General features: G+C 44.4%; 13 non-coding genes across 13 annotated transcripts; all 13 read left to right on the forward strand.

The window, feature by feature from the left end:
- The first annotated feature begins 12570 nt into the window (after positions 1–12570).
- Positions 12571–12642, forward strand: trnad-guc (transfer RNA aspartic acid (anticodon GUC)). The gene has a single exon. It is a non-coding gene; the product is annotated as a tRNA-Asp (tRNA).
- Positions 12643–14160: 1518 nt separating this feature from the next.
- trnad-guc (transfer RNA aspartic acid (anticodon GUC)) lies at positions 14161–14232 on the forward strand. The gene has a single exon. It is a non-coding gene; the product is annotated as a tRNA-Asp (tRNA).
- Positions 14233–21315: 7083 nt separating this feature from the next.
- On the forward strand, positions 21316–21387 carry trnad-guc (transfer RNA aspartic acid (anticodon GUC)). The gene has a single exon. It is a non-coding gene; the product is annotated as a tRNA-Asp (tRNA).
- A 723-nt stretch (positions 21388–22110) lies between these two features.
- trnad-guc (transfer RNA aspartic acid (anticodon GUC)) lies at positions 22111–22182 on the forward strand. Its single transcript has one exon. It is a non-coding gene; the product is annotated as a tRNA-Asp (tRNA).
- A 5496-nt stretch (positions 22183–27678) lies between these two features.
- trnad-guc (transfer RNA aspartic acid (anticodon GUC)) lies at positions 27679–27750 on the forward strand. Its single transcript has one exon. It is a non-coding gene; the product is annotated as a tRNA-Asp (tRNA).
- Positions 27751–29268: 1518 nt separating this feature from the next.
- trnad-guc (transfer RNA aspartic acid (anticodon GUC)) lies at positions 29269–29340 on the forward strand. The gene has a single exon. It is a non-coding gene; the product is annotated as a tRNA-Asp (tRNA).
- Positions 29341–30063: 723 nt separating this feature from the next.
- On the forward strand, positions 30064–30135 carry trnad-guc (transfer RNA aspartic acid (anticodon GUC)). The gene has a single exon. It is a non-coding gene; the product is annotated as a tRNA-Asp (tRNA).
- Positions 30136–36426: 6291 nt separating this feature from the next.
- trnad-guc (transfer RNA aspartic acid (anticodon GUC)) lies at positions 36427–36498 on the forward strand. The gene has a single exon. It is a non-coding gene; the product is annotated as a tRNA-Asp (tRNA).
- Positions 36499–41196: 4698 nt separating this feature from the next.
- trnad-guc (transfer RNA aspartic acid (anticodon GUC)) lies at positions 41197–41268 on the forward strand. The gene has a single exon. It is a non-coding gene; the product is annotated as a tRNA-Asp (tRNA).
- Positions 41269–41991: 723 nt separating this feature from the next.
- Positions 41992–42063, forward strand: trnad-guc (transfer RNA aspartic acid (anticodon GUC)). The gene has a single exon. It is a non-coding gene; the product is annotated as a tRNA-Asp (tRNA).
- A 3903-nt stretch (positions 42064–45966) lies between these two features.
- Positions 45967–46038, forward strand: trnad-guc (transfer RNA aspartic acid (anticodon GUC)). Its single transcript has one exon. It is a non-coding gene; the product is annotated as a tRNA-Asp (tRNA).
- A 723-nt stretch (positions 46039–46761) lies between these two features.
- On the forward strand, positions 46762–46833 carry trnad-guc (transfer RNA aspartic acid (anticodon GUC)). The gene has a single exon. It is a non-coding gene; the product is annotated as a tRNA-Asp (tRNA).
- Positions 46834–55506: 8673 nt separating this feature from the next.
- On the forward strand, positions 55507–55578 carry trnad-guc (transfer RNA aspartic acid (anticodon GUC)). The gene has a single exon. It is a non-coding gene; the product is annotated as a tRNA-Asp (tRNA).
- Positions 55579–70300: the final 14722 nt, after the last annotated feature.

Consider the following 70300-nt stretch of genomic DNA (forward strand, 5'->3'; position numbering starts at 1 on the left):
TGATACAATTTCCTGCCTTTGAGGTTAACTCAGCCTTCCAAGGCATTGGTTGTTCAGTGGTAGAATTCTCGCCTGCCACAGGGGAGGCCCGGGTTCGATTCCCGGCCAATGCAGGAAGTTTTGAACATGTCATTTCGACAAGTATGCAAACCCCTGAGGAGGAAATCTGTGTTAGATTGCCAGGCAAACAGAAATCTCTGGTCTTGGTCGAATTCTCAACTGACTCTTGAAAAATAAGACTTTGAACATTTACTCATTCTCAGTAGACTTTGGTGAATCCATTGCAGATTTCCAGTGTGTGAGGTGATTAACTTTTTGCAAGGCTTTAGTTGTTAAATGGGAAAGAGTAACCAACTTGTCAGTGACAACTGTCTTGAGTTTGGCATTTGTGACAATGTCCTGGGATTACCCACAAACGCCTCACCTGCAAACTAGTATTGTGTGGCTTGTGAGCGGTATAGAGCAAAATCGATTACATGTACGTGTTTGTGAGAGTCTCAGCTTTCCATAGCGGGGTCATAGTAGTTCCTAGCTCCAACCATTCAGTCTCTACAGATATTTTTGTTAGAAGGGTTTAAGCCCAACAGTCCAAATTTAGGGTTAGTACCAATGCTCCACGTTTTTTCAAAGGCCCAACCCACCTGCTCCTCGTTAGTATAGTGGTGAGTATCCCAGCCTGTCACGCGGGAGACCGGGGTTCAATTCCCCGACGGGGAGAAAGTACTGCTCTTTTTTTAGGGTGAACAATGTTGCTGAGCCCACAAAGTGGAACATGTTCTTGGAAAAAAAGCTTTATGATACAATTTCCTGCCTTTGAGGTTAACTCAGCCTTCCAAGGCATTGGTTGTTCAGTGGTAGAATTCTCGCCTGCCACGCGGGAGGCCCGGGTTCGATTCCCGGCCAATGCAGGAAGTTTTGAACATGTCATTTCGACAAGTATGCAAACCCCTGAGGAGGAAATCTGTGTTAGATTGCCAGGCAAACAGAAATCTCTGGTCTTGGTCGAATTCTCAACTGACTCTTGAAAAATAAGACTTTGAACATTTACTCATTCTCAGTAGACTTTGGTGAATCCATTGCAGATTTCCAGTGTGTGAGGTGATTAACTTTTTGCAAGGCTTTAGTTGTTAAATGGGAAAGAGTAACCAACTTGTCAGTGACAACTGTCTTGAGTTTGGCATTTGTGACAATGTCCTGGGATTACCCACAAACGCCTCACCTGCAAACTAGTATTGTGTGGCTTGTGAGCGGTATAGAGCAAAATCGATTACATGTACGTGTTTGTGAGAGTCTCAGCTTTCCATAGCGGGGTCATAGTAGTTCCTAGCTCCAACCATTCAGTCTCTACAGATATTTTTGTTAGAAGGGTTTAAGCCCAACATTCCAAATTTAGGGTTAGTACCAATGCTCCACGTTTTTTCAAAGGCCCAACCCACCTGCTCCTCGTTAGTATAGTGGTGAGTATCCCCGCCTGTCACGCGGGAGACCGGGGTTCAATTCCCCGACGGGGAGAAAGTACAGCTCTTTTTTTAGGGTGAATAATGTTGCTGAGCCCACAAAGTGGAACATATTCTTGGAAAAAAAGCTTTATGATACAATTTCCTGCCTTTGAGGTTAACTCAGCCTTCCAAGGCATTGGTTGTTCAGTGGTAGAATTCTCGCCTGCCACAGGGGAGGCCCGGGTTCGATTCCCGGCCAATGCAGGAAGTTTTGAACATGTCATTTCGACAAGTATGCAAACCCCTGAGGAGGAAATCTGTGTTAGATTGCCAGGCAAACAGAAATCTCTGGTCTTGGTCGAATTCTCAACTGACTCTTGAAAAATAAGACTTTGAACATTTACTCATTCTCAGTAGACTTTGGTGAATCCATTGCAGATTTCCAGTGTGTGAGGTGATTAACTTTTTGCAAGGCTTTAGTTGTTAAATGGGAAAGAGTAACCAACTTGTCAGTGACAACTGTCTTGAGTTTGGCATTTGTGACAATGTCCTGGGATTACCCACAAACGCCTCACCTGCAAACTAGTATTGTGTGGCTTGTGAGCGGTATAGAGCAAAATCGATTACATGTACGTGTTTGTGAGAGTCTCAGCTTTCCATAGCGGGGTCATAGTAGTTCCTAGCTCCAACCATTCAGTCTCTACAGATATTTTTGTTAGAAGGGTTTAAGCCCAACAGTCCAAATTTAGGGTTAGTACCAATGCTCCACGTTTTTTCAAAGGCCCAACCCACCTGCTCCTCGTTAGTATAGTGGTGAGTATCCCAGCCTGTCACGCGGGAGACCGGGGTTCAATTCCCCGACGGGGAGAAAGTACTGCTCTTTTTTTAGGGTGAACAATGTTGCTGAGCCCACAAAGTGGAACATGTTCTTGGAAAAAAAGCTTTATGATACAATTTCCTGCCTTTGAGGTTAACTCAGCCTTCCAAGGCATTGGTTGTTCAGTGGTAGAATTCTCGCCTGCCACGCGGGAGGCCCGGGTTCGATTCCCGGCCAATGCAGGAAGTTTTGAACATGTCATTTCGACAAGTATGCAAACCCCTGAGGAGGAAATCTGTGTTAGATTGCCAGGCAAACAGAAATCTCTGGTCTTGGTCGAATTCTCAACTGACTCTTGAAAAATAAGACTTTGAACATTTACTCATTCTCAGTAGACTTTGGTGAATCCATTGCAGATTTCCAGTGTGTGAGGTGATTAACTTTTTGCAAGGCTTTAGTTGTTAAATGGGAAAGAGTAACCAACTTGTCAGTGACAACTGTCTTGAGTTTGGCATTTGTGACAATGTCCTGGGATTACCCACAAACGCCTCACCTGCAAACTAGTATTGTGTGGCTTGTGAGCGGTATAGAGCAAAATCGATTACATGTACGTGTTTGTGAGAGTCTCAGCTTTCCATAGCGGGGTCATAGTAGTTCCTAGCTCCAACCATTCAGTCTCTACAGATATTTTTGTTAGAAGGGTTTAAGCCCAACAGTCCAAATTTAGGGTTAGTACCAATGCTCCACGTTTTTTCAAAGGCCCAACCCACCTGCTCCTCGTTAGTATAGTGGTGAGTATCCCAGCCTGTCACGCGGGAGACCGGGGTTCAATTCCCCGACGGGGAGAAAGTACTGCTCTTTTTTTAGGGTGAACAATGTTGCTGAGCCCACAAAGTGGAACATGTTCTTGGAAAAAAAGCTTTATGATACAATTTCCTGCCTTTGAGGTTAACTCAGCCTTCCAAGGCATTGGTTGTTCAGTGGTAGAATTCTCGCCTGCCACGCGGGAGGCCCGGGTTCGATTCCCGGCCAATGCAGGAAGTTTTGAACATGTCATTTCGACAAGTATGCAAACCCCTGAGGAGGAAATCTGTGTTAGATTGCCAGGCAAACAGAAATCTCTGGTCTTGGTCGAATTCTCAACTGACTCTTGAAAAATAAGACTTTGAACATTTACTCATTCTCAGTAGACTTTGGTGAATCCATTGCAGATTTCCAGTGTGTGAGGTGATTAACTTTTTGCAAGGCTTTAGTTGTTAAATGGGAAAGAGTAACCAACTTGTCAGTGACAACTGTCTTGAGTTTGGCATTTGTGACAATGTCCTGGGATTACCCACAAACGCCTCACCTGCAAACTAGTATTGTGTGGCTTGTGAGCGGTATAGAGCAAAATCGATTACATGTACGTGTTTGTGAGAGTCTCAGCTTTCCATAGCGGGGTCATAGTAGTTCCTAGCTCCAACCATTCAGTCTCTACAGATATTTTTGTTAGAAGGGTTTAAGCCCAACATTCCAAATTTAGGGTTAGTACCAATGCTCCACGTTTTTTCAAAGGCCCAACCCACCTGCTCCTCGTTAGTATAGTGGTGAGTATCCCCGCCTGTCACGCGGGAGACCGGGGTTCAATTCCCCGACGGGGAGAAAGTACAGCTCTTTTTTTAGGGTGAATAATGTTGCTGAGCCCACAAAGTGGAACATATTCTTGGAAAAAAAGCTTTATGATACAATTTCCTGCCTTTGAGGTTAACTCAGCCTTCCAAGGCATTGGTTGTTCAGTGGTAGAATTCTCGCCTGCCACAGGGGAGGCCCGGGTTCGATTCCCGGCCAATGCAGGAAGTTTTGAACATGTCATTTCGACAAGTATGCAAACCCCTGAGGAGGAAATCTGTGTTAGATTGCCAGGCAAACAGAAATCTCTGGTCTTGGTCGAATTCTCAACTGACTCTTGAAAAATAAGACTTTGAACATTTACTCATTCTCAGTAGACTTTGGTGAATCCATTGCAGATTTCCAGTGTGTGAGGTGATTAACTTTTTGCAAGGCTTTAGTTGTTAAATGGGAAAGAGTAACCAACTTGTCAGTGACAACTGTCTTGAGTTTGGCATTTGTGACAATGTCCTGGGATTACCCACAAACGCCTCACCTGCAAACTAGTATTGTGTGGCTTGTGAGCGGTATAGAGCAAAATCGATTACATGTACGTGTTTGTGAGAGTCTCAGCTTTCCATAGCGGGGTCATAGTAGTTCCTAGCTCCAACCATTCAGTCTCTACAGATATTTTTGTTAGAAGGGTTTAAGCCCAACAGTCCAAATTTAGGGTTAGTACCAATGCTCCACGTTTTTTCAAAGGCCCAACCCACCTGCTCCTCGTTAGTATAGTGGTGAGTATCCCAGCCTGTCACGCGGGAGACCGGGGTTCAATTCCCCGACGGGGAGAAAGTACTGCTCTTTTTTTAGGGTGAACAATGTTGCTGAGCCCACAAAGTGGAACATGTTCTTGGAAAAAAAGCTTTATGATACAATTTCCTGCCTTTGAGGTTAACTCAGCCTTCCAAGGCATTGGTTGTTCAGTGGTAGAATTCTCGCCTGCCACGCGGGAGGCCCGGGTTCGATTCCCGGCCAATGCAGGAAGTTTTGAACATGTCATTTCGACAAGTATGCAAACCCCTGAGGAGGAAATCTGTGTTAGATTGCCAGGCAAACAGAAATCTCTGGTCTTGGTCGAATTCTCAACTGACTCTTGAAAAATAAGACTTTGAACATTTACTCATTCTCAGTAGACTTTGGTGAATCCATTGCAGATTTCCAGTGTGTGAGGTGATTAACTTTTTGCAAGGCTTTAGTTGTTAAATGGGAAAGAGTAACCAACTTGTCAGTGACAACTGTCTTGAGTTTGGCATTTGTGACAATGTCCTGGGATTACCCACAAACGCCTCACCTGCAAACTAGTATTGTGTGGCTTGTGAGCGGTATAGAGCAAAATCGATTACATGTACGTGTTTGTGAGAGTCTCAGCTTTCCATAGCGGGGTCATAGTAGTTCCTAGCTCCAACCATTCAGTCTCTACAGATATTTTTGTTAGAAGGGTTTAAGCCCAACAGTCCAAATTTAGGGTTAGTACCAATGCTCCACGTTTTTTCAAAGGCCCAACCCACCTGCTCCTCGTTAGTATAGTGGTGAGTATCCCAGCCTGTCACGCGGGAGACCGGGGTTCAATTCCCCGACGGGGAGAAAGTACTGCTCTTTTTTTAGGGTGAACAATGTTGCTGAGCCCACAAAGTGGAACATGTTCTTGGAAAAAAAGCTTTATGATACAATTTCCTGCCTTTGAGGTTAACTCAGCCTTCCAAGGCATTGGTTGTTCAGTGGTAGAATTCTCGCCTGCCACGCGGGAGGCCCGGGTTCGATTCCCGGCCAATGCAGGAAGTTTTGAACATGTCATTTCGACAAGTATGCAAACCCCTGAGGAGGAAATCTGTGTTAGATTGCCAGGCAAACAGAAATCTCTGGTCTTGGTCGAATTCTCAACTGACTCTTGAAAAATAAGACTTTGAACATTTACTCATTCTCAGTAGACTTTGGTGAATCCATTGCAGATTTCCAGTGTGTGAGGTGATTAACTTTTTGCAAGGCTTTAGTTGTTAAATGGGAAAGAGTAACCAACTTGTCAGTGACAACTGTCTTGAGTTTGGCATTTGTGACAATGTCCTGGGATTACCCACAAACGCCTCACCTGCAAACTAGTATTGTGTGGCTTGTGAGCGGTATAGAGCAAAATCGATTACATGTACGTGTTTGTGAGAGTCTCAGCTTTCCATAGCGGGGTCATAGTAGTTCCTAGCTCCAACCATTCAGTCTCTACAGATATTTTTGTTAGAAGGGTTTAAGCCCAACATTCCAAATTTAGGGTTAGTACCAATGCTCCACGTTTTTTCAAAGGCCCAACCCACCTGCTCCTCGTTAGTATAGTGGTGAGTGTCCCCGCCTGTCACGCGGGAGACCGGGGTTCAATTCCCCGACGGGGAGAAAGTACAGCTCTTTTTTTAGGGTGAATAATGTTGCTGAGCCCACAAAGTGGAACATATTCTTGGAAAAAAAGCTTTATGATACAATTTCCTGCCTTTGAGGTTAACTCAGCCTTCCAAGGCATTGGTTGTTCAGTGGTAGAATTCTCGCCTGCCACAGGGGAGGCCCGGGTTCGATTCCCGGCCAATGCAGGAAGTTTTGAACATGTCATTTCGACAAGTATGCAAACCCCTGAGGAGGAAATCTGTGTTAGATTGCCAGGCAAACAGAAATCTCTGGTCTTGGTCGAATTCTCAACTGACTCTTGAAAAATAAGACTTTGAACATTTACTCATTCTCAGTAGACTTTGGTGAATCCATTGCAGATTTCCAGTGTGTGAGGTGATTAACTTTTTGCAAGGCTTTAGTTGTTAAATGGGAAAGAGTAACCAACTTGTCAGTGACAACTGTCTTGAGTTTGGCATTTGTGACAATGTCCTGGGATTACCCACAAACGCCTCACCTGCAAACTAGTATTGTGTGGCTTGTGAGCGGTATAGAGCAAAATCGATTACATGTACGTGTTTGTGAGAGTCTCAGCTTTCCATAGCGGGGTCATAGTAGTTCCTATCTCCAACCATTCAGTCTCTACAGATATTTTTGTTAGAAGGGTTTAAGCCCAACATTCCAAATTTAGGGTTAGTACCAATGCTCCACGTTTTTTCAAAGGCCCAACCCACCTGCTCCTTGTTAGTATAGTGGTGAGTATCCCAGCCTGTCACGCGGGAGACCGGGGTTCAATTCCCCGACGGGGAGAAAGTACTGCTCTTTTTTTAGGGTGAACAATGTTGCTGAGCCCACAAAGTGGAACATGTTCTTGGAAAAAAAGCTTTATGATACAATTTCCTGCCTTTGAGGTTAACTCAGCCTTCCAAGGCATTGGTTGTTCAGTGGTAGAATTCTCGCCTGCCACGCGGGAGGCCCGGGTTCGATTCCCGGCCAATGCAGGAAGTTTTGAACATGTCATTTCGACAAGTATGCAAACCCCTGAGGAGGAAATCTGTGTTAGATTGCCAGGCAAACAGAAATCTCTGGTCTTGGTCGAATTCTCAACTGACTCTTGAAAAATAAGACTTTGAACATTTACTCATTCTCAGTAGACTTTGGTGAATCCATTGCAGATTTCCAGTGTGTGAGGTGATTCACTTTTTGCAAGGCTTTAGTTGTTAAATGGGAAAGAGTAACCAACTTGTCAGTGACAACTGTCTTGAGTTTGGCATTTGTGACAATGTCCTGGGATTACCCACAAACGCCTCACCTGCAAACTAGTATTGTGTGGCTTGTGAGCGGTATAGAGCAAAATCGATTACATGTACGTGTTTGTGAGAGTCTCAGCTTTCCATAGCGGGGTCATAGTAGTTCCTAGCTCCAACCATTCAGTCTCTACAGATATTTTTGTTAGAAGGGTTTAAGCCCAACAGTCCAAATTTAGGGTTAGTACCAATGCTCCACGTTTTTTCAAAGGCCCAACCCACCTGCTCCTCGTTAGTATAGTGGTGAGTATCCCAGCCTGTCACGCGGGAGACCGGGGTTCAATTCCCCGACGGGGAGAAAGTACTGCTCTTTTTTTAGGGTGAACAATGTTGCTGAGCCCACAAAGTGGAACATGTTCTTGGAAAAAAAGCTTTATGATACAATTTCCTGCCTTTGAGGTTAACTCAGCCTTCCAAGGCATTGGTTGTTCAGTGGTAGAATTCTCGCCTGCCACGCGGGAGGCCCGGGTTCGATTCCCGGCCAATGCAGGAAGTTTTGAACATGTCATTTCGACAAGTATGCAAACCCCTGAGGAGGAAATCTGTGTTAGATTGCCAGGCAAACAGAAATCTCTGGTCTTGGTCGAATTCTCAACTGACTCTTGAAAAATAAGACTTTGAACATTTACTCATTCTCAGTAGACTTTGGTGAATCCATTGCAGATTTCCAGTGTGTGAGGTGATTCACTTTTTGCAAGGCTTTAGTTGTTAAATGGGAAAGAGTAACCAACTTGTCAGTGACAACTGTCTTGAGTTTGGCATTTGTGACAATGTCCTGGGATTACCCACAAACGCCTCACCTGCAAACTAGTATTGTGTGGCTTGTGAGCGGTATAGAGCAAAATCGATTACATGTACGTGTTTGTGAGAGTCTCAGCTTTCCATAGCGGGGTCATAGTAGTTCCTAGCTCCAACCATTCAGTCTCTACAGATATTTTTGTTAGAAGGGTTTAAGCCCAACAGTCCAAATTTAGGGTTAGTACCAATGCTCCACGTTTTTTCAAAGGCCCAACCCACCTGCTCCTCGTTAGTATAGTGGTGAGTATCCCAGCCTGTCACGCGGGAGACCGGGGTTCAATTCCCCGACGGGGAGAAAGTACTGCTCTTTTTTTAGGGTGAACAATGTTGCTGAGCCCACAAAGTGGAACATGTTCTTGGAAAAAAAGCTTTATGATACAATTTCCTGCCTTTGAGGTTAACTCAGCCTTCCAAGGCATTGGTTGTTCAGTGGTAGAATTCTCGCCTGCCACGCGGGAGGCCCGGGTTCGATTCCCGGCCAATGCAGGAAGTTTTGAACATGTCATTTCGACAAGTATGCAAACCCCTGAGGAGGAAATCTGTGTTAGATTGCCAGGCAAACAGAAATCTCTGGTCTTGGTCGAATTCTCAACTGACTCTTGAAAAATAAGACTTTGAACATTTACTCATTCTCAGTAGACTTTGGTGAATCCATTGCAGATTTCCAGTGTGTGAGGTGATTAACTTTTTGCAAGGCTTTAGTTGTTAAATGGGAAAGAGTAACCAACTTGTCAGTGACAACTGTCTTGAGTTTGGCATTTGTGACAATGTCCTGGGATTACCCACAAACGCCTCACCTGCAAACTAGTATTGTGTGGCTTGTGAGCGGTATAGAGCAAAATCGATTACATGTACGTGTTTGTGAGAGTCTCAGCTTTCCATAGCGGGGTCATAGTAGTTCCTAGCTCCAACCATTCAGTCTCTACAGATATTTTTGTTAGAAGGGTTTAAGCCCAACATTCCAAATTTAGGGTTAGTACCAATGCTCCACGTTTTTTCAAAGGCCCAACCCACCTGCTCCTCGTTAGTATAGTGGTGAGTATCCCCGCCTGTCACGCGGGAGACCGGGGTTCAATTCCCCGACGGGGAGAAAGTACAGCTCTTTTTTTAGGGTGAATAATGTTGCTGAGCCCACAAAGTGGAACATATTCTTGGAAAAAAAGCTTTATGATACAATTTCCTGCCTTTGAGGTTAACTCAGCCTTCCAAGGCATTGGTTGTTCAGTGGTAGAATTCTCGCCTGCCACACGGGAGGCCCGGGTTCGATTCCCGGCCAATGCAGGAAGTTTTGAACATGTCATTTCGACAAGTATGCAAACCCCTGAGGAGGAAATCTGTGTTAGATTGCCAGGCAAACAGAAATCTCTGGTCTTGGTCGAATTCTCAACTGACTCTTGAAAAATAAGACTTTGAACATTTACTCATTCTCAGTAGACTTTGGTGAATCCATTGCAGATTTCCAGTGTGTGAGGTGATTCACTTTTTGCAAGGCTTTAGTTGTTAAATGGGAAAGAGTAACCAACTTGTCAGTGACAACTGTCTTGAGTTTGGCATTTGTGACAATGTCCTGGGATTACCCACAAACGCCTCACCTGCAAACTAGTATTGTGTGGCTTGTGAGCGGTATAGAGCAAAATCGATTACATGTACGTGTTTGTGAGAGTCTCAGCTTTCCATAGCGGGGTCATAGTAGTTCCTAGCTCCAACCATTCAGTCTCTACAGATATTTTTGTTAGAAGGGTTTAAGCCCAACAGTCCAAATTTAGGGTTAGTACCAATGCTCCACGTTTTTTCAAAGACCCAACCCACCTGCTCCTCGTTAGTATAGTGGTGAGTATCCCCGCCTGTCACGCGGGAGACCGGGGTTCAATTCCCCGACGGGGAGAAAGTACAGCTCTTTTTTTAGGGTGAATAATGTTGCTGAGCCCACAAAGTGGAACATATTCTTGGAAAAAAAGCTTTATGATACAATTTCCTGCCTTTGAGGTTAACTCAGCCTTCCAAGGCATTGGTTGTTCAGTGGTAGAATTCTCGCCTGCCACGCGGGAGGCCCGGGTTCGATTCCCGGCCAATGCAGGAAGTTTTGAACATGTCATTTCGACAAGTATGCAAACCCCTGAGGAGGAAATCTGTGTTAGATTGCCAGGCAAACAGAAATCTCTGGTCTTGGTCGAATTCTCAACTGACTCTTGAAAAATAAGACTTTGAACATTTACTCATTCTCAGTAGACTTTGGTGAATCCATTGCAGATTTCCAGTGTGTGAGGTGATTAACTTTTTGCAAGGCTTTAGTTGTTAAATGGGAAAGAGTAACCAACTTGTCAGTGACAACTGTCTTGAGTTTGGCATTTGTGACAATGTCCTGGGATTACCCACAAACGCCTCACCTGCAAACTAGTATTGTGTGGCTTGTGAGCGGTATAGAGCAAAATCGATTACATGTACGTGTTTGTGAGAGTCTCAGCTTTCCATAGCGGGGTCATAGTAGTTCCTAGCTCCAACCATTCAGTCTCTACAGATATTTTTGTTAGAAGGGTTTAAGCCCAACAGTCCAAATTTAGGGTTAGTACCAATGCTCCACGTTTTTTCAAAGGCCCAACCCACCTGCTCCTCGTTAGTATAGTGGTGAGTATCCCCGCCTGTCATGCGGGAGACCGGGGTTCAATTCCCCGACGGGGAGAAAGTACAGCTCTTTTTTTAGGGTGAATAATGTTGCTGAGCCCACAAAGTGGAACATATTCTTGGAAAAAAAGCTTTATGATACAATTTCCTGCCTTTGAGGTTAACTCAGCCTTCCAAGGCATTGGTTGTTCAGTGGTAGAATTCTCGCCTGCCACGCGGGAGGCCCGGGTTCGATTCCCGGCCAATGCAGGAAGTTTTGAACATGTCATTTCGACAAGTATGCAAACCCCTGAGGAGGAAATCTGTGTTAGATTGCCAGGCAAACAGAAATCTCTGGTCTTGGTCGAATTCTCAACTGACTCTTGAAAAATAAGACTTTGAACATTTACTCATTCTCAGTAGACTTTGGTGAATCCATTGCAGATTTCCAGTGTGTGAGGTGATTAACTTTTTGCAAGGCTTTAGTTGTTAAATGGGAAAGAGTAACCAACTTGTCAGTGACAACTGTCTTGAGTTTGGCATTTGTGACAATGTCCTGGGATTACCCACAAACGCCTCACCTGCAAACTAGTATTGTGTGGCTTGTGAGCGGTATAGAGCAAAATCGATTACATGTACGTGTTTGTGAGAGTCTCAGCTTTCCATAGCGGGGTCATAGTAGTTCCTAGCTCCAACCATTCAGTCTCTACAGATATTTTTGTTAGAAGGGTTTAAGCCCAACAGTCCAAATTTAGGGTTAGTACCAATGCTCCACGTTTTTTCAAAGGCCCAACCCACCTGCTCCTCGTTAGTATAGTGGTGAGTATCCCCGCCTGTCATGCGGGAGACCGGGGTTCAATTCCCCGACGGGGAGAAAGTACAGCTCTTTTTTTAGGGTGAATAATGTTGCTGAGCCCACAAAGTGGAACATATTCTTGGAAAAAAAGCTTTATGATACAATTTCCTGCCTTTGAGGTTAACTCAGCCTTCCAAGGCATTGGTTGTTCAGTGGTAGAATTCTCGCCTGCCACACGGGAGGCCCGGGTTCGATTCCCGGCCAATGCAGGAAGTTTTGAACATGTCATTTCGACAAGTATGCAAACCCCTGAGGAGGAAATCTGTGTTAGATTGCCAGGCAAACAGAAATCTCTGGTCTTGGTCGAATTCTCAACTGACTCTTGAAAAATAAGACTTTGAACATTTACTCATTCTCAGTAGACTTTGGTGAATCCATTGCAGATTTCCAGTGTGTGAGGTGATTAACTTTTTGCAAGGCTTTAGTTGTTAAATGGGAAAGAGTAACCAACTTGTCAGTGACAACTGTCTTGAGTTTGGCATTTGTGACAATGTCCTGGGATTACCCACAAACGCCTCACCTGCAAACTAGTATTGTGTGGCTTGTGAGCGGTATAGAGCAAAATCGATTACATGTACGTGTTTGTGAGAGTCTCAGCTTTCCATAGCGGGGTCATAGTAGTTCCTAGCTCCAACCATTCAGTCTCTACAGATATTTTTGTTAGAAGGGTTTAAGCCCAACAGTCCAAATTTAGGGTTAGTACCAATGCTCCACGTTTTTTCAAAGACCCAACCCACCTGCTCCTCGTTGGTATAGTGGTGAGTATCCCCGCCTGTCACGCGGGAGACCGGGGTTCAATTCCCCGACGGGGAGAAAGTACAGCTCTTTTTTTAGGGTGAATAATGTTGCTGAGCCCACAAAGTGGAACATATTCTTGGAAAAAAAGCTTTATGATACAATTTCCTGCCTTTGAGGTTAACTCAGCCTTCCAAGGCATTGGTTGTTCAGTGGTAGAATTCTCGCCTGCCACACGGGAGGCCCGGGTTCGATTCCCGGCCAATGCAGGAAGTTTTGAACATGTCATTTCGACAAGTATGCAAACCCCTGAGGAGGAAATCTGTGTTAGATTGCCAGGCAAACAGAAATCTCTGGTCTTGGTCGAATTCTCAACTGACTCTTGAAAAATAAGACTTTGAACATTTACTCATTCTCAGTAGACTTTGGTGAATCCATTGCAGATTTCCAGTGTGTGAGGTGATTAACTTTTTGCAAGGCTTTAGTTGTTAAATGGGAAAGAGTAACCAACTTGTCAGTGACAACTGTCTTGAGTTTGGCATTTGTGACAATGTCCTGGGATTACCCACAAACGCCTCACCTGCAAACTAGTATTGTGTGGCTTGTGAGCGGTATAGAGCAAAATCGATTACATGTACGTGTTTGTGAGAGTCTCAGCTTTCCATAGCGGGGTCATAGTAGTTCCTAGCTCCAACCATTCAGTCTCTACAGATATTTTTGTTAGAAGGGTTTAAGCCCAACAGTCCAAATTTAGGGTTAGTACCAATGCTCCACGTTTTTTCAAAGGCCCAACCCACCTGCTCCTCGTTAGTATAGTGGTGAGTATCCCCGCCTGTCATGCGGGAGACCGGGGTTCAATTCCCCGACGGGGAGAAAGTACAGCTCTTTTTTTAGGGTGAATAATGTTGCTGAGCCCACAAAGTGGAACATATTCTTGGAAAAAAAGCTTTATGATACAATTTCCTGCCTTTGAGGTTAACTCAGCCTTCCAAGGCATTGGTTGTTCAGTGGTAGAATTCTCGCCTGCCACACGGGAGGCCCGGGTTCGATTCCCGGCCAATGCAGGAAGTTTTGAACATGTCATTTCGACAAGTATGCAAACCCCTGAGGAGGAAATCTGTGTTAGATTGCCAGGCAAACAGAAATCTCTGGTCTTGGTCGAATTCTCAACTGACTCTTGAAAAATAAGACTTTGAACATTTACTCATTCTCAGTAGACTTTGGTGAATCCATTGCAGATTTCCAGTGTGTGAGGTGATTAACTTTTTGCAAGGCTTTAGTTGTTAAATGGGAAAGAGTAACCAACTTGTCAGTGACAACTGTCTTGAGTTTGGCATTTGTGACAATGTCCTGGGATTACCCACAAACGCCTCACCTGCAAACTAGTATTGTGTGGCTTGTGAGCGGTATAGAGCAAAATCGATTACATGTACGTGTTTGTGAGAGTCTCAGCTTTCCATAGCGGGGTCATAGTAGTTCCTAGCTCCAACCATTCAGTCTCTACAGATATTTTTGTTAGAAGGGTTTAAGCCCAACAGTCCAAATTTAGGGTTAGTACCAATGCTCCACGTTTTTTCAAAGACCCAACCCACCTGCTCCTCGTTGGTATAGTGGTGAGTATCCCCGCCTGTCACGCGGGAGACCGGGGTTCAATTCCCCGACGGGGAGAAAGTACAGCTCTTTTTTTAGGGTGAATAATGTTGCTGAGCCCACAAAGTGGAACATATTCTTGGAAAAAAAGCTTTATGATACAATTTCCTGCCTTTGAGGTTAACTCAGCCTTCCAAGGCATTGGTTGTTCAGTGGTAGAATTCTCGCCTGCCACACGGGAGGCCCGGGTTCGATTCCCGGCCAATGCAGGAAGTTTTGAACATGTCATTTCGACAAGTATGCAAACCCCTGAGGAGGAAATCTGTGTTAGATTGCCAGGCAAACAGAAATCTCTGGTCTTGGTCGAATTCTCAACTGACTCTTGAAAAATAAGACTTTGAACATTTACTCATTCTCAGTAGACTTTGGTGAATCCATTGCAGATTTCCAGTGTGTGAGGTGATTAACTTTTTGCAAGGCTTTAGTTGTTAAATGGGAAAGAGTAACCAACTTGTCAGTGACAACTGTCTTGAGTTTGGCATTTGTGACAATGTCCTGGGATTACCCACAAACGCCTCACCTGCAAACTAGTATTGTGTGGCTTGTGAGCGGTATAGAGCAAAATCGATTACATGTACGTGTTTGTGAGAGTCTCAGCTTTCCATAGCGGGGTCATAGTAGTTCCTAGCTCCAACCATTCAGTCTCTACAGATATTTTTGTTAGAAGGGTTTAAGCCCAACAGTCCAAATTTAGGGTTAGTACCAATGCTCCACGTTTTTTCAAAGACCCAACCCACCTGCTCCTCGTTAGTATAGTGGTGAGTATCCCCGCCTGTCACGCGGGAGACCGGGGTTCAATTCCCCGACGGGGAGAAAGTACAGCTCTTTTTTTAGGGTGAATAATGTTGCTGAGCCCACAAAGTGGAACATATTCTTGGAAAAAAAGCTTTATGATACAATTTCCTGCCTTTGAGGTTAACTCAGCCTTCCAAGGCATTGGTTGTTCAGTGGTAGAATTCTCGCCTGCCACGCGGGAGGCCCGGGTTCGATTCCCGGCCAATGCAGGAAGTTTTGAACATGTCATTTCGACAAGTATGCAAACCCCTGAGGAGGAAATCTGTGTTAGATTGCCAGGCAAACAGAAATCTCTGGTCTTGGTCGAATTCTCAACTGACTCTTGAAAAATAAGACTTTGAACATTTACTCATTCTCAGTAGACTTTGGTGAATCCATTGCAGATTTCCAGTGTGTGAGGTGATTAACTTTTTGCAAGGCTTTAGTTGTTAAATGGGAAAGAGTAACCAACTTGTCAGTGACAACTGTCTTGAGTTTGGCATTTGTGACAATGTCCTGGGATTACCCACAAACGCCTCACCTGCAAACTAGTATTGTGTGGCTTGTGAGCGGTATAGAGCAAAATCGATTACATGTACGTGTTTGTGAGAGTCTCAGCTTTCCATAGCGGGGTCATAGTAGTTCCTAGCTCCAACCATTCAGTCTCTACAGATATTTTTGTTAGAAGGGTTTAAGCCCAACAGTCCAAATTTAGGGTTAGTACCAATGCTCCACGTTTTTTCAAAGGCCCAACCCACCTGCTCCTCGTTAGTATAGTGGTGAGTATCCCCGCCTGTCATGCGGGAGACCGGGGTTCAATTCCCCGACGGGGAGAAAGTACAGCTCTTTTTTTAGGGTGAATAATGTTGCTGAGCCCACAAAGTGGAACATATTCTTGGAAAAAAAGCTTTATGATACAATTTCCTGCCTTTGAGGTTAACTCAGCCTTCCAAGGCATTGGTTGTTCAGTGGTAGAATTCTCGCCTGCCACACGGGAGGCCCGGGTTCGATTCCCGGCCAATGCAGGAAGTTTTGAACATGTCATTTCGACAAGTATGCAAACCCCTGAGGAGGAAATCTGTGTTAGATTGCCAGGCAAACAGAAATCTCTGGTCTTGGTCGAATTCTCAACTGACTCTTGAAAAATAAGACTTTGAACATTTACTCATTCTCAGTAGACTTTGGTGAATCCATTGCAGATTTCCAGTGTGTGAGGTGATTCACTTTTTGCAAGGCTTTAGTTGTTAAATGGGAAAGAGTAACCAACTTGTCAGTGACAACTGTCTTGAGTTTGGCATTTGTGACAATGTCCTGGGATTACCCACGAACGCCTCACCTGCAAACTAGTATTGTGTGGCTTGTGAGCGGTATAGAGCAAAATCGATTACATGTACGTGTTTGTGAGAGTCTCAGCTTTCCATAGCGGGGTCATAGTAGTTCCTAGCTCCAACCATTCAGTCTCTACAGATATTTTTGTTAGAAGGGTTTAAGCCCAACAGTCCAAATTTAGGGTTAGTACCAATGCTCCACGTTTTTTCAAAGACCCAACCCACCTGCTCCTCGTTAGTATAGTGGTGAGTATCCCCGCCTGTCACGCGGGAGACCGGGGTTCAATTCCCCGACGGGGAGAAAGTACAGCTCTTTTTTTAGGGTGAATAATGTTGCTGAGCCCACAAAGTGGAACATATTCTTGGAAAAAAAGCTTTATGATACAATTTCCTGCCTTTGAGGTTAACTCAGCCTTCCAAGGCATTGGTTGTTCAGTGGTAGAATTCTCGCCTGCCACGCGGGAGGCCCGGGTTCGATTCCCGGCCAATGCAGGAAGTTTTGAACATGTCATTTCGACAAGTATGCAAACCCCTGAGGAGGAAATCTGTGTTAGATTGCCAGGCAAACAGAAATCTCTGGTCTTGGTCGAATTCTCAACTGACTCTTGAAAAATAAGACTTTGAACATTTACTCATTCTCAGTAGACTTTGGTGAATCCATTGCAGATTTCCAGTGTGTGAGGTGAATAACTTTTTGCAAGGCTTTAGTTGTTAAATGGGAAAGAGTAACCAACTTGTCAGTGACAACTGTCTTGAGTTTGGCATTTGTGACAATGTCCTGGGATTACCCACAAACGCCTCACCTGCAAACTAGTATTGTGTGGCTTGTGAGCGGTATAGAGCAAAATCGATTACATGTACGTGTTTGTGAGAGTCTCAGCTTTCCATAGCGGGGTCATAGTAGTTCCTAGCTCCAACCATTCAGTCTCTACAGATATTTTTGTTAGAAGGGTTTAAGCCCAACAGTCCAAATTTAGGGTTAGTACCAATGCTCCACGTTTTTTCAAAGACCCAACCCACCTGCTCCTCGTTAGTATAGTGGTGAGTATCCCCGCCTGTCACGCGGGAGACCGGGGTTCAATTCCCCGACGGGGAGAAAGTACAGCTCTTTTTTTAGGGTGAATAATGTTGCTGAGCCCACAAAGTGGAACATATTCTTGGAAAAAAAGCTTTATGATACAATTTCCTGCCTTTGAGGTTAACTCAGCCTTCCAAGGCATTGGTTGTTCAGTGGTAGAATTCTCGCCTGCCACGCGGGAGGCCAGGGTTCGATTCCCGGCCAATGCAGGAAGTTTTGAACATGTCATTTCGACAAGTATGCAAACCCCTGAGGAGGAAATCTGTGTTAGATTGCCAGGCAAACAGAAATCTCTGGTCTTGGTCGAATTCTCAACTGACTCTTGAAAAATAAGACTTTGAACATTTACTCATTCTCAGTAGACTTTGGTGAATCCATTGCAGATTTCCAGTGTGTGAGGTGATTAACTTTTTGCAAGGCTTTAGTTGTTAAATGGGAAAGAGTAACCAACTTGTCAGTGACAACTGTCTTGAGTTTGGCATTTGTGACAATGTCCTGGGATTACCCACAAACGCCTCACCTGCAAACTAGTATTGTGTGGCTTGTGAGCGGTATAGAGCAAAATCGATTACATGTACGTGTTTGTGAGAGTCTCAGCTTTCCATAGCGGGGTCATAGTAGTTCCTAGCTCCAACCATTCAGTCTCTACAGATATTTTTGTTAGAAGGGTTTAAGCCCAACAGTCCAAATTTAGGGTTAGTACCAATGCTCCACGTTTTTTCAAAGGCCCAACCCACCTGCTCCTCGTTAGTATAGTGGTGAGTATCCCCGCCTGTCATGCGGGAGACCGGGGTTCAATTCCCCGACGGGGAGAAAGTACAGCTCTTTTTTTAGGGTGAATAATGTTGCTGAGCCCACAAAGTGGAACATATTCTTGGAAAAAAAGCTTTATGATACAATTTCCTGCCTTTGAGGTTAACTCAGCCTTCCAAGGCATTGGTTGTTCAGTGGTAGAATTCTCGCCTGCCACACGGGAGGCCCGGGTTCGATTCCCGGCCAATGCAGGAAGTTTTGAACATGTCATTTCGACAAGTATGCAAACCCCTGAGGAGGAAATCTGTGTTAGATTGCCAGGCAAACAGAAATCTCTGGTCTTGGTCGAATTCTCAACTGACTCTTGAAAAATAAGACTTTGAACATTTACTCATTCTCAGTAGACTTTGGTGAATCCATTGCAGATTTCCAGTGTGTGAGGTGATTCACTTTTTGCAAGGCTTTAGTTGTTAAATGGGAAAGAGTAACCAACTTGTCAGTGACAACTGTCTTGAGTTTGGCATTTGTGACAATGTCCTGGGATTACCCACGAACGCCTCACCTGCAAACTAGTATTGTGTGGCTTGTGAGCGGTATAGAGCAAAATCGATTACATGTACGTGTTTGTGAGAGTCTCAGCTTTCCATAGCGGGGTCATAGTAGTTCCTAGCTCCAACCATTCAGTCTCTACAGATATTTTTGTTAGAAGGGTTTAAGCCCAACAGTCCAAATTTAGGGTTAGTACCAATGCTCCACGTTTTTTCAAAGACCCAACCCACCTGCTCCTCGTTAGTATAGTGGTGAGTATCCCCGCCTGTCACGCGGGAGACCGGGGTTCAATTCCCCGACGGGGAGAAAGTACAGCTCTTTTTTTAGGGTGAATAATGTTGCTGAGCCCACAAAGTGGAACATATTCTTGGAAAAAAAGCTTTATGATACAATTTCCTGCCTTTGAGGTTAACTCAGCCTTCCAAGGCATTGGTTGTTCAGTGGTAGAATTCTCGCCTGCCACGCGGGAGGCCCGGGTTCGATTCCCGGCCAATGCAGGAAGTTTTGAACATGTCATTTCGACAAGTATGCAAACCCCTGAGGAGGAAATCTGTGTTAGATTGCCAGGCAAACAGAAATCTCTGGTCTTGGTCGAATTCTCAACTGACTCTTGAAAAATAAGACTTTGAACATTTACTCATTCTCAGTAGACTTTGGTGAATCCATTGCAGATTTCCAGTGTGTGAGGTGAATAACTTTTTGCAAGGCTTTAGTTGTTAAATGGGAAAGAGTAACCAACTTGTCAGTGACAACTGTCTTGAGTTTGGCATTTGTGACAATGTCCTGGGATTACCCACAAACGCCTCACCTGCAAACTAGTATTGTGTGGCTTGTGAGCGGTATAGAGCAAAATCGATTACATGTACGTGTTTGTGAGAGTCTCAGCTTTCCATAGCGGGGTCATAGTAGTTCCTAGCTCCAACCATTCAGTCTCTACAGATATTTTTGTTAGAAGGGTTTAAGCCCAACAGTCCAAATTTAGGGTTAGTACCAATGCTCCACGTTTTTTCAAAGACCCAACCCACCTGCTCCTCGTTAGTATAGTGGTGAGTATCCCCGCCTGTCACGCGGGAGACCGGGGTTCAATTCCCCGACGGGGAGAAAGTACAGCTCTTTTTTTAGGGTGAATAATGTTGCTGAGCCCACAAAGTGGAACATATTCTTGGAAAAAAAGCTTTATGATACAATTTCCTGCCTTTGAGGTTAACTCAGCCTTCCAAGGCATTGGTTGTTCAGTGGTAGAATTCTCGCCTGCCACGCGGGAGGCCCGGGTTCGATTCCCGGCCAATGCAGGAAGTTTTGAACATGTCATTTCGACAAGTATGCAAACCCCTGAGGAGGAAATCTGTGTTAGATTGCCAGGCAAACAGAAATCTCTGGTCTTGGTCGAATTCTCAACTGACTCTTGAAAAATAAGACTTTGAACATTTACTCATTCTCAGTAGACTTTGGTGAATCCATTGCAGATTTCCAGTGTGTGAGGTGATTAACTTTTTGCAAGGCTTTAGTTGTTAAATGGGAAAGAGTAACCAACTTGTCAGTGACAACTGTCTTGAGTTTGGCATTTGTGACAATGTCCTGGGATTACCCACAAACGCCTCACCTGCAAACTAGTATTGTGTGGCTTGTGAGCGGTATAGAGCAAAATCGATTACATGTACGTGTTTGTGAGAGTCTCAGCTTTCCATAGCGGGGTCATAGTAGTTCCTAGCTCCAACCATTCAGTCTCTACAGATATTTTTGTTAGAAGGGTTTAAGCCCAACAGTCCAAATTTAGGGTTAGTACCAATGCTCCACGTTTTTTCAAAGGCCCAACCCACCTGCTCCTCGTTAGTATAGTGGTGAGTATCCCCGCCTGTCATGCGGGAGACCGGGGTTCAATTCCCCGACGGGGAGAAAGTACAGCTCTTTTTTTAGGGTGAATAATGTTGCTGAGCCCACAAAGTGGAACATATTCTTGGAAAAAAAGCTTTATGATACAATTTCCTGCCTTTGAGGTTAACTCAGCCTTCCAAGGCATTGGTTGTTCAGTGGTAGAATTCTCGCCTGCCACACGGGAGGCCCGGGTTCGATTCCCGGCCAATGCAGGAAGTTTTGAACATGTCATTTCGACAAGTATGCAAACCCCTGAGGAGGAAATCTGTGTTAGATTGCCAGGCAAACAGAAATCTCTGGTCTTGGTCGAATTCTCAACTGACTCTTGAAAAATAAGACTTTGAACATTTACTCATTCTCAGTAGACTTTGGTGAATCCATTGCAGATTTCCAGTGTGTGAGGTGATTAACTTTTTGCAAGGCTTTAGTTGTTAAATGGGAAAGAGTAACCAACTTGTCAGTGACAACTGTCTTGAGTTTGGCATTTGTGACAATGTCCTGGGATTACCCACAAACGCCTCACCTGCAAACTAGTATTGTGTGGCTTGTGAGCGGTATAGAGCAAAATCGATTACATGTACGTGTTTGTGAGAGTCTCAGCTTTCCATAGCGGGGTCATAGTAGTTCCTAGCTCCAACCATTCAGTCTCTACAGATATTTTTGTTAGAAGGGTTTAAGCCCAACAGTCCAAATTTAGGGTTAGTACCAATGCTCCACGTTTTTTCAAAGACCCAACCCACCTGCTCCTCGTTGGTATAGTGGTGAGTATCCCCGCCTGTCACGCGGGAGACCGGGGTTCAATTCCCCGACGGGGAGAAAGTACAGCTCTTTTTTTAGGGTGAATAATGTTGCTGAGCCCACAAAGTGGAACATATTCTTGGAAAAAAAGCTTTATGATACAATTTCCTGCCTTTGAGGTTAACTCAGCCTTCCAAGGCATTGGTTGTTCAGTGGTAGAATTCTCGCCTGCCACACGGGAGGCCCGGGTTCGATTCCCGGCCAATGCAGGAAGTTTTGAACATGTCATTTCGACAAGTATGCAAACCCCTGAGGAGGAAATCTGTGTTAGATTGCCAGGCAAACAGAAATCTCTGGTCTTGGTCGAATTCTCAACTGACTCTTGAAAAATAAGACTTTGAACATTTACTCATTCTCAGTAGACTTTGGTGAATCCATTGCAGATTTCCAGTGTGTGAGGTGATTAACTTTTTGCAAGGCTTTAGTTGTTAAATGGGAAAGAGTAACCAACTTGTCAGTGACAACTGTCTTGAGTTTGGCATTTGTGACAATGTCCTGGGATTACCCACAAACGCCTCACCTGCAAACTAGTATTGTGTGGCTTGTGAGCGGTATAGAGCAAAATCGATTACATGTACGTGTTTGTGAGAGTCTCAGCTTTCCATAGCGGGGTCATAGTAGTTCCTAGCTCCAACCATTCAGTCTCTACAGATATTTTTGTTAGAAGGGTTTAAGCCCAACAGTCCAAATTTAGGGTTAGTACCAATGCTCCACGTTTTTTCAAAGACCCAACCCACCTGCTCCTCGTTGGTATAGTGGTGAGTATCCCCGCCTGTCACGCGGGAGACCGGGGTTCAATTCCCCGACGGGGAGAAAGTACAGCTCTTTTTTTAGGGTGAATAATGTTGCTGAGCCCACAAAGTGGAACATATTCTTGGAAAAAAAGCTTTATGATACAATTTCCTGCCTTTGAGGTTAACTCAGCCTTCCAAGGCATTGGTTGTTCAGTGGTAGAATTCTCGCCTGCCACACGGGAGGCCCGGGTTCGATTCCCGGCCAATGCAGGAAGTTTTGAACATGTCATTTCGACAAGTATGCAAACCCCTGAGGAGGAAATCTGTGTTAGATTGCCAGGCAAACAGAAATCTCTGGTCTTGGTCGAATTCTCAACTGACTCTTGAAAAATAAGACTTTGAACATTTACTCATTCTCAGTAGACTTTGGTGAATCCATTGCAGATTTCCAGTGTGTGAGGTGATTAACTTTTTGCAAGGCTTTAGTTGTTAAATGGGAAAGAGTAACCAACTTGTCAGTGACAACTGTCTTGAGTTTGGCATTTGTGACAATGTCCTGGGATTACCCACAAACGCCTCACCTGCAAACTAGTATTGTGTGGCTTGTGAGCGGTATAGAGCAAAATCGATTACATGTACGTGTTTGTGAGAGTCTCAGCTTTCCATAGCGGGGTCATAGTAGTTCCTAGCTCCAACCATTCAGTCTCTACAGATATTTTTGTTAGAAGGGTTTAAGCCCAACAGTCCAAATTTAGGGTTAGTACCAATGCTCCACGTTTTTTCAAAGACCCAACCCACCTGCTCCTCGTTAGTATAGTGGTGAGTATCCCCGCCTGTCACGCGGGAGACCGGTGTTCAATTCCCCGACGGGGAGAAAGTACAGCTCTTTTTTTAGGGTGAATAATGTTGCTGAGTGGAACATATTCTTGGAAAAAAAGCTTTATGATACAATTTCCTGCCTTTGAGGTTAACTCAGCCTTCCAAGGCATTGGTTGTTCAGTGGTAGAATTCTCGCCTGAATTCTCGCCTGCCACACGGGAGGCCCGGGTTCGATTCCCGGCCAATGCAGGAAGTTTTGAACATGTCATTTCGACAAGTATGCAAACCCCTGAGGAGGAAATCTGTGTTAGATTGCCAGGCAAACAGAAATCTCTGGTCTTGGTCGAATTCTCAACTGACTCTTGAAAAATAAGACTTTGAACATTTACTCATTCTCAGTAGACTTTGGTGAATCCATTGCAGATTTCCAGAGTGTGAGGTGATTAACTTTTTGCAAGGCTTTAGTTGTTAAATGGGAAAGAGTAACCAACTTGTCAGTGACAACTGTCTTGAGTTTGGCATTTGTGACAATGTCCTGGGATTACCCACAAACGCCTCACCTGCAAACTAGTATTGTGTGGCTTGTGAGCGGTATAGAGCAAAATCGATTACATGTACGTGTTTGTGAGAGTCTCAGCTTTCCATAGCGGGGTCATAGTAGTTCCTAGCTCCAACCATTCAGTCTCTACAGATATTTTTGTTAGAAGGGTTTAAGCCCAACAGTCCAAATTTAGGGTTAGTACCAATGCTCCACGTTTTTTCAAAGACCCAACCCACCTGCTCCTCGTTAGTATAGTGGTGAGTATCCCCGCCTGTCACGCGGGAGACCGGTGTTCAATTCCCCGACGGGGAGAAAGTACAGCTCTTTTTTTAGGGTGAATAATGTTGCTGAGCCCACAAAGTGGAACATATTCTTGGAAAAAAAGCTTTATGATACAATTTCCTGCCTTTGAGGTTAACTCAGCCTTCCAAGGCATTGGTTGTTCAGTGGTAGAATTCTCGCCTGCCACACGGGAGGCCCGGGTTCGATTCCCGGCCAATGCAGGAAGTTTTGAACATGTCATTTCGACAAGTATGCAAACCCCTGAGGAGGAAATCTGTGTTAGATTGCCAGGCAAACAGAAATCTCTGGTCTTGGTCGAATTCTCAACTGACTCTTGAAAAATAAGACTTTGAACATTTACTCATTCTCAGTAGACTTTGGTGAATCCATTGCAGATTTCCAGTGTGTGAGGTGATTAACTTTTTGCAAGGCTTTAGTTGTTAAATGGGAAAGAGTAACCAACTTGTCAGTGACAACTGTCTTGAGTTTGGCATTTGTGACAATGTCCTGGGATTACCCACAAACGCCTCACCTGCAAACTAGTATTGTGTGGCTTGTGAGCGGTATAGAGCAAAATCGATTACATGTACGTGTTTGTGAGAGTCTCAGCTTTCCATAGCGGGGTCATAGTAGTTCCTAGCTCCAACCATTCAGTCTCTACAGATATTTTTGTTAGAAGGGTTTAAGCCCAACAGTCCAAATTTAGGGTTAGTACCAATGCTCCACGTTTTTTCAAAGACCCAACCCACCTGCTCCTCGTTGGTATAGTGGTGTGTATCCCCGCCTGTCACGCGGGAGACCGGGGTTCAATTCCCCGACGGGGAGAAAGTACAGCTCTTTTTTTAGGGTGAATAATGTTGCTGAGCCCACAAAGTGGAACATATTCTTGGAAAAAAAGCTTTATGATACAATTTCCTGCCTTTGAGGTTAACTCAGCCTTCCAAGGCATTGGTTGTTCAGTGGTAGAATTCTCGCCTGCCACACGGGAGGCCCGGGTTCGATTCCCGGCCAATGCAGGAAGTTTTGAACATGTCATTTCGACAAGTATGCAAACCCCTGAGGAGGAAATCTGTGTTAGATTGCCAGGCAAACAGAAATCTCTGGTCTTGGTCGAATTCTCAACTGACTCTTGAAAAATAAGACTTTGAACATTTACTCATTCTCAGTAGACTTTGGTGAATCCATTGCAGATTTCCAGTGTGTGAGGTGATTAACTTTTTGCAAGGCTTTAGTTGTTAAATGGGAAAGAGTAACCAACTTGTCAGTGACAACTGTCTTGAGTTTGGCATTTGTGACAATGTCCTGGGATTACCCACAAACGCCTCACCTGCAAACTAGTATTGTGTGGCTTGTGAGCGGTATAGAGCAAAATCGATTACATGTACGTGTTTGTGAGAGTCTCAGCTTTCCATAGCGGGGTCATAGTAGTTCCTAGCTCCAACCATTCAGTCTCTACAGATATTTTTGTTAGAAGGGTTTAAGCCCAACAGTCCAAATTTAGGGTTAGTACCAATGCTCCACGTTTTTTCAAAGACCCAACCCACCTGCTCCTCGTTAGTATAGTGGTGAGTATCCCCGCCTGTCACGCGGGAGACCGGGGTTCAATTCCCCGACGGGGAGAAAGTACAGCTCTTTTTTTAGGGTGAATAATGTTGCTGAGCCCACAAAGTGGAACATATTCTTGGAAAAAAAGCTTTATGATACAATTTCCTGCCTTTGAGGTTAACTCAGCCTTCCAAGGCATTGGTTGTTCAGTGGTAGAATTCTCGCCTGCCACACGGGAGGCCCGGGTTCGATTCCCGGCCAATGCAGGAAGTTTTGAACATGTCATTTCGACAAGTATGCAAACCCCTGAGGAGGAAATCTGTGTTAGATTGCCAGGCAAACAGAAATCTCTGGTCTTGGTCGAATTCTCAACTGACTCTTGAAAAATAAGACTTTGAACATTTACTCATTCTCAGTAGACTTTGGTGAATCCATTGCAGATTTCCAGTGTGTGAGGTGATTAACTTTTTGCAAGGCTTTAGTTGTTAAATGGGAAAGAGTAACCAACTTGTCAGTGACAACTGTCTTGAGTTTGGCATTTGTGACAATGTCCTGGGATTACCCACAAACGCCTCACCTGCAAACTAGTATTGTGTGGCTTGTGAGCGGTATAGAGCAAAATCGATTACATGTACGTGTTTGTGAGAGTCTCAGCTTTCCATAGCGGGGTCATAGTAGTTCCTAGCTCCAACCATTCAGTCTCTACAGATATTTTTGTTAGAAGGGTTTAAGCCCAACAGTCCAAATTTAGGGTTAGTACCAATGCTCCACGTTTTTTCAAAGACCCAACCCACCTGCTCCTCGTTAGTATAGTGGTGAGTATCCCCGCCTGTCACGCGGGAGACCGGGGTTCAATTCCCCGACGGGGAGAAAGTACAGCTCTTTTTTTAGGGTGAATAATGTTGCTGAGCCCACAAAGTGGAACATATTCTTGGAAAAAAAGCTTTATGATACAATTTCCTGCCTTTGAGGTTAACTCAGCCTTCCAAGGCATTGGTTGTTCAGTGGTAGAATTCTCGCCTGCCACACGGGAGGCCCGGGTTCGATTCCCGGCCAATGCAGGAAGTTTTGAACATGTCATTTCGACAAGTATGCAAACCCCTGAGGAGGAAATCTGTGTTAGATTGCCAGGCAAACAGAAATCTCTGGTCTTGGTCGAATTCTCAACTGACTCTTGAAAAATAAGACTTTGAACATTTACTCATTCTCAGTAGACTTTGGTGAATCCATTGCAGATTTCCAGTGTGTGAGGTGATTAACTTTTTGCAAGGCTTTAGTTGTTAAATGGGAAAGAGTAACCAACTTGTCAGTGACAACTGTCTTGAGTTTGGCATTTGTGACAATGTCCTGGGATTACCCACAAACGCCTCACCTGCAAACTAGTATTGTGTGGCTTGTGAGCGGTATAGAGCAAAATCGATTACATGTACGTGTTTGTGAGAGTCTCAGCTTTCCATAGCGGGGTCATAGTAGTTCCTAGCTCCAACCATTCAGTCTCTACAGATATTTTTGTTAGAAGGGTTTAAGCCCAACAGTCCAAATTTAGGGTTAGTACCAATGCTCCACGTTTTTTCAAAGGCCCAACCCACCTGCTCCTCGTTAGTATAGTGGTGAGTATCCCCGCCTGTCATGCGGGAGACCGGGGTTCAATTCCCCGACGGGGAGAAAGTACAGCTCTTTTTTTAGGGTGAATAATGTTGCTGAGCCCACAAAGTGGAACATATTCTTGGAAAAAAAGCTTTATGATACAATTTCCTGCCTTTGAGGTTAACTCAGCCTTCCAAGGCATTGGTTGTTCAGTGGTAGAATTCTCGCCTGCCACACGGGAGGCCCGGGTTCGATTCCCGGCCAATGCAGGAAGTTTTGAACATGTCATTTCGACAAGTATGCAAACCCCTGAGGAGGAAATCTGTGTTAGATTGCCAGGCAAACAGAAATCTCTGGTCTTGGTCGAATTCTCAACTGACTCTTGAAAAATAAGACTTTGAACATTTACTCATTCTCAGTAGACTTTGGTGAATCCATTGCAGATTTCCAGTGTGTGAGGTGATTAACTTTTTGCAAGGCTTTAGTTGTTAAATGGGAAAGAGTAACCAACTTGTCAGTGACAACTGTCTTGAGTTTGGCATTTGTGACAATGTCCTGGGATTACCCACAAACGCCTCACCTGCAAACTAGTATTGTGTGGCTTGTGAGCGGTATAGAGCAAAATCGATTACATGTACGTGTTTGTGAGAGTCTCAGCTTTCCATAGCGGGGTCATAGTAGTTCCTAGCTCCAACCATTCAGTCTCTACAGATATTTTTGTTAGAAGGGTTTAAGCCCAACAGTCCAAATTTAGGGTTAGTACCAATGCTCCACGTTTTTTCAAAGACCCAACCCACCTGCTCCTCGTTGGTATAGTGGTGAGTATCCCCGCCTGTCACGCGGGAGACCGGGGTTCAATTCCCCGACGGGGAGAAAGTACAGCTCTTTTTTTAGGGTGAATAATGTTGCTGAGCCCACAAAGTGGAACATATTCTTGGAAAAAAAGCTTTATGATACAATTTCCTGCCTTTGAGGTTAACTCAGCCTTCCAAGGCATTGGTTGTTCAGTGGTAGAATTCTCGCCTGCCACACGGGAGGCCCGGGTTCGATTCCCGGCCAATGCAGGAAGTTTTGAACATGTCATTTCGACAAGTATGCAAACCCCTGAGGAGGAAATCTGTGTTAGATTGCCAGGCAAACAGAAATCTCTGGTCTTGGTCGAATTCTCAACTGACTCTTGAAAAATAAGACTTTGAACATTTACTCATTCTCAGTAGACTTTGGTGAATCCATTGCAGATTTCCAGTGTGTGAGGTGATTAACTTTTTGCAAGGCTTTAGTTGTTAAATGGGAAAGAGTAACCAACTTGTCAGTGACAACTGTCTTGAGTTTGGCATTTGTGACAATGTCCTGGGATTACCCACAAACGCCTCACCTGCAAACTAGTATTGTGTGGCTTGTGAGCGGTATAGAGCAAAATCGATTACATGTACGTGTTTGTGAGAGTCTCAGCTTTCCATAGCGGGGTCATAGTAGTTCCTAGCTCCAACCATTCAGTCTCTACAGATATTTTTGTTAGAAGGGTTTAAGCCCAACAGTCCAAATTTAGGGTTAGTACCAATGCTCCACGTTTTTTCAAAGGCCCAACCCACCTGCTCCTCGTTAGTATAGTGGTGAGTATCCCCGCCTGTCATGCGGGAGACCGGGGTTCAATTCCCCGACGGGGAGAAAGTACAGCTCTTTTTTTAGGGTGAATAATGTTGCTGAGCCCACAAAGTGGAACATATTCTTGGAAAAAAAGCTTTATGATACAATTTCCTGCCTTTGAGGTTAACTCAGCCTTCCAAGGCATTGGTTGTTCAGTGGTAGAATTCTCGCCTGCCACACGGGAGGCCCGGGTTCGATTCCCGGCCAATGCAGGAAGTTTTGAACATGTCATTTCGACAAGTATGCAAACCCCTGAGGAGGAAATCTGTGTTAGATTGCCAGGCAAACAGAAATCTCTGGTCTTGGTCGAATTCTCAACTGACTCTTGAAAAATAAGACTTTGAACATTTACTCATTCTCAGTAGACTTTGGTGAATCCATTGCAGATTTCCAGTGTGTGAGGTGATTAACTTTTTGCAAGGCTTTAGTTGTTAAATGGGAAAGAGTAACCAACTTGTCAGTGACAACTGTCTTGAGTTTGGCATTTGTGACAATGTCCTGGGATTACCCACAAACGCCTCACCTGCAAACTAGTATTGTGTGGCTTGTGAGCGGTATAGAGCAAAATCGATTACATGTACGTGTTTGTGAGAGTCTCAGCTTTCCATAGCGGGGTCATAGTAGTTCCTAGCTCCAACCATTCAGTCTCTACAGATATTTTTGTTAGAAGGGTTTAAGCCCAACAGTCCAAATTTAGGGTTAGTACCAATGCTCCACGTTTTTTCAAAGACCCAACCCACCTGCTCCTCGTTGGTATAGTGGTGAGTATCCCCGCCTGTCACGCGGGAGACCGGGGTTCAATTCCCCGACGGGGAGAAAGTACAGCTCTTTTTTTAGGGTGAATAATGTTGCTGAGCCCACAAAGTGGAACATATTCTTGGAAAAAAAGCTTTATGATACAATTTCCTGCCTTTGAGGTTAACTCAGCCTTCCAAGGCATTGGTTGTTCAGTGGTAGAATTCTCGCCTGCCACACGGGAGGCCCGGGTTCGATTCCCGGCCAATGCAGGAAGTTTTGAACATGTCATTTCGACAAGTATGCAAACCCCTGAGGAGGAAATCTGTGTTAGATTGCCAGGCAAACAGAAATCTCTGGTCTTGGTCGAATTCTCAACTGACTCTTGAAAAATAAGACTTTGAACATTTACTCATTCTCAGTAGACTTTGGTGAATCCATTGCAGATTTCCAGTGTGTGAGGTGATTAACTTTTTGCAAGGCTTTAGTTGTTAAATGGGAAAGAGTAACCAACTTGTCAGTGACAACTGTCTTGAGTTTGGCATTTGTGACAATGTCCTGGGATTACCCACAAACGCCTCACCTGCAAACTAGTATTGTGTGGCTTGTGAGCGGTATAGAGCAAAATCGATTACATGTACGTGTTTGTGAGAGTCTCAGCTTTCCATAGCGGGGTCATAGTAGTTCCTAGCTCCAACCATTCAGTCTCTACAGATATTTTTGTTAGAAGGGTTTAAGCCCAACAGTCCAAATTTAGGGTTAGTACCAATGCTCCACGTTTTTTCAAAGACCCAACCCACCTGCTCCTCGTTGGTATAGTGGTGAGTATCCCCGCCTGTCACGCGGGAGACCGGGGTTCAATTCCCCGACGGGGAGAAAGTACAGCTCTTTTTTTAGGGTGAATAATGTTGCTGAGCCCACAAAGTGGAACATATTCTTGGAAAAAAAGCTTTATGATACAATTTCCTGCCTTTGAGGTTAACTCAGCCTTCCAAGGCATTGGTTGTTCAGTGGTAGAATTCTCGCCTGCCACACGGGAGGCCCGGGTTCGATTCCCGGCCAATGCAGGAAGTTTTGAACATGTCATTTCGACAAGTATGCAAACCCCTGAGGAGGAAATCTGTGTTAGATTGCCAGGCAAACAGAAATCTCTGGTCTTGGTCGAATTCTCAACTGACTCTTGAAAAATAAGACTTTGAACATTTACTCATTCTCAGTAGACTTTGGTGAATCCATTGCAGATTTCCAGTGTGTGAGGTGATTAACTTTTTGCAAGGCTTTAGTTGTTAAATGGGAAAGAGTAACCAACTTGTCAGTGACAACTGTCTTGAGTTTGGCATTTGTGACAATGTCCTGGGATTACCCACAAACGCCTCACCTGCAAACTAGTATTGTGTGGCTTGTGAGCGGTATAGAGCAAAATCGATTACATGTACGTGTTTGTGAGAGTCTCAGCTTTCCATAGCGGGGTCATAGTAGTTCCTAGCTCCAACCATTCAGTCTCTACAGATATTTTTGTTAGAAGGGTTTAAGCCCAACAGTCCAAATTTAGGGTTAGTACCAATGCTCCACGTTTTTTCAAAGACCCAACCCACCTGCTCCTCGTTAGTATAGTGGTGAGTATCCCCGCCTGTCACGCGGGAGACCGGTGTTCAATTCCCCGACGGGGAGAAAGTACAGCTCTTTTTTTAGGGTGAATAATGTTGCTGAGTGGAACATATTCTTGGAAAAAAAGCTTTATGATACAATTTCCTGCCTTTGAGGTTAACTCAGCCTTCCAAGGCATTGGTTGTTCAGTGGTAGAATTCTCGCCTGAATTCTCGCCTGCCACACGGGAGGCCCGGGTTCGATTCCCGGCCAATGCAGGAAGTTTTGAACATGTCATTTCGACAAGTATGCAAACCCCTGAGGAGGAAATCTGTGTTAGATTGCCAGGCAAACAGAAATCTCTGGTCTTGGTCGAATTCTCAACTGACTCTTGAAAAATAAGACTTTGAACATTTACTCATTCTCAGTAGACTTTGGTGAATCCATTGCAGATTTCCAGTGTGTGAGGTGATTAACTTTTTGCAAGGCTTTAGTTGTTAAATGGGAAAGAGTAACCAACTTGTCAGTGACAACTGTCTTGAGTTTGGCATTTGTGACAATGTCCTGGGATTACCCACAAACGCCTCACCTGCAAACTAGTATTGTGTGGCTTGTGAGCGGTATAGAGCAAAATCGATTACATGTACGTGTTTGTGAGAGTCTCAGCTTTCCATAGCGGGGTCATAGTAGTTCCTAGCTCCAACCATTCAGTCTCTACAGATATTTTTGTTAGAAGGGTTTAAGCCCAACAGTCCAAATTTAGGGTTAGTACCAATGCTCCACGTTTTTTCAAAGACCCAACCCACCTGCTCCTCGTTAGTATAGTGGTGAGTATCCCCGCCTGTCACGCGGGAGACCGGTGTTCAATTCCCCGACGGGGAGAAAGTACAGCTCTTTTTTTAGGGTGAATAATGTTGCTGAGCCCACAAAGTGGAACATATTCTTGGAAAAAAAGCTTTATGATACAATTTCCTGCCTTTGAGGTTAACTCAGCCTTCCAAGGCATTGGTTGTTCAGTGGTAGAATTCTCGCCTGCCACACGGGAGGCCCGGGTTCGATTCCCGGCCAATGCAGGAAGTTTTGAACATGTCATTTCGACAAGTATGCAAACCCCTGAGGAGGAAATCTGTGTTAGATTGCCAGGCAAACAGAAATCTCTGGTCTTGGTCGAATTCTCAACTGACTCTTGAAAAATAAGACTTTGAACATTTACTCATTCTCAGTAGACTTTGGTGAATCCATTGCAGATTTCCAGTGTGTGAGGTGATTAACTTTTTGCAAGGCTTTAGTTGTTAAATGGGAAAGAGTAACCAACTTGTCAGTGACAACTGTCTTGAGTTTGGCATTTGTGACAATGTCCTGGGATTACCCACAAACGCCTCACCTGCAAACTAGTATTGTGTGGCTTGTGAGCGGTATAGAGCAAAATCGATTACATGTACGTGTTTGTGAGAGTCTCAGCTTTCCATAGCGGGGTCATAGTAGTTCCTAGCTCCAACCATTCAGTCTCTACAGATATTTTTGTTAGAAGGGTTTAAGCCCAACAGTCCAAATTTAGGGTTAGTACCAATGCTCCACGTTTTTTCAAAGACCCAACCCACCTGCTCCTCGTTAGTATAGTGGTGAGTATCCCCGCCTGTCACGCGGGAGACCGGTGTTCAATTCCCCGACGGGGAGAAAGTACAGCTCTTTTTTTAGGGTGAATAATGTTGCTGAGCCCACAAAGTGGAACATATTCTTGGAAAAAAAGCTTTATGATACAATTTCCTGCCTTTGAGGTTAACTCAGCCTTCCAAGGCATTGGTTGTTCAGTGGTAGAATTCTCGCCTGCCACACGGGAGGCCCGGGTTCGATTCCCGGCCAATGCAGGAAGTTTTGAACATGTCATTTCGACAAGTATGCAAACCCCTGAGGAGGAAATCTGTGTTAGATTGCCAGGCAAACAGAAATCTCTGGTCTTGGTCGAATTCTCAACTGACTCTTGAAAAATAAGACTTTGAACATTTACTCATTCTCAGTAGACTTTGGTGAATCCATTGCAGATTTCCAGTGTGTGAGGTGATTAACTTTTTGCAAGGCTTTAGTTGTTAAATGGGAAAGAGTAACCAACTTGTCAGTGACAACTGTCTTGAGTTTGGCATTTGTGACAATGTCCTGGGATTACCCACAAACGCCTCACCTGCAAACTAGTATTGTGTGGCTTGTGAGCGGTATAGAGCAAAATCGATTACATGTACGTGTTTGTGAGAGTCTCAGCTTTCCATAGCGGGGTCATAGTAGTTCCTAGCTCCAACCATTCAGTCTCTACAGATATTTTTGTTAGAAGGGTTTAAGCCCAACAGTCCAAATTTAGGGTTAGTACCAATGCTCCACGTTTTTTCAAAGACCCAACCCACCTGCTCCTCGTTGGTATAGTGGTGTGTATCCCCGCCTGTCACGCGGGAGACCGGGGTTCAATTCCCCGACGGGGAGAAAGTACAGCTCTTTTTTTAGGGTGAATAATGTTGCTGAGCCCACAAAGTGGAACATATTCTTGGAAAAAAAGCTTTATGATACAATTTCCTGCCTTTGAGGTTAACTCAGCCTTCCAAGGCATTGGTTGTTCAGTGGTAGAATTCTCGCCTGCCACACGGGAGGCCCGGGTTCGATTCCCGGCCAATGCAGGAAGTTTTGAACATGTCATTTCGACAAGTATGCAAACCCCTGAGGAGGAAATCTGTGTTAGATTGCCAGGCAAACAGAAATCTCTGGTCTTGGTCGAATTCTCAACTGACTCTTGAAAAATAAGACTTTGAACATTTACTCATTCTCAGTAGACTTTGGTGAATCCATTGCAGATTTCCAGTGTGTGAGGTGATTAACTTTTTGCAAGGCTTTAGTTGTTAAATGGGAAAGAGTAACCAACTTGTCAGTGACAACTGTCTTGAGTTTGGCATTTGTGACAATGTCCTGGGATTACCCACAAACGCCTCACCTGCAAACTAGTATTGTGTGGCTTGTGAGCGGTATAGAGCAAAATCGATTACATGTACGTGTTTGTGAGAGTCTCAGCTTTCCATAGCGGGGTCATAGTAGTTCCTAGCTCCAACCATTCAGTCTCTACAGATATTTTTGTTAGAAGGGTTTAAGCCCAACAGTCCAAATTTAGGGTTAGTACCAATGCTCCACGTTTTTTCAAAGACCCAACCCACCTGCTCCTCGTTAGTATAGTGGTGAGTATCCCCGCCTGTCACGCGGGAGACCGGTGTTCAATTCCCCGACGGGGAGAAAGTACAGCTCTTTTTTTAGGGTGAATAATGTTGCTGAGCCCACAAAGTGGAACATATTCTTGGAAAAAAAGCTTTATGATACAATTTCCTGCCTTTGAGGTTAACTCAGCCTTCCAAGGCATTGGTTGTTCAGTGGTAGAATTCTCGCCTGCCACACGGGAGGCCCGGGTTCGATTCCCGGCCAATGCAGGAAGTTTTGAACATGTCATTTCGACAAGTATGCAAACCCCTGAGGAGGAAATCTGTGTTAGATTGCCAGGCAAACAGAAATCTCTGGTCTTGGTCGAATTCTCAACTGACTCTTGAAAAATAAGACTTTGAACATTTACTCATTCTCAGTAGACTTTGGTGAATCCATTGCAGATTTCCAGTGTGTGAGGTGATTAACTTTTTGCAAGGCTTTAGTTGTTAAATGGGAAAGAGTAACCAACTTGTCAGTGACAACTGTCTTGAGTTTGGCATTTGTGACAATGTCCTGGGATTACCCACAAACGCCTCACCTGCAAACTAGTATTGTGTGGCTTGTGAGCGGTATAGAGCAAAATCGATTACATGTACGTGTTTGTGAGAGTCTCAGCTTTCCATAGCGGGGTCATAGTAGTTCCTAGCTCCAACCATTCAGTCTCTACAGATATTTTTGTTAGAAGGGTTTAAGCCCAACAGTCCAAATTTAGGGTTAGTACCAATGCTCCACGTTTTTTCAAAGACCCAACCCACCTGCTCCTCGTTAGTATAGTGGTGAGTATCCCCGCCTGTCACGCGGGAGACCGGGGTTCAATTCCCCGACGGGGAGAAAGTACAGCTCTTTTTTTAGGGTGAATAATGTTGCTGAGCCCACAAAGTGGAACATATTCTTGGAAAAAAAGCTTTATGATACAATTTCCTGCCTTTGAGGTTAACTCAGCCTTCCAAGGCATTGGTTGTTCAGTGGTAGAATTCTCGCCTGCCACACGGGAGGCCCGGGTTCGATTCCCGGCCAATGCAGGAAGTTTTGAACATGTCATTTCGACAAGTATGCAAACCCCTGAGGAGGAAATCTGTGTTAGATTGCCAGGCAAACAGAAATCTCTGGTCTTGGTCGAATTCTCAACTGACTCTTGAAAAATAAGACTTTGAACATTTACTCATTCTCAGTAGACTTTGGTGAATCCATTGCAGATTTCCAGTGTGTGAGGTGATTAACTTTTTGCAAGGCTTTAGTTGTTAAATGGGAAAGAGTAACCAACTTGTCAGTGACAACTGTCTTGAGTTTGGCATTTGTGACAATGTCCTGGGATTACCCACAAACGCCTCACCTGCAAACTAGTATTGTGTGGCTTGTGAGCGGTATAGAGCAAAATCGATTACATGTACGTGTTTGTGAGAGTCTCAGCTTTCCATAGCGGGGTCATAGTAGTTCCTAGCTCCAACCATTCAGTCTCTACAGATATTTTTGTTAGAAGGGTTTAAGCCCAACAGTCCAAATTTAGGGTTAGTACCAATGCTCCACGTTTTTTCAAAGGCCCAACCCACCTGCTCCTCGTTAGTATAGTGGTGAGTATCCCCGCCTGTCATGCGGGAGACCGGGGTTCAATTCCCCGACGGGGAGAAAGTACAGCTCTTTTTTTAGGGTGAATAATGTTGCTGAGCCCACAAAGTGGAACATATTCTTGGAAAAAAAGCTTTATGATACAATTTCCTGCCTTTGAGGTTAACTCAGCCTTCCAAGGCATTGGTTGTTCAGTGGTAGAATTCTCGCCTGCCACACGGGAGGCCCGGGTTCGATTCCCGGCCAATGCAGGAAGTTTTGAACATGTCATTTCGACAAGTATGCAAACCCCTGAGGAGGAAATCTGTGTTAGATTGCCAGGCAAACAGAAATCTCTGGTCTTGGTCGAATTCTCAACTGACTCTTGAAAAATAAGACTTTGAACATTTACTCATTCTCAGTAGACTTTGGTGAATCCATTGCAGATTTCCAGTGTGTGAGGTGATTAACTTTTTGCAAGGCTTTAGTTGTTAAATGGGAAAGAGTAACCAACTTGTCAGTGACAACTGTCTTGAGTTTGGCATTTGTGACAATGTCCTGGGATTACCCACAAACGCCTCACCTGCAAACTAGTATTGTGTGGCTTGTGAGCGGTATAGAGCAAAATCGATTACATGTACGTGTTTGTGAGAGTCTCAGCTTTCCATAGCGGGGTCATAGTAGTTCCTAGCTCCAACCATTCAGTCTCTACAGATATTTTTGTTAGAAGGGTTTAAGCCCAACAGTCCAAATTTAGGGTTAGTACCAATGCTCCACGTTTTTTCAAAGACCCAACCCACCTGCTCCTCGTTGGTATAGTGGTGAGTATCCCCGCCTGTCACGCGGGAGACCGGGGTTCAATTCCCCGACGGGGAGAAAGTACAGCTCTTTTTTTAGGGTGAATAATGTTGCTGAGCCCACAAAGTGGAACATATTCTTGGAAAAAAAGCTTTATGATACAATTTCCTGCCTTTGAGGTTAACTCAGCCTTCCAAGGCATTGGTTGTTCAGTGGTAGAATTCTCGCCTGCCACACGGGAGGCCCGGGTTCGATTCCCGGCCAATGCAGGAAGTTTTGAACATGTCATTTCGACAAGTATGCAAACCCCTGAGGAGGAAATCTGTGTTAGATTGCCAGGCAAACAGAAATCTCTGGTCTTGGTCGAATTCTCAACTGACTCTTGAAAAATAAGACTTTGAACATTTACTCATTCTCAGTAGACTTTGGTGAATCCATTGCAGATTTCCAGTGTGTGAGGTGATTAACTTTTTGCAAGGCTTTAGTTGTTAAATGGGAAAGAGTAACCAACTTGTCAGTGACAACTGTCTTGAGTTTGGCATTTGTGACAATGTCCTGGGATTACCCACAAACGCCTCACCTGCAAACTAGTATTGTGTGGCTTGTGAGCGGTATAGAGCAAAATCGATTACATGTACGTGTTTGTGAGAGTCTCAGCTTTCCATAGCGGGGTCATAGTAGTTCCTAGCTCCAACCATTCAGTCTCTACAGATATTTTTGTTAGAAGGGTTTAAGCCCAACAGTCCAAATTTAGGGTTAGTACCAATGCTCCACGTTTTTTCAAAGACCCAACCCACCTGCTCCTCTTTGGTATAGTGGTGAGTATCCCCGCCTGTCACGCGGGAGACCGGGGTTCAATTCCCCGACGGGGAGAAAGTACAGCTCTTTTTTTAGGGTGAATAATGTTGCTGAGCCCACAAAGTGGAACATATTCTTGGAAAAAAAGCTTTATGATACAATTTCCTGCCTTTGAGGTTAACTCAGCCTTCCAAGGCATTGGTTGTTCAGTGGTAGAATTCTCGCCTGCCACACGGGAGGCCCGGGTTCGATTCCCGGCCAATGCAGGAAGTTTTGAACATGTCATTTCGACAAGTATGCAAACCCCTGAGGAGGAAATCTGTGTTAGATTGCCAGGCAAACAGAAATCTCTGGTCTTGGTCGAATTCTCAACTGACTCTTGAAAAATAAGACTTTGAACATTTACTCATTCTCAGTAGACTTTGGTGAATCCATTGCAGATTTCCAGTGTGTGAGGTGATTAACTTTTTGCAAGGCTTTAGTTGTTAAATGGGAAAGAGTAACCAACTTGTCAGTGACAACTGTCTTGAGTTTGGCATTTGTGACAATGTCCTGGGATTACCCACAAACGCCTCACCTGCAAACTAGTATTGTGTGGCTTGTGAGCGGTATAGAGCAAAATCGATTACATGTACGTGTTTGTGAGAGTCTCAGCTTTCCATAGCGGGGTCATAGTAGTTCCTAGCTCCAACCATTCAGTCTCTACAGATATTTTTGTTAGAAGGGTTTAAGCCCAACAGTCCAAATTTAGGGTTAGTACCAATGCTCCACGTTTTTTCAAAGACCCAACCCACCTGCTCCTCGTTAGTATAGTGGTGAGTATCCCCGCCTGTCACGCGGGAGACCGGTGTTCAATTCCCCGACGGGGAGAAAGTACAGCTCTTTTTTTAGGGTGAATAATGTTGCTGAGCCCACAAAGTGGAACATATTCTTGGAAAAAAAGCTTTATGATACAATTTCCTGCCTTTGAGGTTAACTCAGCCTTCCAAGGCATTGGTTGTTCAGTGGTAGAATTCTCGCCTGCCACACGGGAGGCCCGGGTTCGATTCCCGGCCAATGCAGGAAGTTTTGAACATGTCATTTCGACAAGTATGCAAACCCCTGAGGAGGAAATCTGTGTTAGATTGCCAGGCAAACAGAAATCTCTGGTCTTGGTCGAATTCTCAACTGACTCTTGAAAAATAAGACTTTGAACATTTACTCATTCTCAGTAGACTTTGGTGAATCCATTGCAGATTTCCAGTGTGTGAGGTGATTAACTTTTTGCAAGGCTTTAGTTGTTAAATGGGAAAGAGTAACCAACTTGTCAGTGACAACTGTCTTGAGTTTGGCATTTGTGACAATGTCCTGGGATTACCCACAAACGCCTCACCTGCAAACTAGTATTGTGTGGCTTGTGAGCGGTATAGAGCAAAATCGATTACATGTACGTGTTTGTGAGAGTCTCAGCTTTCCATAGCGGGGTCATAGTAGTTCCTAGCTCCAACCATTCAGTCTCTACAGATATTTTTGTTAGAAGGGTTTAAGCCCAACAGTCCAAATTTAGGGTTAGTACCAATGCTCCACGTTTTTTCAAAGACCCAACCCACCTGCTCCTCGTTGGTATAGTGGTGTGTATCCCCGCCTGTCACGCGGGAGACCGGGGTTCAATTCCCCGACGGGGAGAAAGTACAGCTCTTTTTTTAGGGTGAATAATGTTGCTGAGCCCACAAAGTGGAACATATTCTTGGAAAAAAAGCTTTATGATACAATTTCCTGCCTTTGAGGTTAACTCAGCCTTCCAAGGCATTGGTTGTTCAGTGGTAGAATTCTCGCCTGCCACACGGGAGGCCCGGGTTCGATTCCCGGCCAATGCAGGAAGTTTTGAACATGTCATTTCGACAAGTATGCAAACCCCTGAGGAGGAAATCTGTGTTAGATTGCCAGGCAAACAGAAATCTCTGGTCTTGGTCGAATTCTCAACTGACTCTTGAAAAATAAGACTTTGAACATTTACTCATTCTCAGTAGACTTTGGTGAATCCATTGCAGATTTCCAGTGTGTGAGGTGATTAACTTTTTGCAAGGCTTTAGTTGTTAAATGGGAAAGAGTAACCAACTTGTCAGTGACAACTGTCTTGAGTTTGGCATTTGTGACAATGTCCTGGGATTACCCACAAACGCCTCACCTGCAAACTAGTATTGTGTGGCTTGTGAGCGGTATAGAGCAAAATCGATTACATGTACGTGTTTGTGAGAGTCTCAGCTTTCCATAGCGGGGTCATAGTAGTTCCTAGCTCCAACCATTCAGTCTCTACAGATATTTTTGTTAGAAGGGTTTAAGCCCAACAGTCCAAATTTAGGGTTAGTACCAATGCTCCACGTTTTTTCAAAGACCCAACCCACCTGCTCCTCGTTAGTATAGTGGTGAGTATCCCCGCCTGTCACGCGGGAGACCGGGGTTCAATTCCCCGACGGGGAGAAAGTACAGCTCTTTTTTTAGGGTGAATAATGTTGCTGAGCCCACAAAGTGGAACATATTCTTGGAAAAAAAGCTTTATGATACAATTTCCTGCCTTTGAGGTTAACTCAGCCTTCCAAGGCATTGGTTGTTCAGTGGTAGAATTCTCGCCTGCCACACGGGAGGCCCGGGTTCGATTCCCGGCCAATGCAGGAAGTTTTGAACATGTCATTTCGACAAGTATGCAAACCCCTGAGGAGGAAATCTGTGTTAGATTGCCAGGCAAACAGAAATCTCTGGTCTTGGTCGAATTCTCAACTGACTCTTGAAAAATAAGACTTTGAACATTTACTCATTCTCAGTAGACTTTGGTGAATCCATTGCAGATTTCCAGTGTGTGAGGTGATTAACTTTTTGCAAGGCTTTAGTTGTTAAATGGGAAAGAGTAACCAACTTGTCAGTGACAACTGTCTTGAGTTTGGCATTTGTGACAATGTCCTGGGATTACCCACAAACGCCTCACCTGCAAACTAGTATTGTGTGGCTTGTGAGCGGTATAGAGCAAAATCGATTACATGTACGTGTTTGTGAGAGTCTCAGCTTTCCATAGCGGGGTCATAGTAGTTCCTAGCTCCAACCATTCAGTCTCTACAGATATTTTTGTTAGAAGGGTTTAAGCCCAACAGTCCAAATTTAGGGTTAGTACCAATGCTCCACGTTTTTTCAAAGGCCCAACCCACCTGCTCCTCGTTAGTATAGTGGTGAGTATCCCCGCCTGTCATGCGGGAGACCGGGGTTCAATTCCCCGACGGGGAGAAAGTACAGCTCTTTTTTTAGGGTGAATAATGTTGCTGAGCCCACAAAGTGGAACATATTCTTGGAAAAAAAGCTTTATGATACAATTTCCTGCCTTTGAGGTTAACTCAGCCTTCCAAGGCATTGGTTGTTCAGTGGTAGAATTCTCGCCTGCCACACGGGAGGCCCGGGTTCGATTCCCGGCCAATGCAGGAAGTTTTGAACATGTCATTTCGACAAGTATGCAAACCCCTGAGGAGGAAATCTGTGTTAGATTGCCAGGCAAACAGAAATCTCTGGTCTTGGTCGAATTCTCAACTGACTCTTGAAAAATAAGACTTTGAACATTTACTCATTCTCAGTAGACTTTGGTGAATCCATTGCAGATTTCCAGTGTGTGAGGTGATTAACTTTTTGCAAGGCTTTAGTTGTTAAATGGGAAAGAGTAACCAACTTGTCAGTGACAACTGTCTTGAGTTTGGCATTTGTGACAATGTCCTGGGATTACCCACAAACGCCTCACCTGCAAACTAGTATTGTGTGGCTTGTGAGCGGTATAGAGCAAAATCGATTACATGTACGTGTTTGTGAGAGTCTCAGCTTTCCATAGCGGGGTCATAGTAGTTCCTAGCTCCAACCATTCAGTCTCTACAGATATTTTTGTTAGAAGGGTTTAAGCCCAACAGTCCAAATTTAGGGTTAGTACCAATGCTCCACGTTTTTTCAAAGACCCAACCCACCTGCTCCTCGTTGGTATAGTGGTGAGTATCCCCGCCTGTCACGCGGGAGACCGGGGTTCAATTCCCCGACGGGGAGAAAGTACAGCTCTTTTTTTAGGGTGAATAATGTTGCTGAGCCCACAAAGTGGAACATATTCTTGGAAAAAAAGCTTTATGATACAATTTCCTGCCTTTGAGGTTAACTCAGCCTTCCAAGGCATTGGTTGTTCAGTGGTAGAATTCTCGCCTGCCACACGGGAGGCCCGGGTTCGATTCCCGGCCAATGCAGGAAGTTTTGAACATGTCATTTCGACAAGTATGCAAACCCCTGAGGAGGAAATCTGTGTTAGATTGCCAGGCAAACAGAAATCTCTGGTCTTGGTCGAATTCTCAACTGACTCTTGAAAAATAAGACTTTGAACATTTACTCATTCTCAGTAGACTTTGGTGAATCCATTGCAGATTTCCAGTGTGTGAGGTGATTAACTTTTTGCAAGGCTTTAGTTGTTAAATGGGAAAGAGTAACCAACTTGTCAGTGACAACTGTCTTGAGTTTGGCATTTGTGACAATGTCCTGGGATTACCCACAAACGCCTCACCTGCAAACTAGTATTGTGTGGCTTGTGAGCGGTATAGAGCAAAATCGATTACATGTACGTGTTTGTGAGAGTCTCAGCTTTCCATAGCGGGGTCATAGTAGTTCCTAGCTCCAACCATTCAGTCTCTACAGATATTTTTGTTAGAAGGGTTTAAGCCCAACAGTCCAAATTTAGGGTTAGTACCAATGCTCCACGTTTTTTCAAAGACCCAACCCACCTGCTCCTCGTTGGTATAGTGGTGAGTATCCCCGCCTGTCACGCGGGAGACCGGGGTTCAATTCCCCGACGGGGAGAAAGTACAGCTCTTTTTTTAGGGTGAATAATGTTGCTGAGCCCACAAAGTGGAACATATTCTTGGAAAAAAAGCTTTATGATACAATTTCCTGCCTTTGAGGTTAACTCAGCCTTCCAAGGCATTGGTTGTTCAGTGGTAGAATTCTCGCCTGCCACACGGGAGGCCCGGGTTCGATTCCCGGCCAATGCAGGAAGTTTTGAACATGTCATTTCGACAAGTATGCAAACCCCTGAGGAGGAAATCTGTGTTAGATTGCCAGGCAAACAGAAATCTCTGGTCTTGGTCGAATTCTCAACTGACTCTTGAAAAATAAGACTTTGAACATTTACTCATTCTCAGTAGACTTTGGTGAATCCATTGCAGATTTCCAGTGTGTGAGGTGATTAACTTTTTGCAAGGCTTTAGTTGTTAAATGGGAAAGAGTAACCAACTTGTCAGTGACAACTGTCTTGAGTTTGGCATTTGTGACAATGTCCTGGGATTACCCACAAACGCCTCACCTGCAAACTAGTATTGTGTGGCTTGTGAGCGGTATAGAGCAAAATCGATTACATGTACGTGTTTGTGAGAGTCTCAGCTTTCCATAGCGGGGTCATAGTAGTTCCTAGCTCCAACCATTCAGTCTCTACAGATATTTTTGTTAGAAGGGTTTAAGCCCAACAGTCCAAATTTAGGGTTAGTACCAATGCTCCACGTTTTTTCAAAGACCCAACCCACCTGCTCCTCTTTGGTATAGTGGTGAGTATCCCCGCCTGTCACGCGGGAGACCGGGGTTCAATTCCCCGACGGGGAGAAAGTACAGCTCTTTTTTTAGGGTGAATAATGTTGCTGAGCCCACAAAGTGGAACATATTCTTGGAAAAAAAGCTTTATGATACAATTTCCTGCCTTTGAGGTTAACTCAGCCTTCCAAGGCATTGGTTGTTCAGTGGTAGAATTCTCGCCTGCCACACGGGAGGCCCGGGTTCGATTCCCGGCCAATGCAGGAAGTTTTGAACATGTCATTTCGACAAGTATGCAAACCCCTGAGGAGGAAATCTGTGTTAGATTGCCAGGCAAACAGAAATCTCTGGTCTTGGTCGAATTCTCAACTGACTCTTGAAAAATAAGACTTTGAACATTTACTCATTCTCAGTAGACTTTGGTGAATCCATTGCAGATTTCCAGTGTGTGAGGTGATTAACTTTTTGCAAGGCTTTAGTTGTTAAATGGGAAAGAGTAACCAACTTGTCAGTGACAACTGTCTTGAGTTTGGCATTTGTGACAATGTCCTGGGATTACCCACAAACGCCTCACCTGCAAACTAGTATTGTGTGGCTTGTGAGCGGTATAGAGCAAAATCGATTACATGTACGTGTTTGTGAGAGTCTCAGCTTTCCATAGCGGGGTCATAGTAGTTCCTAGCTCCAACCATTCAGTCTCTACAGATATTTTTGTTAGAAGGGTTTAAGCCCAACAGTCCAAATTTAGGGTTAGTACCAATGCTCCACGTTTTTTCAAAGACCCAACCCACCTGCTCCTCGTTAGTATAGTGGTGAGTATCCCCGCCTGTCACGCGGGAGACCGGTGTTCAATTCCCCGACGGGGAGAAAGTACAGCTCTTTTTTTAGGGTGAATAATGTTGCTGAGCCCACAAAGTGGAACATATTCTTGGAAAAAAAGCTTTATGATACAATTTCCTGCCTTTGAGGTTAACTCAGCCTTCCAAGGCATTGGTTGTTCAGTGGTAGAATTCTCGCCTGCCACACGGGAGGCCCGGGTTCGATTCCCGGCCAATGCAGGAAGTTTTGAACATGTCATTTCGACAAGTATGCAAACCCCTGAGGAGGAAATCTGTGTTAGATTGCCAGGCAAACAGAAATCTCTGGTCTTGGTCGAATTCTCAACTGACTCTTGAAAAATAAGACTTTGAACATTTACTCATTCTCAGTAGACTTTGGTGAATCCATTGCAGATTTCCAGTGTGTGAGGTGATTAACTTTTTGCAAGGCTTTAGTTGTTAAATGGGAAAGAGTAACCAACTTGTCAGTGACAACTGTCTTGAGTTTGGCATTTGTGACAATGTCCTGGGATTACCCACAAACGCCTCACCTGCAAACTAGTATTGTGTGGCTTGTGAGCGGTATAGAGCAAAATCGATTACATGTACGTGTTTGTGAGAGTCTCAGCTTTCCATAGCGGGGTCATAGTAGTTCCTAGCTCCAACCATTCAGTCTCTACAGATATTTTTGTTAGAAGGGTTTAAGCCCAACAGTCCAAATTTAGGGTTAGTACCAATGCTCCACGTTTTTTCAAAGACCCAACCCACCTGCTCCTCGTTAGTATAGTGGTGAGTATCCCCGCCTGTCACGCGGGAGACCGGTGTTCAATTCCCCGACGGGGAGAAAGTACAGCTCTTTTTTTAGGGTGAATAATGTTGCTGAGCCCACAAAGTGGAACATATTCTTGGAAAAAAAGCTTTATGATACAATTTCCTGCCTTTGAGGTTAACTCAGCCTTCCAAGGCATTGGTTGTTCAGTGGTAGAATTCTCGCCTGCCACACGGGAGGCCCGGGTTCGATTCCCGGCCAATGCAGGAAGTTTTGAACATGTCATTTCGACAAGTATGCAAACCCCTGAGGAGGAAATCTGTGTTAGATTGCCAGGCAAACAGAAATCTCTGGTCTTGGTCGAATTCTCAACTGACTCTTGAAAAATAAGACTTTGAACATTTACTCATTCTCAGTAGACTTTGGTGAATCCATTGCAGATTTCCAGTGTGTGAGGTGATTAACTTTTTGCAAGGCTTTAGTTGTTAAATGGGAAAGAGTAACCAACTTGTCAGTGACAACTGTCTTGAGTTTGGCATTTGTGACAATGTCCTGGGATTACCCACAAACGCCTCACCTGCAAACTAGTATTGTGTGGCTTGTGAGCGGTATAGAGCAAAATCGATTACATGTACGTGTTTGTGAGAGTCTCAGCTTTCCATAGCGGGGTCATAGTAGTTCCTAGCTCCAACCATTCAGTCTCTACAGATATTTTTGTTAGAAGGGTTTAAGCCCAACAGTCCAAATTTAGGGTTAGTACCAATGCTCCACGTTTTTTCAAAGACCCAACCCACCTGCTCCTCGTTGGTATAGTGGTGTGTATCCCCGCCTGTCACGCGGGAGACCGGGGTTCAATTCCCCGACGGGGAGAAAGTACAGCTCTTTTTTTAGGGTGAATAATGTTGCTGAGCCCACAAAGTGGAACATATTCTTGGAAAAAAAGCTTTATGATACAATTTCCTGCCTTTGAGGTTAACTCAGCCTTCCAAGGCATTGGTTGTTCAGTGGTAGAATTCTCGCCTGCCACACGGGAGGCCCGGGTTCGATTCCCGGCCAATGCAGGAAGTTTTGAACATGTCATTTCGACAAGTATGCAAACCCCTGAGGAGGAAATCTGTGTTAGATTGCCAGGCAAACAGAAATCTCTGGTCTTGGTCGAATTCTCAACTGACTCTTGAAAAATAAGACTTTGAACATTTACTCATTCTCAGTAGACTTTGGTGAATCCATTGCAGATTTCCAGTGTGTGAGGTGATTAACTTTTTGCAAGGCTTTAGTTGTTAAATGGGAAAGAGTAACCAACTTGTCAGTGACAACTGTCTTGAGTTTGGCATTTGTGACAATGTCCTGGGATTACCCACAAACGCCTCACCTGCAAACTAGTATTGTGTGGCTTGTGAGCGGTATAGAGCAAAATCGATTACATGTACGTGTTTGTGAGAGTCTCAGCTTTCCATAGCGGGGTCATAGTAGTTCCTAGCTCCAACCATTCAGTCTCTACAGATATTTTTGTTAGAAGGGTTTAAGCCCAACAGTCCAAATTTAGGGTTAGTACCAATGCTCCACGTTTTTTCAAAGACCCAACCCACCTGCTCCTCGTTGGTATAGTGGTGAGTATCCCCGCCTGTCACGCGGGAGACCGGGGTTCAATTCCCCGACGGGGAGAAAGTACAGCTCTTTTTTTAGGGTGAATAATGTTGCTGAGCCCACAAAGTGGAACATATTCTTGGAAAAAAAGCTTTATGATACAATTTCCTGCCTTTGAGGTTAACTCAGCCTTCCAAGGCATTGGTTGTTCAGTGGTAGAATTCTCGCCTGCCACACGGGAGGCCCGGGTTCGATTCCCGGCCAATGCAGGAAGTTTTGAACATGTCATTTCGACAAGTATGCAAACCCCTGAGGAGGAAATCTGTGTTAGATTGCCAGGCAAACAGAAATCTCTGGTCTTGGTCGAATTCTCAACTGACTCTTGAAAAATAAGACTTTGAACATTTACTCATTCTCAGTAGACTTTGGTGAATCCATTGCAGATTTCCAGTGTGTGAGGTGATTAACTTTTTGCAAGGCTTTAGTTGTTAAATGGGAAAGAGTAACCAACTTGTCAGTGACAACTGTCTTGAGTTTGGCATTTGTGACAATGTCCTGGGATTACCCACAAACGCCTCACCTGCAAACTAGTATTGTGTGGCTTGTGAGCGGTATAGAGCAAAATCGATTACATGTACGTGTTTGTGAGAGTCTCAGCTTTCCATAGCGGGGTCATAGTAGTTCCTAGCTCCAACCATTCAGTCTCTACAGATATTTTTGTTAGAAGGGTTTAAGCCCAACAGTCCAAATTTAGGGTTAGTACCAATGCTCCACGTTTTTTCAAAGACCCAACCCACCTGCTCCTCGTTGGTATAGTGGTGAGTATCCCCGCCTGTCACGCGGGAGACCGGGGTTCAATTCCCCGACGGGGAGAAAGTACAGCTCTTTTTTTAGGGTGAATAATGTTGCTGAGCCCACAAAGTGGAACATATTCTTGGAAAAAAAGCTTTATGATACAATTTCCTGCCTTTGAGGTTAACTCAGCCTTCCAAGGCATTGGTTGTTCAGTGGTAGAATTCTCGCCTGCCACACGGGAGGTCCGGGTTCGATTCCCGGCCAATGCAGGAAGTTTTGAACATGTCATTTCGACAAGTATGCAAACCCCTGAGGAGGAAATCTGTGTTAGATTGCCAGGCAAACAGAAATCTCTGGTCTTGGTCGAATTCTCAACTGACTCTTGAAAAATAAGACTTTGAACATTTACTCATTCTCAGTAGACTTTGGTGAATCCATTGCAGATTTCCAGTGTGTGAGGTGATTAACTTTTTGCAAGGCTTTAGTTGTTAAATGGGAAAGAGTAACCAACTTGTCAGTGACAACTGTCTTGAGTTTGGCATTTGTGACAATGTCCTGGGATTACCCACAAACGCCTCACCTGCAAACTAGTATTGTGTGGCTTGTGAGCGGTATAGAGCAAAATCGATTACATGTACGTGTTTGTGAGAGTCTCAGCTTTCCATAGCGGGGTCATAGTAGTTCCTAGCTCCAACCATTCAGTCTCTACAGATATTTTTGTTAGAAGGGTTTAAGCCCAACAGTCCAAATTTAGGGTTAGTACCAATGCTCCACGTTTTTTCAAAGACCCAACCCACCTGCTCCTCGTTAGTATAGTGGTGAGTATCCCCGCCTGTCACGCGGGAGACCGGTGTTCAATTCCCCGACGGGGAGAAAGTACAGCTCTTTTTTTAGGGTGAATAATGTTGCTGAGCCCACAAAGTGGAACATATTCTTGGAAAAAAAGCTTTATGATACAATTTCCTGCCTTTGAGGTTAACTCAGCCTTCCAAGGCATTGGTTGTTCAGTGGTAGAATTCTCGCCTGCCACACGGGAGGCCCGGGTTCGATTCCCGGCCAATGCAGGAAGTTTTGAACATGTCATTTCGACAAGTATGCAAACCCCTGAGGAGGAAATCTGTGTTAGATTGCCAGGCAAACAGAAATCTCTGGTCTTGGTCGAATTCTCAACTGACTCTTGAAAAATAAGACTTTGAACATTTACTCATTCTCAGTAGACTTTGGTGAATCCATTGCAGATTTCCAGTGTGTGAGGTGATTAACTTTTTGCAAGGCTTTAGTTGTTAAATGGGAAAGAGTAACCAACTTGTCAGTGACAACTGTCTTGAGTTTGGCATTTGTGACAATGTCCTGGGATTACCCACAAACGCCTCACCTGCAAACTAGTATTGTGTGGCTTGTGAGCGGTATAGAGCAAAATCGATTACATGTACGTGTTTGTGAGAGTCTCAGCTTTCCATAGCGGGGTCATAGTAGTTCCTAGCTCCAACCATTCAGTCTCTACAGATATTTTTGTTAGAAGGGTTTAAGCCCAACAGTCCAAATTTAGGGTTAGTACCAATGCTCCACGTTTTTTCAAAGACCCAACCCACCTGCTCCTCGTTGGTATAGTGGTGTGTATCCCCGCCTGTCACGCGGGAGACCGGGGTTCAATTCCCCGACGGGGAGAAAGTACAGCTCTTTTTTTAGGGTGAATAATGTTGCTGAGCCCACAAAGTGGAACATATTCTTGGAAAAAAAGCTTTATGATACAATTTCCTGCCTTTGAGGTTAACTCAGCCTTCCAAGGCATTGGTTGTTCAGTGGTAGAATTCTCGCCTGCCACACGGGAGGCCCGGGTTCGATTCCCGGCCAATGCAGGAAGTTTTGAACATGTCATTTCGACAAGTATGCAAACCCCTGAGGAGGAAATCTGTGTTAGATTGCCAGGCAAACAGAAATCTCTGGTCTTGGTCGAATTCTCAACTGACTCTTGAAAAATAAGACTTTGAACATTTACTCATTCTCAGTAGACTTTGGTGAATCCATTGCAGATTTCCAGTGTGTGAGGTGATTAACTTTTTGCAAGGCTTTAGTTGTTAAATGGGAAAGAGTAACCAACTTGTCAGTGACAACTGTCTTGAGTTTGGCATTTGTGACAATGTCCTGGGATTACCCACAAACGCCTCACCTGCAAACTAGTATTGTGTGGCTTGTGAGCGGTATAGAGCAAAATCGATTACATGTACGTGTTTGTGAGAGTCTCAGCTTTCCATAGCGGGGTCATAGTAGTTCCTAGCTCCAACCATTCAGTCTCTACAGATATTTTTGTTAGAAGGGTTTAAGCCCAACAGTCCAAATTTAGGGTTAGTACCAATGCTCCACGTTTTTTCAAAGACCCAACCCACCTGCTCCTCGTTAGTATAGTGGTGAGTATCCCCGCCTGTCACGCGGGAGACCGGTGTTCAATTCCCCGACGGGGAGAAAGTACAGCTCTTTTTTTAGGGTGAATAATGTTGCTGAGCCCACAAAGTGGAACATATTCTTGGAAAAAAAGCTTTATGATACAATTTCCTGCCTTTGAGGTTAACTCAGCCTTCCAAGGCATTGGTTGTTCAGTGGTAGAATTCTCGCCTGCCACACGGGAGGCCCGGGTTCGATTCCCGGCCAATGCAGGAAGTTTTGAACATGTCATTTCGACAAGTATGCAAACCCCTGAGGAGGAAATCTGTGTTAGATTGCCAGGCAAACAGAAATCTCTGGTCTTGGTCGAATTCTCAACTGACTCTTGAAAAATAAGACTTTGAACATTTACTCATTCTCAGTAGACTTTGGTGAATCCATTGCAGATTTCCAGTGTGTGAGGTGATTAACTTTTTGCAAGGCTTTAGTTGTTAAATGGGAAAGAGTAACCAACTTGTCAGTGACAACTGTCTTGAGTTTGGCATTTGTGACAATGTCCTGGGATTACCCACAAACGCCTCACCTGCAAACTAGTATTGTGTGGCTTGTGAGCGGTATAGAGCAAAATCGATTACATGTACGTGTTTGTGAGAGTCTCAGCTTTCCATAGCGGGGTCATAGTAGTTCCTAGCTCCAACCATTCAGTCTCTACAGATATTTTTGTTAGAAGGGTTTAAGCCCAACAGTCCAAATTTAGGGTTAGTACCAATGCTCCACGTTTTTTCAAAGACCCAACCCACCTGCTCCTCGTTAGTATAGTGGTGAGTATCCCCGCCTGTCACGCGGGAGACCGGTGTTCAATTCCCCGACGGGGAGAAAGTACAGCTCTTTTTTTAGGGTGAATAATGTTGCTGAGCCCACAAAGTGGAACATATTCTTGGAAAAAAAGCTTTATGATACAATTTCCTGCCTTTGAGGTTAACTCAGCCTTCCAAGGCATTGGTTGTTCAGTGGTAGAATTCTCGCCTGCCACACGGGAGGCCCGGGTTCGATTCCCGGCCAATGCAGGAAGTTTTGAACATGTCATTTCGACAAGTATGCAAACCCCTGAGGAGGAAATCTGTGTTAGATTGCCAGGCAAACAGAAATCTCTGGTCTTGGTCGAATTCTCAACTGACTCTTGAAAAATAAGACTTTGAACATTTACTCATTCTCAGTAGACTTTGGTGAATCCATTGCAGATTTCCAGTGTGTGAGGTGATTAACTTTTTGCAAGGCTTTAGTTGTTAAATGGGAAAGAGTAACCAACTTGTCAGTGACAACTGTCTTGAGTTTGGCATTTGTGACAATGTCCTGGGATTACCCACAAACGCCTCACCTGCAAACTAGTATTGTGTGGCTTGTGAGCGGTATAGAGCAAAATCGATTACATGTACGTGTTTGTGAGAGTCTCAGCTTTCCATAGCGGGGTCATAGTAGTTCCTAGCTCCAACCATTCAGTCTCTACAGATATTTTTGTTAGAAGGGTTTAAGCCCAACAGTCCAAATTTAGGGTTAGTACCAATGCTCCACGTTTTTTCAAAGACCCAACCCACCTGCTCCTCGTTAGTATAGTGGTGAGTATCCCCGCCTGTCACGCGGGAGACCGGTGTTCAATTCCCCGACGGGGAGAAAGTACAGCTCTTTTTTTAGGGTGAATAATGTTGCTGAGCCCACAAAGTGGAACATATTCTTGGAAAAAAAGCTTTATGATACAATTTCCTGCCTTTGAGGTTAACTCAGCCTTCCAAGGCATTGGTTGTTCAGTGGTAGAATTCTCGCCTGCCACACGGGAGGCCCGGGTTCGATTCCCGGCCAATGCAGGAAGTTTTGAACATGTCATTTCGACAAGTATGCAAACCCCTGAGGAGGAAATCTGTGTTAGATTGCCAGGCAAACAGAAATCTCTGGTCTTGGTCGAATTCTCAACTGACTCTTGAAAAATAAGACTTTGAACATTTACTCATTCTCAGTAGACTTTGGTGAATCCATTGCAGATTTCCAGTGTGTGAGGTGATTAACTTTTTGCAAGGCTTTAGTTGTTAAATGGGAAAGAGTAACCAACTTGTCAGTGACAACTGTCTTGAGTTTGGCATTTGTGACAATGTCCTGGGATTACCCACAAACGCCTCACCTGCAAACTAGTATTGTGTGGCTTGTGAGCGGTATAGAGCAAAATCGATTACATGTACGTGTTTGTGAGAGTCTCAGCTTTCCATAGCGGGGTCATAGTAGTTCCTAGCTCCAACCATTCAGTCTCTACAGATATTTTTGTTAGAAGGGTTTAAGCCCAACAGTCCAAATTTAGGGTTAGTACCAATGCTCCACGTTTTTTCAAAGACCCAACCCACCTGCTCCTCGTTAGTATAGTGGTGAGTATCCCCGCCTGTCACGCGGGAGACCGGTGTTCAATTCCCCGACGGGGAGAAAGTACAGCTCTTTTTTTAGGGTGAATAATGTTGCTGAGCCCACAAAGTGGAACATATTCTTGGAAAAAAAGCTTTATGATACAATTTCCTGCCTTTGAGGTTAACTCAGCCTTCCAAGGCATTGGTTGTTCAGTGGTAGAATTCTCGCCTGCCACACGGGAGGCCCGGGTTCGATTCCCGGCCAATGCAGGAAGTTTTGAACATGTCATTTCGACAAGTATGCAAACCCCTGAGGAGGAAATCTGTGTTAGATTGCCAGGCAAACAGAAATCTCTGGTCTTGGTCGAATTCTCAACTGACTCTTGAAAAATAAGACTTTGAACATTTACTCATTCTCAGTAGACTTTGGTGAATCCATTGCAGATTTCCAGTGTGTGAGGTGATTAACTTTTTGCAAGGCTTTAGTTGTTAAATGGGAAAGAGTAACCAACTTGTCAGTGACAACTGTCTTGAGTTTGGCATTTGTGACAATGTCCTGGGATTACCCACAAACGCCTCACCTGCAAACTAGTATTGTGTGGCTTGTGAGCGGTATAGAGCAAAATCGATTACATGTACGTGTTTGTGAGAGTCTCAGCTTTCCATAGCGGGGTCATAGTAGTTCCTAGCTCCAACCATTCAGTCTCTACAGATATTTTTGTTAGAAGGGTTTAAGCCCAACAGTCCAAATTTAGGGTTAGTACCAATGCTCCACGTTTTTTCAAAGACCCAACCCACCTGCTCCTCGTTAGTATAGTGGTGAGTATCCCCGCCTGTCACGCGGGAGACCGGGGTTCAATTCCCCGACGGGGAGAAAGTACAGCTCTTTTTTTAGGGTGAATAATGTTGCTGAGCCCACAAAGTGGAACATATTCTTGGAAAAAAAGCTTTATGATACAATTTCCTGCCTTTGAGGTTAACTCAGCCTTCCAAGGCATTGGTTGTTCAGTGGTAGAATTCTCGCCTGCCACACGGGAGGCCCGGGTTCGATTCCCGGCCAATGCAGGAAGTTTTGAACATGTCATTTCGACAAGTATGCAAACCCCTGAGGAGGAAATCTGTGTTAGATTGCCAGGCAAACAGAAATCTCTGGTCTTGGTCGAATTCTCAACTGACTCTTGAAAAATAAGACTTTGAACATTTACTCATTCTCAGTAGACTTTGGTGAATCCATTGCAGATTTCCAGTGTGTGAGGTGATTAACTTTTTGCAAGGCTTTAGTTGTTAAATGGGAAAGAGTAACCAACTTGTCAGTGACAACTGTCTTGAGTTTGGCATTTGTGACAATGTCCTGGGATTACCCACAAACGCCTCACCTGCAAACTAGTATTGTGTGGCTTGTGAGCGGTATAGAGCAAAATCGATTACATGTACGTGTTTGTGAGAGTCTCAGCTTTCCATAGCGGGGTCATAGTAGTTCCTAGCTCCAACCATTCAGTCTCTACAGATATTTTTGTTAGAAGGGTTTAAGCCCAACAGTCCAAATTTAGGGTTAGTACCAATGCTCCACGTTTTTTCAAAGGCCCAACCCACCTGCTCCTCGTTAGTATAGTGGTGAGTATCCCCGCCTGTCACGCGGGAGACCGGGGTTCAATTCCCCGACGGGGAGAAAGTACAGCTCTTTTTTTAGGGTGAATAATGTTGCTGAGCCCACAAAGTGGAACATATTCTTGGAAAAAAAGCTTTATGATACAATTTCCTGCCTTTGAGGTTAACTCAGCCTTCCAAGGCATTGGTTGTTCAGTGGTAGAATTCTCGCCTGCCACACGGGAGGCCCGGGTTCGATTCCCGGCCAATGCAGGAAGTTTTGAACATGTCATTTCGACAAGTATGCAAACCCCTGAGGAGGAAATCTGTGTTAGATTGCCAGGCAAACAGAAATCTCTGGTCTTGGTCGAATTCTCAACTGACTCTTGAAAAATAAGACTTTGAACATTTACTCATTCTCAGTAGACTTTGGTGAATCCATTGCAGATTTCCAGTGTGTGAGGTGATTAACTTTTTGCAAGGCTTTAGTTGTTAAATGGGAAAGAGTAACCAACTTGTCAGTGACAACTGTCTTGAGTTTGGCATTTGTGACAATGTCCTGGGATTACCCACAAACGCCTCACCTGCAAACTAGTATTGTGTGGCTTGTGAGCGGTATAGAGCAAAATCGATTACATGTACGTGTTTGTGAGAGTCTCAGCTTTCCATAGCGGGGTCATAGTAGTTCCTAGCTCCAACCATTCAGTCTCTACAGATATTTTTGTTAGAAGGGTTTAAGCCCAACAGTCCAAATTTAGGGTTAGTACCAATGCTCCACGTTTTTTCAAAGGCCCAACCCACCTGCTCCTCGTTAGTATAGTGGTGAGTATCCCCGCCTGTCACGCGGGAGACCGGGGTTCAATTCCCCGACGGGGAGAAAGTACAGCTCTTTTTTTAGGGTGAATAATGTTGCTGAGCCCACAAAGTGGAACATATTCTTGGAAAAAAAGCTTTATGATACAATTTCCTGCCTTTGAGGTTAACTCAGCCTTCCAAGGCATTGGTTGTTCAGTGGTAGAATTCTCGCCTGCCACACGGGAGGCCCGGGTTCGATTCCCGGCCAATGCAGGAAGTTTTGAACATGTCATTTCGACAAGTATGCAAACCCCTGAGGAGGAAATCTGTGTTAGATTGCCAGGCAAACAGAAATCTCTGGTCTTGGTCGAATTCTCAACTGACTCTTGAAAAATAAGACTTTGAACATTTACTCATTCTCAGTAGACTTTGGTGAATCCATTGCAGATTTCCAGTGTGTGAGGTGATTAACTTTTTGCAAGGCTTTAGTTGTTAAATGGGAAAGAGTAACCAACTTGTCAGTGACAACTGTCTTGAGTTTGGCATTTGTGACAATGTCCTGGGATTACCCACAAACGCCTCACCTGCAAACTAGTATTGTGTGGCTTGTGAGCGGTATAGAGCAAAATCGATTACATGTACGTGTTTGTGAGAGTCTCAGCTTTCCATAGCGGGGTCATAGTAGTTCCTAGCTCCAACCATTCAGTCTCTACAGATATTTTTGTTAGAAGGGTTTAAGCCCAACAGTCCAAATTTAGGGTTAGTACCAATGCTCCACGTTTTTTCAAAGACCCAACCCACCTGCTCCTCGTTAGTATAGTGGTGAGTATCCCCGCCTGTCACGCGGGAGACCGGGGTTCAATTCCCCGACGGGGAGAAAGTACAGCTCTTTTTTTAGGGTGAATAATGTTGCTGAGCCCACAAAGTGGAACATATTCTTGGAAAAAAAGCTTTATGATACAATTTCCTGCCTTTGAGGTTAACTCAGCCTTCCAAGGCATTGGTTGTTCAGTGGTAGAATTCTCGCCTGCCACACGGGAGGCCCGGGTTCGATTCCCGGCCAATGCAGGAAGTTTTGAACATGTCATTTCGACAAGTATGCAAACCCCTGAGGAGGAAATCTGTGTTAGATTGCCAGGCAAACAGAAATCTCTGGTCTTGGTCGAATTCTCAACTGACTCTTGAAAAATAAGACTTTGAACATTTACTCATTCTCAGTAGACTTTGGTGAATCCATTGCAGATTTCCAGTGTGTGAGGTGATTAACTTTTTGCAAGGCTTTAGTTGTTAAATGGGAAAGAGTAACCAACTTGTCAGTGACAACTGTCTTGAGTTTGGCATTTGTGACAATGTCCTGGGATTACCCACAAACGCCTCACCTGCAAACTAGTATTGTGTGGCTTGTGAGCGGTATAGAGCAAAATCGATTACATGTACGTGTTTGTGAGAGTCTCAGCTTTCCATAGCGGGGTCATAGTAGTTCCTAGCTCCAACCATTCAGTCTCTACAGATATTTTTGTTAGAAGGGTTTAAGCCCAACAGTCCAAATTTAGGGTTAGTACCAATGCTCCACGTTTTTTCAAAGGCCCAACCCACCTGCTCCTCGTTAGTATAGTGGTGAGTACCCCCGCCTGTCACGCGGGAGACCGGGGTTCAATTCCCCGACGGGGAGAAAGTACAGCTCTTTTTTTAGGGTGAATAATGTTGCTGAGCCCACAAAGTGGAACATATTCTTGGAAAAAAAGCTTTATGATACAATTTCCTGCCTTTGAGGTTAACTCAGCCTTCCAAGGCATTGGTTGTTCAGTGGTAGAATTCTCGCCTGCCACACGGGAGGCCCGGGTTCGATTCCCGGCCAATGCAGGAAGTTTTGAACATGTCATTTCGACAAGTATGCAAACCCCTGAGGAGGAAATCTGTGTTAGATTGCCAGGCAAACAGAAATCTCTGGTCTTGGTCGAATTCTCAACTGACTCTTGAAAAATAAGACTTTGAACATTTACTCATTCTCAGTAGACTTTGGTGAATCCATTGCAGATTTCCAGTGTGTGAGGTGATTAACTTTTTGCAAGGCTTTAGTTGTTAAATGGGAAAGAGTAACCAACTTGTCAGTGACAACTGTCTTGAGTTTGGCATTTGTGACAATGTCCTGGGATTACCCACAAACGCCTCACCTGCAAACTAGTATTGTGTGGCTTGTGAGCGGTATAGAGCAAAATCGATTACATGTACGTGTTTGTGAGAGTCTCAGCTTTCCATAGCGGGGTCATAGTAGTTCCTAGCTCCAACCATTCAGTCTCTACAGATATTTTTGTTAGAAGGGTTTAAGCCCAACAGTCCAAATTTAGGGTTAGTACCAATGCTCCACGTTTTTTCAAAGACCCAACCCACCTGCTCCTCGTTAGTATAGTGGTGAGTATCCCCGCCTGTCACGCGGGAGACCGGGGTTCAATTCCCCGACGGGGAGAAAGTACAGCTCTTTTTTTAGGGTGAATAATGTTGCTGAGCCCACAAAGTGGAACATATTCTTGGAAAAAAAGCTTTTTGATACAATTTCCTGCCTTTGAGGTTAACTCAGCCTTCCAAGGCATTGGTTGTTCAGTGGTAGAATTCTCGCCTGCCACACGGGAGGCCCGGGTTCGATTCCCGGCCAATGCAGGAAGTTTTGAACATGTCATTTCGACAAGTATGCAAACCCCTGAGGAGGAAATCTGTGTTAGATTGCCAGGCAAACAGAAATCTCTGGTCTTGGTCGAATTCTCAACTGACTCTTGAAAAATAAGACTTTGAACATTTACTCATTCTCAGTAGACTTTGGTGAATCCATTGCAGATTTCCAGTGTGTGAGGTGATTAACTTTTTGCAAGGCTTTAGTTGTTAAATGGGAAAGAGTAACCAACTTGTCAGTGACAACTGTCTTGAGTTTGGCATTTGTGACAATGTCCTGGGATTACCCACAAACGCCTCACCTGCAAACTAGTATTGTGTGGCTTGTGAGCGGTATAGAGCAAAATCGATTACATGTACGTGTTTGTGAGAGTCTCAGCTTTCCATAGCGGGGTCATAGTAGTTCCTAGCTCCAACCATTCAGTCTCTACAGATATTTTTGTTAGAAGGGTTTAAGCCCAACAGTCCAAATTTAGGGTTAGTACCAATGCTCCACGTTTTTTCAAAGACCCAACCCACCTGCTCCTCGTTAGTATAGTGGTGAGTATCCCCGCCTGTCACGCGGGAGACCGGGGTTCAATTCCCCGACGGTGAGAAAGTACAGCTCTTTTTTTAGGGTGAATAATGTTGCTGAGCCCACAAAGTGGAACATATTCTTGGAAAAAAAAGCTTTATGATACAATTTCCTGCCTTTGAGGTTAACTCAGCCTTCCAAGGCATTGGTTGTTCAGTGGTAGAATTCTCGCCTGCCACACGGGAGGCCCGGGTTCGATTCCCGGCCAATGCAGGAAGTTTTGAACATGTCATTTCGACAAGTATGCAAACCCCTGAGGAGGAAATCTGTGTTAGATTGCCAGGCAAACAGAAATCTCTGGTCTTGGTCGAATTCTCAACTGACTCTTGAAAAATAAGACTTTGAACATTTACTCATTCTCAGTAGACTTTGGTGAATCCATTGCAGATTTCCAGTGTGTGAGGTGATTAACTTTTTGCAAGGCTTTAGTTGTTAAATGGGAAAGAGTAACCAACTTGTCAGTGACAACTGTCTTGAGTTTGGCATTTGTGACAATGTCCTGGGATTACCCACAAACGCCTCACCTGCAAACTAGTATTGTGTGGCTTGTGAGCGGTATAGAGCAAAATCGATTACATGTACGTGTTTGTGAGAGTCTCAGCTTTCCATAGCGGGGTCATAGTAGTTCCTAGCTCCAACCATTCAGTCTCTACAGATATTTTTGTTAGAAGGGTTTAAGCCCAACAGTCCAAATTTAGGGTTAGTACCAATGCTCCACGTTTTTTCAAAGACCCAACCCACCTGCTCCTCGTTAGTATAGTGGTGAGTATCCCCGCCTGTCACGCGGGAGACCGGGGTTCAATTCCCCGACGGGGAGAAAGTACAGCTCTTTTTTTAGGGTGAATAATGTTGCTGAGCCCACAAAGTGGAACATATTCTTGGAAAAAAAGCTTTATGATACAATTTCCTGCCTTTGAGGTTAACTCAGCCTTCCAAGGCATTGGTTGTTCAGTGGTAGAATTCTCGCCTGCCACACGGGAGGCCCGGGTTCGATTCCCGGCCAATGCAGGAAGTTTTGAACATGTCATTTCGACAAGTATGCAAACCCCTGAGGAGGAAATCTGTGTTAGATTGCCAGGCAAACAGAAATCTCTGGTCTTGGTCGAATTCTCAACTGACTCTTGAAAAATAAGACTTTGAACATTTACTCATTCTCAGTAGACTTTGGTGAATCCATTGCAGATTTCCAGTGTGTGAGGTGATTAACTTTTTGCAAGGCTTTAGTTGTTAAATGGGAAAGAGTAACCAACTTGTCAGTGACAACTGTCTTGAGTTTGGCATTTGTGACAATGTCCTGGGATTACCCACAAACGCCTCACCTGCAAACTAGTATTGTGTGGCTTGTGAGCGGTATAGAGCAAAATCGATTACATGTACGTGTTTGTGAGAGTCTCAGCTTTCCATAGCGGGGTCATAGTAGTTCCTAGCTCCAACCATTCAGTCTCTACAGATATTTTTGTTAGAAGGGTTTAAGCCCAACAGTCCAAATTTAGGGTTAGTACCAATGCTCCACGTTTTTTCAAAGACCCAACCCACCTGCTCCTCGTTAGTATAGTGGTGAGTATCCCCGCCTGTCACGCGGGAGACCGGGGTTCAATTCCCCGACGGTGAGAAAGTACAGCTCTTTTTTTAGGGTGAATAATGTTGCTGAGCCCACAAAGTGGAACATATTCTTGGAAAAAAAAGCTTTATGATACAATTTCCTGCCTTTGAGGTTAACTCAGCCTTCCAAGGCATTGGTTGTTCAGTGGTAGAATTCTCGCCTGCCACACGGGAGGCCCGGGTTCGATTCCCGGCCAATGCAGGAAGTTTTGAACATGTCATTTCGACAAGTATGCAAACCCCTGAGGAGGAAATCTGTGTTAGATTGCCAGGCAAACAGAAATCTCTGGTCTTGGTCGAATTCTCAACTGACTCTTGAAAAATAAGACTTTGAACATTTACTCATTCTCAGTAGACTTTGGTGAATCCATTGCAGATTTCCAGTGTGTGAGGTGATTAACTTTTTGCAAGGCTTTAGTTGTTAAATGGGAAAGAGTAACCAACTTGTCAGTGACAACTGTCTTGAGTTTGGCATTTGTGACAATGTCCTGGGATTACCCACAAACGCCTCACCTGCAAACTAGTATTGTGTGGCTTGTGAGCGGTATAGAGCAAAATCGATTACATGTACGTGTTTGTGAGAGTCTCAGCTTTCCATAGCGGGGTCATAGTAGTTCCTAGCTCCAACCATTCAGTCTCTACAGATATTTTTGTTAGAAGGGTTTAAGCCCAACAGTCCAAATTTAGGGTTAGTACCAATGCTCCACGTTTTTTCAAAGACCCAACCCACCTGCTCCTCGTTAGTATAGTGGTGAGTATCCCCGCCTGTCACGCGGGAGACCGGGGTTCAATTCCCCGACGGTGAGAAAGTACAGCTCTTTTTTTAGGGTGAATAATGTTGCTGAGCCCACAAAGTGGAACATATTCTTGGAAAAAAAAGCTTTATGATACAATTTCCTGCCTTTGAGGTTAACTCAGCCTTCCAAGGCATTGGTTGTTCAGTGGTAGAATTCTCGCCTGCCACACGGGAGGCCCGGGTTCGATTCCCGGCCAATGCAGGAAGTTTTGAACATGTCATTTCGACAAGTATGCAAACCCCTGAGGAGGAAATCTGTGTTAGATTGCCAGGCAAACAGAAATCTCTGGTCTTGGTCGAATTCTCAACTGACTCTTGAAAAATAAGACTTTGAACATTTACTCATTCTCAGTAGACTTTGGTGAATCCATTGCAGATTTCCAGTGTGTGAGGTGATTAACTTTTTGCAAGGCTTTAGTTGTTAAATGGGAAAGAGTAACCAACTTGTCAGTGACAACTGTCTTGAGTTTGGCATTTGTGACAATGTCCTGGGATTACCCACAAACGCCTCACCTGCAAACTAGTATTGTGTGGCTTGTGAGCGGTATAGAGCAAAATCGATTACATGTACGTGTTTGTGAGAGTCTCAGCTTTCCATAGCGGGGTCATAGTAGTTCCTAGCTCCAACCATTCAGTCTCTACAGATATTTTTGTTAGAAGGGTTTAAGCCCAACAGTCCAAATTTAGGGTTAGTACCAATGCTCCACGTTTTTTCAAAGACCCAACCCACCTGCTCCTCGTTAGTATAGTGGTGAGTATCCCCGCCTGTCACGCGGGAGACCGGGGTTCAATTCCCCGACGGTGAGAAAGTACAGCTCTTTTTTTAGGGTGAATAATGTTGCTGAGCCCACAAAGTGGAACATATTCTTGGAAAAAAAAGCTTTATGATACAATTTCCTGCCTTTGAGGTTAACTCAGCCTTCCAAGGCATTGGTTGTTCAGTGGTAGAATTCTCGCCTGCCACACGGGAGGCCCGGGTTCGATTCCCGGCCAATGCAGGAAGTTTTGAACATGTCATTTCGACAAGTATGCAAACCCCTGAGGAGGAAATCTGTGTTAGATTGCCAGGCAAACAGAAATCTCTGGTCTTGGTCGAATTCTCAACTGACTCTTGAAAAATAAGACTTTGAACATTTACTCATTCTCAGTAGACTTTGGTGAATCCATTGCAGATTTCCAGTGTGTGAGGTGATTAACTTTTTGCAAGGCTTTAGTTGTTAAATGGGAAAGAGTAACCAACTTGTCAGTGACAACTGTCTTGAGTTTGGCATTTGTGACAATGTCCTGGGATTACCCACAAACGCCTCACCTGCAAACTAGTATTGTGTGGCTTGTGAGCGGTATAGAGCAAAATCGATTACATGTACGTGTTTGTGAGAGTCTCAGCTTTCCATAGCGGGGTCATAGTAGTTCCTAGCTCCAACCATTCAGTCTTCCAGTGTTCCACATTTACTCATTCTCAGTAGACTTTGGTGAATCCATTGCAGATTTCCAGTGTGTGAGGTGATTAACTTTTTGCAAGGCTTTAGTTGTTAAATGGGAAAGAGTAACCAACTTGTCAGTGACAACTGTCTTGAGTTTGGCATTTGTGACAATGTCCTGGGATTACCCACAAACGCCTCACCTGCAAACTAGTATTGTGTGGCTTGTGAGCGGTATAGAGCAAAATCGATTACATGTACGTGTTTGTGAGAGTCTCAGCTTTCCATAGCGGGGTCATAGTAGTTCCTAGCTCCAACCATTCAGTCTCTACAGATATTTTTGTTAGAAGGGTTTAAGCCCAACAGTCCAAATTTAGGGTTAGTACCAATGCTCCACGTTTTTTCAAAGACCCAACCCACCTGCTCCTCGTTAGTATAGTGGTGAGTATCCCCGCCTGTCACGCGGGAGACCGGGGTTCAATTCCCCGACGGTGAGAAAGTACAGCTCTTTTTTTAGGGTGAATAATGTTGCTGAGCCCACAAAGTGGAACATATTCTTGGAAAAAAAAGCTTTATGATACAATTTCCTGCCTTTGAGGTTAACTCAGCCTTCCAAGGCATTGGTTGTTCAGTGGTAGAATTCTCGCCTGCCACACGGGAGGCCCGGGTTCGATTCCCGGCCAATGCAGGAAGTTTTGAACATGTCATTTCGACAAGTATGCAAACCCCTGAGGAGGAAATCTGTGTTAGATTGCCAGGCAAACAGAAATCTCTGGTCTTGGTCGAATTCTCAACTGACTCTTGAAAAATAAGACTTTGAACATTTACTCATTCTCAGTAGACTTTGGTGAATCCATTGCAGATTTCCAGTGTGTGAGGTGATTAACTTTTTGCAAGGCTTTAGTTGTTAAATGGGAAAGAGTAACCAACTTGTCAGTGACAACTGTCTTGAGTTTGGCATTTGTGACAATGTCCTGGGATTACCCACAAACGCCTCACCTGCAAACTAGTATTGTGTGGCTTGTGAGCGGTATAGAGCAAAATCGATTACATGTACGTGTTTGTGAGAGTCTCAGCTTTCCATAGCGGGGTCATAGTAGTTCCTAGCTCCAACCATTCAGTCTCTACAGATATTTTTGTTAGAAGGGTTTAAGCCCAACAGTCCAAATTTAGGGTTAGTACCAATGCTCCACGTTTTTTCAAAGACCCAACCCACCTGCTCCTCGTTAGTATAGTGGTGAGTATCCCCGCCTGTCACGCGGGAGACCGGGGTTCAATTCCCCGACGGTGAGAAAGTACAGCTCTTTTTTTAGGGTGAATAATGTTGCTGAGCCCACAAAGTGGAACATATTCTTGGAAAAAAAAGCTTTATGATACAATTTCCTGCCTTTGAGGTTAACTCAGCCTTCCAAGGCATTGGTTGTTCAGTGGTAGAATTCTCGCCTGCCACACGGGAGGCCCGGGTTCGATTCCCGGCCAATGCAGGAAGTTTTGAACATGTCATTTCGACAAGTATGCAAACCCCTGAGGAGGAAATCTGTGTTAGATTGCCAGGCAAACAGAAATCTCTTGGTCGAATTCTCAACTGACTCTTGAAAAATAAGACTTTGAACATTTACTCATTCTCAGTAGACTTTGGTGAATCCATTGCAGATTTCCAGTGTGTGAGGTGATTAACTTTTTGCAAGGCTTTAGTTGTTAAATGGGAAAGAGTAACCAACTTGTCAGTGACAACTGTCTTGAGTTTGGCATTTGTGACAATGTCCTGGGATTACCCACAAACGCCTCACCTGCAAACTAGTATTGTGTGGCTTGTGAGCGGTATAGAGCAAAATCGATTACATGTACGTGTTTGTGAGAGTCTCAGCTTTCCATAGCGGGGTCATAGTAGTTCCTAGCTCCAACCATTCAGTCTCTACAGATATTTTTGTTAGAAGGGTTTAAGCCCAACAGTCCAAATTTAGGGTTAGTACCAATGCTCCACGTTTTTTCAAAGAACCAACCCACCTGCTCCTCGTTAGTATAGTGGTGAGTATCCCCGCCTGTCACGCGGGAGACCGGGGTTCAATTCCCCGACGGTGAGAAAGTACAGCTCTTTTTTTAGGGTGAATAATGTTGCTGAGCCCACAAAGTGGAACATATTCTTGGAAAAAAAAGCTTTATGATACAATTTCCTGCCTTTGAGGTTAACTCAGCCTTCCAAGGCATTGGTTGTTCAGTGGTAGAATTCTCGCCTGCCACACGGGAGGCCCGGGTTCGATTCCCGGCCAATGCAGGAAGTTTTGAACATGTCATTTCGACAAGTATGCAAACCCCTGAGGAGGAAATCTGTGTTAGATTGCCAGGCAAACAGAAATCTCTGGTCTTGGTCGAATTCTCAACTGACTCTTGAAAAATAAGACTTTGAACATTTACTCATTCTCAGTAGACTTTGGTGAATCCATTGCAGATTTCCAGTGTGTGAGGTGATTAACTTTTTGCAAGGCTTTAGTTGTTAAATGGGAAAGAGTAACCAACTTGTCAGTGACAACTGTCTTGAGTTTGGCATTTGTGACAATGTCCTGGGATTACCCACAAACGCCTCACCTGCAAACTAGTATTGTGTGGCTTGTGAGCGGTATAGAGCAAAATCGATTACATGTACGTGTTTGTGAGAGTCTCAGCTTTCCATAGCGGGGTCATAGTAGTTCCTAGCTCCAACCATTCAGTCTCTACAGATATTTTTGTTAGAAGGGTTTAAGCCCAACAGTCCAAATTTAGGGTTAGTACCAATGCTCCACGTTTTTTCAAAGACCCAACCCACCTGCTCCTCGTTAGTATAGTGGTGAGTATCCCCGCCTGTCACGCGGGAGACCGGGGTTCAATTCCCCGACGGGGAGAAAGTACAGCTCTTTTTTTAGGGTGAATAATGTTGCTGAGCCCACAAAGTGGAACATATTCTTGGAAAAAAAGCTTTATGATACAATTTCCTGCCTTTGAGGTTAACTCAGCCTTCCAAGGCATTGGTTGTTCAGTGGTAGAATTCTCGCCTGCCACACGGGAGGCCCGGGTTCGATTCCCGGCCAATGCAGGAAGTTTTGAACATGTCATTTCGACAAGTATGCAAACCCCTGAGGAGGAAATCTGTGTTAGATTGCCAGGCAAACAGAAATCTCTGGTCTTGGTTGAATTCTCAACTGACTCTTGAAAAATAAGACTTTGAACATTTACTCATTCTCAGTAGACTTTGGTGAATCCATTGCAGATTTCCAGTGTGTGAGGTGATTAACTTTTTGCAAGGCTTTAGTTGTTAAATGGGAAAGAGTAACCAACTTGTCAGTGACAACTGTCTTGAGTTTGGCATTTGTGACAATGTCCTGGGATTACCCACAAACGCCTCACCTGCAAACTAGTATTGTGTGGCTTGTGAGCGGTATAGAGCAAAATCGATTACATGTACGTGTTTGTGAGAGTCTCAGCTTTCCATAGCGGGGTTATAGTAGTTCCTAGCTCCAACCATTCAGTCTCTACAGATATTTTTGTTAGAAGGGTTTAAGCCCAACATTCCAAATTTAGGGTTAGTACCAATGCTCCACGTTTTTTCAAAGTTCCAACCCACCTGCTCCTCGTTAGTATAGTGGTGAGTATCCCCGCCTGTCACGCGGGAGACCGGGATTCAATTCCCCGACGGGGAGAAAGTACTGCTCTTTTTTTAGGGTGAACAATGTTGTTGAGCCCACAAAGTGGAACATATTCTTGGAAAAAAAGCTTTATGATACAATTTCCTGCCTTTGAGGTTAACTCAGCCTTCCAAGGCATTGGTTGTTCAGTGGTAGAATTCTCGCCTGCCACGCGGGAGGCCCGGGTTCGATTCCCGGCCAATGCAGGAAGTTTTGAACATGTCATTTCGACAAGTATGCAAACCCCTGAGGAGGAAATCTGTGTTAGATTGCCAGGCAAACAGAAATCTCTTGGTCGAATTCTCAACTGACTCTTGAAAAATAAGACTTTGAACATTTACTCATTCTCAGTAGACTTTGGTGAATCCATTGCAGATTTCCAGTGTGTGAGGTGATTAACTTTTTGCAAGGCTTTAGTTGTTAAATGGGAAAGAGTAACCAACTTGTCAGTGACAACTGTCTTGAGTTTGGCATTTGTGACAATGTCCTGGGATTACCCACAAACGCCTCACCTGCAAACTAGTATTGTGTGGCTTGTGAGTGGTATAGAGCAAAATCGATTACATGTACGTGTTTGTGAGAGTCTCAGCTTTCCATAGCGGGGTCATAGTAGTTCCTAGCTCCAACCATTCAGTCTCTACAGATATTTTTGTTAGAAGGGTTTAAGCCCAACAGTCCAAATTTAGGGTTAGTACCAATGCTCCACGTTTTTTCAAAGGCCCAACCCACCTGCTCCTCGTTAGTATAGTGGTGAGTATCCCCGCCTGTCACGCGGGAGACCGGGGTTCAATTCCCCGACGGGGAGAAAGTACAGCTCTTTTTTTAGGGTGAATAATGTTGCTGAGCCCACAAAGTGGAACATATTCTTGGAAAAAAAGCTTTATGATACAATTTCCTGCCTTTGAGGTTAACTCAGCCTTCCAAGGCATTGGTTGTTCAGTGGTAGAATTCTCGCCTGCCACACGGGAGGCCCGGGTTCGATTCCCGGCCAATGCAGGAAGTTTTGAACATGTCATTTCGACAAGTATGCAAACCCCTGAGGAGGAAATCTGTGTTAGATTGCCAGGCAAACAGAAATCTCTGGTCTTGGTCGAATTCTCAACTGACTCTTGAAAAATAAGACTTTGAACATTTACTCATTCTCAGTAGACTTTGGTGAATCCATTGCAGATTTCCAGTGTGTGAGGTGATTAACTTTTTGCAAGGCTTTAGTTGTTAAATGGGAAAGAGTAACCAACTTGTCAGTGACAACTGTCTTGAGTTTGGCATTTGTGACAATGTCCTGGGATTACCCACAAACGCCTCACCTGCAAACTAGTATTGTGTGGCTTGTGAGCGGTATAGAGCAAAATCGATTACATGTACGTGTTTGTGAGAGTCTCAGCTTTCCATAGCGGGGTCATAGTAGTTCCTAGCTCCAACCATTCAGTCTCTACAGATATTTTTGTTAGAAGGGTTTAAGCCCAACATTCCAAATTTAGGGTTAGTACCAATGCTCCACGTTTTTTCAAAGACCCAACCCACCTGCTCCTCGTTAGTATAGTGGTGAGTATCCCCGCCTGTCACGCGGGAGACCGGGATTCAATTCCCCGACGGGGAGAAAGTACAGCTCTTTTTTTAGGGTGAATAATGTTGCTGAGCCCACAAAGTGGAACATATTCTTGGAAAAAAAGCTTTATGATACAATTTCCTGCCTTTGAGGTTAACTCAGCCTTCCAAGGCATTGGTTGTTCAGTGGTAGAATTCTCGCCTGCCACACGGGAGGCCCGGGTTCGATTCCCGGCCAATGCAGGAAGTTTTGAACATGTCATTTCGACAAGTATGCAAACCCCTGAGGAGGAAATCTGTGTTAGATTGCCAGGCAAACAGAAATCTCTGGTCTTGGTCGAATTCTCAACTGACTCTTGAAAAATAAGACTTTGAACATTTACTCATTCTCAGTAGACTTTGGTGAATCCATTGCAGATTTCCAGTGTGTGAGGTGATTAACTTTTTGCAAGGCTTTAGTTGTTAAATGGGAAAGAGTAACCAACTTGTCAGTGACAACTGTCTTGAGTTTGGCATTTGTGACAATGTCCTGGGATTACCCACAAACGCCTCACCTGCAAACTAGTATTGTGTGGCTTGTGAGCGGTATAGAGCAAAATCGATTACATGTACGTGTTTGTGAGAGTCTCAGCTTTCCATAGCGGGGTCATAGTAGTTCCTAGCTCCAACCATTCAGTCTCTACAGATATTTTTGTTAGAAGGGTTTAAGCCCAACATTCCAAATTTAGGGTTAGTACCAATGCTCCACGTTTTTTCAAAGTTCCAACCCACCTGCTCCTCGTTAGTATAGTGGTGAGTATCCCCGCCTGTCACGCGGGAGACCGGGATTCAATTCCCCGACGGGGAGAAAGTACTGCTCTTTTTTAGGGTGAACAATGTTGTTGAGCCCACAAAGTGGAACATATTCTTGGAAAAAAAGCTTTATGATACAATTTCCTGCCTTTGAGGTTAACTCAGCCTTCCAAGGCATTGGTTGTTCAGTGGTAGAATTCTCGCCTGCCACGCGGGAGGCCCGGGATTACCCACAAACGCCTCACCTGCAAACTAGTATTGTGTGGCTTGTGAGTGGTATAGAGCAAAATCGATTACATGTACGTGTTTGTGAGAGTCTCAGCTTTCCATAGCGGGGTCATAGTAGTTCCTAGCTCCAACCATTCAGTCTCTACAGATATTTTTGTTAGAAGGGTTTAAGCCCAACATTCCAAATTTAGGGTTAGTACCAATGCTCCACGTTTTTTCAAAGTTCCAACCCACCTGCTACTCGTTAGTATAGTGGTGAGTATCCCCGCCTGTCACGCGGGAGACCGGGATTCAATTCCCCGACGGGGAGAAAGTACTGCTCTTTTTTTAGGGTGAACAATGTTGTTGAGCCCACAAAGTGGAACATATTCTTGGAAAAAAAGCTTTATGATACAATTTCCTGCCTTTGAGGTTAACTCAGCCTTCCAAGGCATTGGTTGTTCAGTGGTAGAATTCTCGCCTGCCACGCGGGAGGCCCGGGTTCGATTCCCGGCCAATGCAGGAAGTTTTGAACATGTCATTTCGACAAGTATGCAAACCCCTGAGGAGGAAATCTGTGTTAGATTGCCAGGCAAACAGAAATCTCTTGGTCGAATTCTCAACTGACTCTTGAAAAATAAGACTTTGAACATTTACTCATTCTCAGTAGACTTTGGTGAATCCATTGCAGATTTCCAGTGTGTGAGGTGATTAACTTTTTGCAAGGCTTTAGTTGTTAAATGGGAAAGAGTAACCAACTTGTCAGTGACAACTGTCTTGAGTTTGGCATTTGTGACAATGTCCTGGGATTACCCACAAACGCCTCACCTGCAAACTAGTATTGTGTGGCTTGTGAGTGGTATAGAGCAAAATCGATTACATGTACGTGTTTGTGAGAGTCTCAGCTTTCCATAGCGGGGTCATAGTAGTTCCTAGCTCCAACCATTCAGTCTCTACAGATATTTTTGTTAGAAGGGTTTAAGCCCAACAGTCCAAATTTAGGGTTAGTACCAATGCTCCACGTTTTTTCAAAGGCCCAACCCACCTGCTCCTCGTTAGTATAGTGGTGAGTATCCCCGCCTGTCACGCGGGAGACCGGGGTTCAATTCCCCGACGGGGAGAAAGTACAGCTCTTTTTTTAGGGTGAATAATGTTGCTGAGCCCACAAAGTGGAACATATTCTTGGAAAAAAAGCTTTATGATACAATTTCCTGCCTTTGAGGTTAACTCAGCCTTCCAAGGCATTGGTTGTTCAGTGGTAGAATTCTCGCCTGCCACACGGGAGGCCCGGGTTCGATTCCCGGCCAATGCAGGAAGTTTTGAACATGTCATTTCGACAAGTATGCAAACCCCTGAGGAGGAAATCTGTGTTAGATTGCCAGGCAAACAGAAATCTCTGGTCTTGGTCGAATTCTCAACTGACTCTTGAAAAATAAGACTTTGAACATTTACTCATTCTCAGTAGACTTTGGTGAATCCATTGCAGATTTCCAGTGTGTGAGGTGATTAACTTTTTGCAAGGCTTTAGTTGTTAAATGGGAAAGAGTAACCAACTTGTCAGTGACAACTGTCTTGAGTTTGGCATTTGTGACAATGTCCTGGGATTACCCACAAACGCCTCACCTGCAAACTAGTATTGTGTGGCTTGTGAGCGGTATAGAGCAAAATCGATTACATGTACGTGTTTGTGAGAGTCTCAGCTTTCCATAGCGGGGTCATAGTAGTTCCTAGCTCCAACCATTCAGTCTCTACAGATATTTTTGTTAGAAGGGTTTAAGCCCAACATTCCAAATTTAGGGTTAGTACCAATGCTCCACGTTTTTTCAAAGACCCAACCCACCTGCTCCTCGTTAGTATAGTGGTGAGTATCCCCGCCTGTCACGCGGGAGACCGGGATTCAATTCCCCGACGGGGAGAAAGTACAGCTCTTTTTTTAGGGTGAATAATGTTGCTGAGCCCACAAAGTGGAACATATTCTTGGAAAAAAAGCTTTATGATACAATTTCCTGCCTTTGAGGTTAACTCAGCCTTCCAAGGCATTGGTTGTTCAGTGGTAGAATTCTCGCCTGCCACACGGGAGGCCCGGGTTCGATTCCCGGCCAATGCAGGAAGTTTTGAACATGTCATTTCGACAAGTATGCAAACCCCTGAGGAGGAAATCTGTGTTAGATTGCCAGGCAAACAGAAATCTCTGGTCTTGGTCGAATTCTCAACTGACTCTTGAAAAATAAGACTTTGAACATTTACTCATTCTCAGTAGACTTTGGTGAATCCATTGCAGATTTCCAGTGTGTGAGGTGATTAACTTTTTGCAAGGCTTTAGTTGTTAAATGGGAAAGAGTAACCAACTTGTCAGTGACAACTGTCTTGAGTTTGGCATTTGTGACAATGTCCTGGGATTACCCACAAACGCCTCACCTGCAAACTAGTATTGTGTGGCTTGTGAGCGGTATAGAGCAAAATCGATTACATGTACGTGTTTGTGAGAGTCTCAGCTTTCCATAGCGGGGTCATAGTAGTTCCTAGCTCCAACCATTCAGTCTCTACAGATATTTTTGTTAGAAGGGTTTAAGCCCAACAGTCCAAATTTAGGGTTAGTACCAATGCTCCACGTTTTTTCAAAGACCCAACCCACCTGCTCCTCGTTAGTATAGTGGTGAGTATCCCCGCCTGTCACGCGGGAGACCGGGGTTCAATTCCCCGACGGGGAGAAAGTACAGCTCTTTTTTTAGGGTGAATAATGTTGCTGAGCCCACAAAGTGGAACATATTCTTGGAAAAAAAGCTTTATGATACAATTTCCTGCCTTTGAGGTTAACTCAGCCTTCCAAGGCATTGGTTGTTCAGTGGTAGAATTCTCGCCTGCCACACGGGAGGCCCGGGTTCGATTCCCGGCCAATGCAGGAAGTTTTGAACATGTCATTTCGACAAGTATGCAAACCCCTGAGGAGGAAATCTGTGTTAGATTGCCAGGCAAACAGAAATCTCTGGTCTTGGTCGAATTCTCAACTGACTCTTGAAAAATAAGACTTTGAACATTTACTCATTCTCAGTAGACTTTGGTGAATCCATTGCAGATTTCCAGTGTGTGAGGTGATTAACTTTTTGCAAGGCTTTAGTTGTTAAATG

Source organism: Oncorhynchus mykiss, chromosome 5 (genome assembly GCF_057628025.1).
Source record: "Oncorhynchus mykiss isolate SJ-2025 chromosome 5, ASM5762802v1, whole genome shotgun sequence".
NCBI lineage: Eukaryota > Metazoa > Chordata > Actinopteri > Salmoniformes > Salmonidae > Oncorhynchus > Oncorhynchus mykiss.